The sequence below is a fragment of the Heptranchias perlo genome, chromosome 7 (genome assembly GCF_035084215.1).
Source record: "Heptranchias perlo isolate sHepPer1 chromosome 7, sHepPer1.hap1, whole genome shotgun sequence".
Taxonomy (NCBI): domain Eukaryota; kingdom Metazoa; phylum Chordata; class Chondrichthyes; order Hexanchiformes; family Hexanchidae; genus Heptranchias; species Heptranchias perlo.
The window spans coordinates 72,570,977-72,622,509 of record NC_090331.1 but is presented as its reverse complement, the minus strand read 5'-3'; the positions used below and the strand labels follow the sequence as shown (position 1 = coordinate 72,622,509).

Here is a 51,533-nt window from a genome sequence, read left to right as displayed (position 1 = left end):
CTGCTGAAAAAAATAAGCTTCAGCAAGTATATAAAAAGGAAGAGGGTAGCTAATGTAAACATTGGTCCATTAGAGGATGAGACTGGGGAAATAATAATGGAAAACAATGAAATGGCAGAGGAATTGAACAGATATTTGGTATCTGTCTTCACAGTAGAAGACACTAATAACATCACAATAATAGTAGAAAATCAAGGGGCAAAGTGGGGGGAGGAACTAAAAACAATCACTATCACTAGAGAAAAAGTACTAGGTAAACTAATAGGTCTAAAGGCTGACAAGTCCCCTGGACCTGATGGCTTGCATCCGAGGGTCTTCAAGGAAGTGGCAGGTGAAGGGTTCTCAAAATTCCCACATTTTTCATATCATCAACGAGGATATGACTTTTGGAATTTTATTTGAAGACGTATCAACTGCTAATTTTAAAACATGGATCCCTGCAAGACATGCCTGGACTTGTTGCGACAGAGTGGATTGTTCCTGAAAACCAGACAATGAGAGTAGACAGAATACGCATTCTTCCCTTTAAAACAATCAACCCAGAGAAAGACTTCAGCTTACATGAAACTAAAGCCCATCAAAACCTTGCATAAATTATCGCTACTAACTACTAAAAGCAGGAAGCCAACAATCACCTGAAGAACACAAAGAACTAACCTTGTTTTGGGAATCAGATAAGAAATTCGAAAGTCAGTATAACTGGGGACCAGTTATGAAGCAGGGTTTTTTTTTTTGGTTTTGGAGCAGGTTCTAAGCAGTTCAGCTTTAAAACAGCAGTTTTGAAGCAGCAAGAAGGCAGCCACAGCCCTGCACGAAGATCGTCCACCCACAACTGCGCCTTACCGTACCAACAGACTCTATCCAACTGAAGAACCTTCGCAGATTCCACAGACCAGGGCCACGTGGGGACGGCAGGGCCCAGAGGACACAAAGAGCGGACCCCAAAACTGCAACCGGCTTACCTGGCTGGATTTCGAACTGTCAAGGAACCCTGGTTTGGTGAGCATGATTCCTGACCTCTCCTAGTTCAATTTAGTTAGGTTTTGGGGGTGGGACAAGGGTAAGGGGATTAGTAGGGTGATTTTCCCTCGTTATGCCGTGTGTTCCCCATTCTGAACTAAGTGTACTTTGTATCTCAGTATTATCCGAATGTTATAAGTTCATTTGTGATTTCAATAAACCCAGTTTCTTTTCTTGTACCAAAACCAGTTGTCTGCTGCATTTTTTGTCACAACCCCCAAATAAGTCCAAGGTCTAGAACCCAGGGAGTGGGAGCGATTCGGACCGCTCAGTAGTCAGAGGTGAAGCTGACACAGACCACCACCCCCTACAGCTTGTAGGACCTCATCCCGTTTTTTACCTATATTGTTGGTACCTGTGTGCACCACGACAACTGGCTGTTCACCCTCCCCCTCCAGAATGTCCTGCAGCCGCTCCGAGACATCCCTGACCCTTGCACCAGTGAGGCAACATACCATCCTGGAGTCTCGGTTGCGTCCGCAGAAACGCCTGTCTATTCCCCTTACAATCGAGTCCCCTATCACTATAGCTCTGCCACTCTTTTTCCTGCCCTCCTGTGCAGCAGAGCCAGCCACGGTGCCATGAACCTGGCCGCTGTCACCTTCCCCTGGTGAGCCATCTCCCCCAACAGCATCCAAAACGGTATACCTGTTTGAGAAGGGGATGGCCACAGGGGACCCCTGCACTACCTGCCTGCACCTCTTACTCTGCCTGGTGGTCACCCATTCACTTCCTGCCTGTACTCCCTTTACCTGCCGTGTGACCAACTCGCTAAACGTGCTATCCACGAGTTTCTCTGCATCGCGGATGCTCCAGAGTGAATCCACCCGCAGCTCCAGCTCCGAGATACGATCGGTCAGTAGCTGCAGGTGGACACACTTCCTGCACACATGGTCGGCAGGGACACTGGTAGTGTCCATGACTTCCCACATCTTGCAGGAGGGGCATATCACGGGTGCGAGGTCTGCTGCCATTACTTGCCTTAGCTCAGTTACCCCTTTTAAATTACGTTGAAATTAGAAAATGTTAACTGTACTAGGGACCTAGGTTCACTAAAAAAAAACACTACCTGCTATAAAACCTGCAGACCTTCCCTTTCTTATTGCTTTACTGACAGTAAAATGGGAGAAATACTCACCTGAACCTCCTTACCAATCAGCTCCGGTCTCACCACTCACCAACCCGCTTCACCTGTAATGTCACTCGTTGATTTTTATTGGAACGCGATCGTTCCACTCCCGCTCTCGCTCTGCGCTGTTTTTATCCCCGCTCCGCTCTCATTGTTTCCCGCCGCTCCGGTGAACTCCCGCTCTCGCTGTGCGCTGTTTTTAACCCCGCTCCGCTCTCACTGTTTTCCGCCGCTCCGCTTATTTAGTTTAAAGCCCTATCTACCTCCCCAGTTATTTGATTTGATAGAACTCTGGTCCCAGCATGGTTCAGGTGTAGTCTATCCCAACGGAACAGCTCTCTCTTTCCCCAGTACTGGTGCCAGTGCCCCATGAATCGAAACCCACTTCTCCCACACCAATCTTTGAGCCACGCATTCATCCCTCTGATCTTATTGACCCTATGCCAATTTGCTCGTGGCTCAGGTAATAATCCAGAGATTATTACCTTTGTAGTTCTGCTTTTTAATTTAGTCCCTAGCTGCTCAAACTCTCTCAGTAGAACCTTTTTCTTAGTCCAACCAATGTCATTGGTACCAATGTGGACCACGACAACAGGGTCCTCCCCCTCCCACTCCAAGTTCTTCTCCAGCCCGGAGGAGATAACCTTAACCCTGGCACCGGGTTGGCAACATAGACTTCGGGACTCATGCTCCTGGCTGCAGAGAACAGTGTCTATCCCCCAAACTATACTGTCTCCTACTGCAACCACCTTCCTTTTTACTCCCCCCCACTTGAACGGCTTGGTGCACCATGATGCCGTGGTCAGTTTGCTCGCACTCCACGCAGTCCCACGCTTGTCCACAAGGGTTGCAAGAACCTCAAATCCATTGGACAAGCACAGGGACTGAGGCTCCTGCAATACGACCTCCTGGACCCCCGAACCTGCCTCACTCACAGTCACACCCTCCTGTCCCTGACCACGTGTCAGTTCTAAAGTATCTAATCTAAGGGGTGTGACTGCCTCCTGGAGCAAAAGGTCCAGGTAGCTTTCTCCCTCCCTGATGTCTCGCAACATCCACAGCTCGAACTCCAGCTCCTCAACTCGAGGCCGAAGTTCCTCGATCCGCAGACACTTACTGCAGATGTAGTCACCCTGGACAAAAATGTCCATAAGCTCCCACATATTGCAGTAGCAGCTCATCTCTTGTTATCCCATTATTTTATTTATTTAATTAATTTAGAGTTAAACAAATTATTTTCCTTGTTTAATTTGAGATTAATTCAATTAAGTTTAGTTTTTAAAATTTAGTTATATGCTACATGTTAACTCAAAACTTAGCCCACAGTCACTACCAATCACTTTCCTGCCTCACCTGTGACGTCACACTGCAGTTTTCTCTGATTGCAGGTCTGCTGAAAAAAATAAGCTTCGACAAGTATATAAAAAGGAAGAGGGGAGCTCAAGTAAACATTGGTCCATTAGAGGATGAGACTGGGGAAATAATAATGGAAAACAAGGAAATGGCAGAGGAATTGAACAGATATTTTGTATCTGTCTTCACAGAAGAAGACACGAATAACATCACCATAATAGCAGAAAATCAAAGGGCAAAGTGGGGGGAGGAACTAAAAACAATCACTATCACGAGAGAAAAAGTACTAGGGAAACTAATGGGTCCAAAGGCTGACAAGTCCCCTGGACCTGATGGCTTGCATCCGAGGGTCTTAAAGGAAGTGGCTACAGAGATAGTAGATGCATTGGTTGTAATCTTCCAGAATTCACTAGATTCTGGAAAGGTCCCAGCGGATTGGAAAACCGCAAATGTAACACCCCGATTCAAGAAGGGAGTGAGACAGAAAGCAGGTAACTATAGACCAGTTAGCCTAACATCTGTCATTGGGAAAATGCCAGAATCCATTATTAAGGAAGTAGTAGCAGGACATTTGGAGACTCAAATACAATCAAGGAGAGTCAACATGGTTTTATGAAGGGGAAATCATGTCTGACAAATTTATTAGAGTTCTTTGAGGAAGTAACGGGCATGGTGGATAAAGGGGAACCAATGGATGCAGTATATTTGGATTTCCAAAAGGCATTCGATAAGGTGCCACATAAAAGATTACTGCACAAGATAGGAGCTCATGGTGTTGGGGGAAATTTACTGGCATGGATAGAAGACTGGCTAGCTAACAGAAAACAAAGAGTCGGAATAAAAGGGTCATTTTCAAAATGGTTATATGTAACTAGTGAGGTGCCGCAGGGATCAGTGCTGGGGCCTCAACTATTTACAATATATATCAATGACTTGGATGAAGGAACAGAGTGTCTTGTGGCCAAATTTGCTGATGATACAAAGATAGGTGGAAAAGCAAATTGCGATGAGGACACAAAGTGCCTCCAAATGGATACTGACAGGTTAAGCGAATGGGCAAAAATTTGGCAGATGGAATATAATATGGGAAAATGAACGTCATCCAATTTGGGAGGAAAAATAAAAATGCAAAATATTATTTGAATGGAGAAATACTACAAAATGCTGCTGTACAGAGGGATCTGGGTGTCCTCGTACATGAAACACAAAAAGTCAACATACAGGTGCAGCATGTAATCCGGAAGGCAAACGGAATACTGGCCTTTATTTCCAGGGGGATGGAGTACAAAAGCAGGGAAGTCATGCTACAAATGTACAGGGTGCTGGTGAGTCCACACCTGGAGCCCTTATTTAAGGAAGGATATCCTTGCATTGGAGGCAGTTGAGAGAGGGTTCACTAGGTTGATTCCGGGTATGGAAGGGTTGTCTTATGAGGAAAGATTTAACAGCTTGGGTGTATACTCATTGGAGTTTAGAAGAATGAGAGGAGATCTTATTGACACATACAAGATTCTGAGGGGACTCGATAGGGTCGATGCTGAGAGGACGTTACCCTTCATGGGGAATCTAAAACGAGGGGGCATAGTCTCAGAATAAGGGGTTACTCCAAAAAGCTGTGGAGGCTGAATCATTGAATACAATCAAGGCTGAGTTGGACAATGTTTTGATCAGCAAGGTAGTCAAGGATATAGGGAAAGTGCAGGAAGGTGGAGTTGAGGTAAAAATCAGATCAGCCATGATCTCATTAAATGGCGGAGCAGGCACGAGGGGCCGAATGGCCTACTCCTTCTCCTATCTCTTATGTTCTTATGGTCTTATGCTGCTGCTTTAATCCCGTTCTCAGTCTGCTGCTGCTCAGGTCTGCCGCTGCTCTGCGGAAAAAGCTCGGAAAAGCAAGGCAAAGCAGCACCTCCTTCCCCCACTTCACCGAACTCCCACACTTCCCAAACTCTCAAGTTTATCACTCTGTCCCCACTGCACTCAGTGCCGTTGCACTCACAGGCCCCTGTTATTTCCACTGTTTGTGACTCAGACGAGTCAGCCCTGCTCTGCTACTCTTTCAGGAACCAGTTTAATCCAGCGAACTAATTAACTAACGACAGCAGCTCTCCAGTAGGAGAGCTTGCTTGTTTGTCTCTTCTTAAGCCTGACAAACTTAAAAATTTAAAGTTTAAAATTGAACTGAAACAGTCGATCATAGTTAACAGTTAATAGCAATTAACACCAGATTTTAAAGATTTTAAACTAGAATTTATACAACTCAAAACTCAGGAGGAATAATATTTCCAGGGTACTTCTTGGATGGACTGCAAGAAGAATTTTTAACGAAATCCTGGCTATCTTGCAGTCAGTAAAATGACACTTTTAATGGAGAGTCGATTTGATTGAAGTGCACTCTGCTCCGACATCACCTGGGAGACCAGCCCTGAAACCTGAGAGAGCAGGCAGTGAAAATAATGAGAAGGTTTGGATCACTGAGCTCTTCTCCACTGTGAAGGACAAGTTGTGGTCTCACAGTGGATTGATGGAGATAGCAGGAGATAACATGGCTTTGGGGAGGTAGAAAAGGTCCAGTTGTGATGCTCCAGCCATCATGCGTGTGGGGCAGCCCTGATGGATCTGTTGGCTTTTTCCAACCCTTCATTTTTGTGTTCGCTGGGAAAGTACAGTGATCTTTGGGAAAGTACAATGATCCCATAGAGATTAAAATGCTCCATGCAAAAGCACAGTGTTCTCTGGGAAATTACAGTGATCTCTGGGAAAGTACAGTGATCTATGGAAAAGCACAGTGATATCTGGGAAAGAGCAATGATCTCACATCCTTTTTTCCAAGTTATCTCTAAGGAGAACACTCCGGTCTTTAACACTTTGCCTTCAGGACAATGAAAGCTGAAAGCTCCTTTCAATCTCTGACGTTGGTTTCCACATCTTAAATTTCCATCGTTCTCTTACTTATTTGAATATTCCTATTAGTTGTCGCTGACTGAAAAACAAAAAAGCAGACAGTAAGTTTCTATCAAAGACTCTGTTTCAACTAAATAAACAATGTATGATCTGTAATTTGTGTTAATAAACACCACCCACAATATGGTTGCCCATGAAGGCAATAATGTCATCAGATTGATGCCGGCCGTGACATCATTGAATGAAGGATTTTGGGAGGGGGCAGTGGTGCAATCTGGAAACTAAACTCACTCGTAATTATACATCAACCAGATGTGCACAAGGCAATAACCGAATCGACATGCTCTGGATATCTCTGTCTTCATTGCCAGTTTGGGAGCAGAACCAGGCGGTTACACCAAACTATTTGAAACAGACCTGAGTGACTTTGTATCTGTGATTGTCCCAGAAGTGCTTTGTTCAAACAACAATTAAAATGACAGGAAGGCCAAGGGGAAAGAATAAATGACACATCAGGCATCTTTCAGGTGTTTTTCTACAATGAATGCAACATGTGCTTTGATGATTTTTGTTGAGTTTCAATCCTGAATCATTAGAATAACAAAGATACAGCCCAGAGAGGCCTTTCTGCCCAGCATATAAATACCAAGCTGTGTGAAGCAATGAAACATTCAGTCTAACTGTGAGCTCAAAATGGGAAAGGCAAGGAGAACTCAGATTTTATACTCTGTATTATAATTCTTCAATCTTCTAATTTGAGAATTTATTAACTTGCAAATCTATATCTTTCCACAGATCATCTTTTATGAAGACAGGAACTTCCAGGGTCGGCACTACGAGTGCAGTACTGACTATGCTGACCTGTCCTCTTACTTCAGCCGTTGCAACTCCATCCGTGTTGAGAGTGACTGGTGGGTGGTGTATGAGAGACCCAATTACATGGGATATCAGTATGTTCTGAGCAGGGGAGAATATCCTGACTACCAGCGCTGGATGGGATTCAATGACAACATCAGGTCATGTCGCACATACCCATATGTAAGTTACCTTTTATGATTTTTATATTTGACCCAGATTGAGGACAAATTAATGACAACTCGCTGAGCAATTGAGTTTGTCAATGTCAAATGGGAAAACACTTCAGCTGTTTTCACTTGTATTAAGGCTTTGTGTGTGGTATATCGAAATGACCTGATATTTGTCATGACAATGAAGATACATAGCTTGGTTATGAACAGTTTAATTATCCAAACTTAAAAGACTAGGTGAAATATTGCGCACGCTTTTAGTAATGAAAAACGGGTGGGTTGGGAGTGGTGGGGGCTTTCAAAATCTCAACCATTTCAGACCCACCCCTAACCCACCCCCATTCCACCTTTTTACCGGGGTGGGATGAGGGGGTGGGTGGCCAAGCCACTCCCAGGAGGCTGGTCAGACTTTAAAACCTTTCATTGACGCTGCAGGCCTCCAATTTTCCACAGTGAATCAAGGTCCCTAGTGTAGTTAACATTCTCTAAATTGAGAACAATTTAAAGGAGTAAACTCCTTAAAGGGAGTGGTAAGTAGTTTTTCTTTCCTTTTTTTTTCTCTTGACATTGTAGTTGTTCTTAAGCTAATTTAAGGGTTAAGTCATGGCAGGAGATCCCAGCGCCGTGTCATGTTCCTCTTGTGGGATGTGGGAATTCAGGGCTCCTTCCTGTATCCCTGATTCCTTCACCTGCGGGAAGTGTGTCCAGCTGCAGCTATTGTTTGACCGCTTGACGGCTCTGGAGCTGCGGATGGACTCACTTTGGAGCATCCGCGATGCTGAGAAAGTCGTGGATAGCACGTTCAGTGAGTTGGTCACACCGCAGATAAAAATTACTGAGGGAGATAGTGAATGGGTGACCAACAGACAGAGGAAGAGTAGGAAGGCAGTGCAGGGGTCCCCTGCGGTCATCTCCCTCCAAAACAGGTATACCGTTTTGGATACTGTTGGCGGAGATGACTCACCAGGGGAAGGTGGCAGTGGCCAGGTTCATGGCACCGTGGCTGGCTCTGCTGCACAGGAGGGCAGGAAAAAGAGTGGCAGAGCTATAGTGATAGGGGACTCGATTGTAAGGGGAATAGACAGGCGTTTCTGCGGACGCAACCGAGACTCCAGGATGGTATGTTGCCTCCCTGGTGCAAGGGTTAAGGATGTCTCGGAGCGGCTGCAGGACATTCTGGAGGGGGAGGGTGAACAGCCAGTTGTCGTGGTGCATATAGGCACCAACGATATAGGTAAAAAACAGGATGAGGTCCTACAAGCTGAATTTAGGGAATTAGGAGTTAAACTAAAGAGTAGGACCTCAAAGGTAGTAATCTCAGGATTGCTACCAGTGCCACGGGTTAGTCAGAGTAGGAATGACAGGATAGCTAAGATGAATACGTGGCTTGAGAGATGGTGCAAGCTGGAGGGATTCAAATTCCTGGGCCATTGGAACCGGTTCTGGGGGAGGTGGGACCAGTACAAATTGGACGGTCTGCATCTGGGCAGGACTGGAACCAATGTCCTAGGGGGAGTGTTTGCCAGTGCTGTTGGGGAGGGTTTAAACTAATGTGGCAGGGGGATGGGAACCGATGCAGGAAGTCAGTGGGAAATAAAGTGGTGACAGAAACAAAAGGCAGTAAGGGAGAGTGTACAGAACATGACCGGACAGATGGTCTGAGAAAGCAGGGCAAAGACCAAGGGAAGTCTAGATTAAACTGCATTTATTTCAATGCAAGAAGTCTGATGGGCAAGGCAGATGAACTCAGGGCATGGATGGGTACATGGGACTGGGATGTTATAGCTATTACTGAAACATGGCTAAGGGAGGGGCAGGACTGGCAGCTCAATGTTCCAGGGTACAGATGCTATAGGAAAGATAGAGCAGGAGGTAAGAGAGGAGGGGGAGTTGCGTTCTTGATTCGGGAGAACATCACGGCAGTAGTGAGAGGGGATATATCCGAGGGTTCGCCCACTGAGTCCATATGGGTAGAACTGAAAAATAAGAAGGGAGAGATCACTTTGATAGGATTGTACTACAGACCCCCAAATAGTCAACGGGAAATTGAGGAGCAAATATGTAAGGAGATTACAGACAGCTGCAAGAAAAATAGGGTGGTAATAGTAGGGGACTTTAACTTTCCCAACATTGACTGGGACAGCCATAGCATTAGGGGCTTGGATGGAGAGAAATTTGTTGAGTGCATTCAGGAGGAATTTCTCATTCAGTATGTGGATGGCCCGACTAGAGAGGGGGCAAAACTTGACCTCCTCTTGGGAAATAAGGAAGGGCAGGTGACAGAAGTGTTAGTGAGGGATCACTTTGGGACCAGTGATCATAATTCCATTAGTTTTAAGATAGCTATGGAGAAGGATAGGTCTGGCCCAAAAGTTAAAATTCTAAATTGGGGAAAGGCCAATTTTGATGGTATTAGACAGGAACTTTCAGAAGTTGATTGGGAGAGTCTGTTGGCAGGCAAAGGGACGTCTGGTAAGTGGGAGGCTTTCAAAAGTGTGTTAACCAGGGTTCAGGGTAAGCACATTCCTTATAAAGTGAAGGGCAAGGCTGGTAGAAGTAGGGAACCTTGGATGACTCGGGAGATTGAGGCACTAGTCAAAAATAAGAAGGAGGCATATGACATGCATAGGCAGCTGGGATCAAGTGGATCCCTTGAAGAGTATAGAGATTGCCGGAGTAGAGTTAAGAGAGAAATCAGGAGGGCAAAAAGGGGATATGAGATTGCTTTGGCAGATCAGGCAAAGGTGAATCCAAAGAGCTTCTACAAATACATAAAGGGCAAAAGGGTAACTAGGGAGAGAGTAGGGCCTCTTAAGGATCAACAAGGTCATCTAAGTGCGGAACCACAAGAGATGGGTGAGATCCTGAATGAATATTTCACATCGGTATTTACGGTTGAGAAAGGCATGGATGTTAGGGAACTTGGGGAAATAAATAGTGATGTCTTGAGGAGTGTACATATTACAGAGAGGGAGGTGCTGGAAGTCTTAACGCGCATCAAGGTAGATAAATCTCCGGGACCTGATGAAATGTATCCCAGGACGTTATGGGAGGTTAGGGAGGAAATTGCGGGTCCCCTAGCAGAGATATTTGAATCATCCACCGCTACAGGTGAGGTGCCTGAAGATTGGAGGGTAGCAAATGTTGTGCCTTTGTTTAAGAAGGGCGGCAGGGAAAAGCCTGGGAACTACAGACCAGTGAGCCTGACATCTGTAGTGGGTAAGTTGTTAGAGGGTATTCTGAGGGACAGGATCTACAGGCATTTGGAGAGGCAGGGACTAATTAGGAACAGTCAGCATGGTTTTGTGAGAGGAAAATCATGTCTCACGAATTTGATTGAGTTTTTTGAAGGGGTAACCAAGAAGATAGATGAGGGCTGTGCAGTAGACGTGGTCTACATGGACTTCAGCAAAGCATTTGACAAGGTACCGCATGGTAGGTTGTTACATAAGGTTAAATCTCATGGGATCCAAGGTGAGGTAGCCAATTGGATACAAAATTGGCTTGACGACAGAAGACAGAGGGTGGTTGTCGAGGGTTGTTTTTCAAACTGGATGCCTGTGTCCAGCGGTGTGCCTCAGGGATCGGTGCTGGGTCCGCTGTTATTTGTTATTTATATTAATGATTTGGATGAGAATTTAGGAGGCATGGTTAGTAAGTTTGCAGATGACACCAAGATTGGTGGCATTGTGGACAGTGAAGAAGGTTATCTAGGATTGCAACGGGATCTTGATAAATTGGGCCAGTGGGCCGATGAATGGCAGATGGAGTTTAATTTAGATAAATGTGAGGTGATGCATTTTGGTAGATCGAATCGGGCCAGGACCTACTCCGTTAATGGTAGGGCGTTGGGGAGAGTTATAGAACAAAGAGATCTAGGAGTACAGATTCATAGCTCCTTGAAAGTGGAGTCACAGGTGGATAGGGTGGTGAAGAAGGCATTCAGCATGCTTGGTTTCATTGGTCAGAACATTGAATGCAGGAGTTGGGATGTCTTGTTGAAGTTGTACAGGGCATTGGTGAGGCCACACTTGGAGTACTGTGTACAGTTCTGGTCACCCTATTATAGAAAGGATATTATTAAACTAGAAAGAGTGCAGAAAAGATTTACTAGGATGCTACCGGGACTTGATGGTTTGACTTACAGGGAGAGGTTAGACAGACTGGGACTTTATTCCCTGGAGAGTAGGAGGTTAAGGGGTGATCTTATAGAAGTCTATAAAATAATGAGGGGCATAGATAAGGTCGATAGTCAAAATCTTTTCCCAAAGGTAGGGGAGTCTATAACGAGGGGGCACAGATTTAAGGTGAGAGGGGAGAGATACAAAAGGATCCAGAGGGGCAATTTTTTCACTCAAAGGGTGGTGAGTGTCTGGAACGAGCTGCCAGAGGCAGTAGTAGAGGCGGGTACAATTTTGTCTTTTAAAAAGCATTTGGACAGTTACATGGGGAAGATGGGTATCGAGGGATATGGGCCAAGTGCAGGCAATTGGGACTAGCTTAGTGGTATAAACTGGGCGAAATGGACATGTTGGGCCGAAGGGCCTGTTTCCATGTTGTAACTTCTATGATTCTATGATTCTATGATTCTAGTTTCTGATTTCAACCCCGAGGGGCTGAGATTTCTGGGGCTTCTCTTTTCTGCCACTTGAAAGGAGGCTAGGAGGTCCGAGACTAACAGATAGGTGCCTTACTGACACAGCTTGTGGGTTCGGAGGAGCAGGAATGCTTCCCCCAGGCCCAACCAGCCTACCTGCAGTGAACCCCCAATGATAGCTGAACCCCCGCGATGATCCCGAACCGTCTCCCAATGATAGCGGACACGTGCCCCCGAACCCCGACCCTTCCCCACAGTCAGGAATCCCTGCCCCCGATCTCCGCTCACCCTCAATGATCGCAGACCCCCAACCCCCAAAAACGATCCTGCCCCCAACAATCACGGACGCCCACTATGACCCCCAACCCCTCCAAATTTCATGGACATCTGTGACTGACCCCCGATCCCTCCTGCCCTTGACTGACTCCCCCCAGGAGTCCTCTGCCAACCCATGCCCCCTTGCCAATGCATGCACCATGCCAACCCATGTCCATGTGCCAACCCATGCCTCATGCCAACCCATGGCCCCTGAGTCCCCATGCCCCTGTGGCCCATGATGCTGTGCCCCCATGCTCCTGTGCTCGAATGCCCCCTGTGCCAACCCTGTCCCCCATGCCCCCCCACACCCATACAAATAAAGATTTACCTGAAGACTTACATGAACGCATCCTCTCCCTGGCTGTTTTCCCATCTGATTGAGACCAGCCTGTCAATCAGGCGAGTCAGTCGGACGGCAAACGAACACAAAAAAGACGTCCTTACGTCAATATCGTGAGGATGTCCAGGGAAGCCGTACTTCTGGGTTTTCTTTCCGCAATTTGAGCCCCCCCGCCCAATTCCCGGCTGGGAGTCAAAATGATGCCCATGATCTGTGCACCGGTCCAAAGTTTCAATAAAATGCGAGAATATAATTGGATGAATTAATTCACAATAATTAACCAATTAGAACTTAAAGCCTAATTGTTCGATTGGAAGTTTGGAATGTAAAAATACCATCTACAGCGAGTCTCAGAACTTAGGCATCTTATCTTATCAATTACACATGAGCTGCTTGGTGACTTCAGTGAGCAGAGAATCTGCTGCTTCAATGGATGTCACTGAACGGTCTCTTGCTATTCAGAAACATCATCTGTAATCTTTCTTAAGCTCCCTTCTCACCAGGAGGCTGTCTTTCTAGACACTGAACATTTATAGTTTCTTCACTAATATGGTCTTTTTATATTACAGTACAGAGGTGGAAACCACAGAATGAGGATTTACGAGAGGCCTGACTTTGGAGGACAGATGATGGAATTCATGGATGACTGTCCATCTGTCTACGATCGTTTCCGCTCCCGTGACATTCACTCCTGCCATGTGATGGACGGTTACTGGACCTTCTATGAACATCCCAACTACAGAGGCCGTCAGTACTTCATGAGACCCGGTGAATACAGGAGATTCAGTGACTGGGGTGGCTACAGCTCAACTATCGGATCTTTCAGGCGCATGAGGGACTTCTAGATTATTCTTGAGAAACATGATTTTGTCTCTCTGAAATAGTCTTAAGATTAATAAAATCTCCTCCACTGAACAAACGAGTTTGTCATTTACTTTTGGATTATCGTGGAAATCACAGAGAAATCTCATGGAAGTCTCAGGCTGGGGTTTCATGCCGAGTATTTTATTCTTTGATCTCAGCTAATGAATTGATTTCAATTCAGTAAATGCAGATTTAGGAATGAATGTTGTCCATAATATTGACAATACAATGCATGGACTTCATGAAAGTGAGCATCAAAATGTAAGTCACTATGAATGAGGGCTGCTTGTCCCATGAATGAAATCCAAGGTTCTCATTTCTATATCATCTCAGTTGACTAAAGGAAACCTGGAATAAAAATCATGCATTTTTAAAGTGAAAATATCCACAGCATTTAGTCCAGCTTCACTCTCGTCCTCAACTCCAAGAGAATGTCACTCCTTTTTAAAGTAAAAACATTGAAGATCACATCAGAAAAGAAAATTATCGTGAAATCCACTTCCAATGTTCACCACATTCAGTGAAGAAGTGGATATATTGCTCATTGTGGAAATGCAACAAACACATTTGATTCAATGCTGTAACTGTACACACGCTCGTGGTTCTCAATGTAAGTCGGTTGTACAACTCAAAACTCAGTAGGAATAATATTTCCAGGTTGCTTATTGGATGGACTGTGAGAAGGATTTTTTACAAAATCCTGGCTATCTTGCAGTCAGGAAAATGACACTTCTAACGGAGAGTCGATTTGATTGAAGTGCACTCTGCTCCGACATCGCCTGGGAGACCAGCCCTGAAACCTGAGAGAGCAGGCAGTGAAAATAATGAGAAGGTTTGGATCACTGAGCTCTTCTCCACTGTGAAGGACAAGTTGTGGTCTCACAGTGGATTGACGGAGATCGCAGGAGATAACATGGCTTTGGGGAGGTAGGATAGGTCCAGTTGTGATGCTCCAGCCATCATGCATGTGGGGCAGCCTTGATGGATCTGCTGGCCTTTTCCTACCCTTCATTTTTGTATGTTCATATGTTTTCAGGAACCACTTATTGCCGTTAATACATAGAATGTTTTCCAGAGTTTAATATAGAGCAGAATATGTACAAATGGCCAAGTCGCTGGTGTGTCGTCGCTTAACATTGTCCAATATTGAAAATCGAGATGTCGAATTTCACTTCCTGTATTCTTTATTTTTACTTATGAGGGGCACAACGTCAATCCCATCCTGAAAATTTTGTTTATTCCACGATTTAGTTTAAAATTGTAATGATTTAACTGACAGTACTGCTTCTAAACTACCCCGAGTACAAAAGTTGCTAATTTTGTAAAATACAAATTTATAATCACAGGAGTTTCTGTTATTGCACTCAGTCAGGTAAGGTGCACATTTGCACGATTTGCTGAATCAATCACAACTCTGCAATTGGTTCCTTGTTGGAATGCAACCTCAGTCATATTTTTATTAAAAGACATAATTGATATTCTTTATGGAAGTAATCTTCCTCAGGTCAGTGACATTAACAATGACCAATAATAAATGGGTCTTATCTGTTTTCAATCATTGGTCTACTTTCCCCCCCTTATATAAGCTTCATGATTTATGGGTCAAATACAGCAAAGGTTTGGGGCCAAAGTATCACAGCTACAATCCACTGCACAACCTTGTTCCCAACCCAAGTTGTGCTGCTTTGAGGGAGCTCAAAATCGAACTGGATTACTCCTCAATTAACAGGGAAAGGCAGTGGGAAATTACAGTGCTCTCTGGGAAAGTTCTGTGATCTCTGTAAAATACAGTGATCTCTGGGAGAGTATAGTGATCTCTGCGAGAGTACAGTGATCTCTGGGAAAGTACAGTGATCTCTGCGAGAGTACAGTTATCTCTGGGAGAGTAGAGTGATCTCTGCGAGAGTACAGTTATCTCTGGGAGAGTATAGTGATCTCTGGGAGTTCACAGTGATCTCTGGAAAAATACAGTGTTCTCTGGGAAATTATTGTGTTCTCTGGGAAAGTACAGTGATCTATGGAAAAGCACAGTGATCTCTGGGTAAGTGCAATGATCTCACATCCTTGTTTCCACGTTATCTCTCAGGAGACCTCCCCGGTCTTTTCACTTAGCCTTCAGAACAAATAAAGCTGAAAGCTACTTTCAAACTCTGTCATTGTCTCCCACATCTTAACTTTCTATTGTTCTCTTACTTATTTGAATAATCTTATTTGTTGTCCCGAACATTAAAACAAAATGGAGACAGTAAGTTTCTTTCCAAGACAAGGTGCAAACCAAATAAACAAAGTATGATCTGTAATTTGTGTTAATATACACCATCCACAATATGTGGGAAAAGGTGAACTTGTCCACTTTGGCAGGAGGAATAGAAAAGCAGTAGATTATTTAAATGGAGAGAGATTGCAGAACTCTGAGGTACAGAGGGATCTGGGTGTCCGAGTCCATGGATCACAAAAAGTTAGTATGCAGGTGCAGCAAGTGATTAGGAAGTCAAATGGAATGTTGTCATTTATTGCAAGGGGAATGGAATATAAAAGTAGAGATGTTTTGCTGCAGTTGGACAGGGCATTTGTGAGACCACATCTAGAATACTGTGTGCAGTTTTGGTCTCCTTATTTAAGAAAGGACATAATTGCTTTAGAGGCGGTTCAGAGAAGGTTCACTTTACCGATTGCTGGGATGAGGGGGTTATCTTATCAGGAAAGGTTGGACAAGTTGGGCCTGTATCGACTGGAGTTTAGAAGAATGAGAGGTGGTCTTATTGAAACATATAAGATCCTGAGGGGACTAGAAGGGGTAGATGCTGAGTGGATGTTTCCCCTTGTGGGAGAGACTAGAAATAGGGGCCACAGTTTCAAAATAAGGGGTCTCCCATTTAAGACGGAGATGAGGAGAAATTTTTTCTCTGAGGGTCATGAGTCTGTGGGACTCCCTTCCCCAGAGAGCGGTGGAGGCAGGGTCATTGAATATTTTTAAGGCTGAGTTGGATGGATTCCTGATTAACAAGGGAATCAAAGGTTATAGTAGGTAGACAGGAAAGTAGGGTTGAGGTCATAATCAGATCAGCCATGATCTTATCAAATGGCAGAGCAGGCTCGAGAGGCCGAATGGCCTAATCCTGCTCTTAATTCGTATGTTTGTATGTATATGGCTGCACATGAAGGTAATAATGTCATCAGATTGGTGCTGGCTGTGATATCATTGTCTGAAGGTTTTTGGGAGGGGGCAGTGGTGCAATCTGGAAACTAAACTCACTCGCAATTATACATCAAACAGATATGTACAAGGCAATAAACGAAGGAACATAATCTGGATTTGATTGTTTTTATCTCGGCCAGTTTGGGAGCAGAACCAGGCGGTTACACCAAACCATTTGAAACAGACCTGGGTGACTTTGGATCCATGATTGTTCCAGAACTACTTTGTTCAGCAACAATTAAAATGACTGGGAGGCAAAGAGGAAAGAATAAATAACACATCAGGCATCTTTCAGGTGTTTTCTGCAATGAATGCAACATGTGCTTTGTTGCTTTTTGCTGATTTTCATAGGAACATAGGAACAGGAGTAGGCCATTCAGCCCCTCCTGCCTGCTCCGCCATTTGATGAGATCATGGCTGATCTGTGATCTAACTCCATATACCGGCCTTTGGCCCATATCCCTTAATACCTTTTGTTGCCTGTTAGCGTAAAATTTGGCCTGTTCGGTTAAAGGCAACGATGAAGTGACTATTGGGTACATGGCGGTGGTCTTTACCCTAAAACCACACTGAAATGCGCTGTGTGTAGATTAGACTAACCCTAATTAAAGCTTAAACACAACAAATGGACACTACTAAACGAAATGGATTCTGTGACTGTGGGAAAGACAGTTAAAAGTGTTGAGTTTGTACATTCCAAAACTGGCTTACAGTCTGGGAATTGTAAGGGGTTTCTTTTTTTTACTGTTTCTCGGGCTTATAATAGGTCAGCCAGTTATGTTTTTCCTGAGCTGCCCTTCCCGCAGTGCGGTTGCGAATCGCTTACCCCTTCCTGATTCTGAGCTGAGGACTTATCGAGTGGTAACAAAGACAGACAGACAGACCAGTGGCTTGGTACAAGGAAAACCAATGTTTATTAATAAGAAAACTAAAACTACAAGGTAAACAGTATAATACAGAAGATAAAGAAATCGCTATGGATGTAATACAGTCTTACACTTATCGGGTTGAAAGAAACAGACACATCGAGGGAAAATTCTAAAATCACAAGTTTAGCAATATCCCTTAACCCCCAACCTTACACTTATGCTAGGTTGTCTTGTGGCAGCCAGAAAATTAATGCTCACCGGTGAAAACAGATGAAAAGGCCTGGCCCCTGTGCCTGCTGTTGCCGTCGACATGTGGTTGCGAGGTTTACTGAATGGCCTTCCTTCTTAGTTGCTAGCAGACAGACAGGACAGGGCCAAGAGGCGAAGAGAGCAGCTACCTGCCAGAAATATACTGGGCAGCTTCAGTTATACCCTCTTGGTAACAGGTTTTTTTCATACCTTATCAGCTTGCTTCATTGTTTGATTTAAGCACGAAACGTAAGACAAAGGACCCCATCTCTGGCCCATTTACATTATGGCCGTTTCCTGTATCGATCTGTTTGCTAACTGCTTTACCATTGTTCCGAATGTACCTTGATGGTTCACCTTTTGTCCTGCGATCACTTCCTGCTTGAATTTTGATGTGTTGGCCGGCCATGTTGATAGCTTGCCTCAGGGCTAGAATGCAGCTGCATTGTTTAAAGAAACCTGTCTGAGACACGAAACCTGCCAAGTTGTTGAGAATGCAATTTCAAATCTGCCGGTCCTCGGCCATGTGTCTGACTGCAGCCATTTTGAGAGACCTTGGATTTTTTAAAACAGTCACACCAGGGTTTCTTTAATAACTCCAATAAATCTTCGGGGTGGGGGGAACATGTGAAATTTTGCGAATCCCTTCAGAATACAAAAGACATTTCACAACGAACTGATAAAACGATAGAACCAGACTGCGTGAAACAAAGGCATACTGTCTTAAGGTGATAACAGTTGTTTTAATTTGATTGGTTAATATGTAAACAGTCTGTTGTTGCTATGCAAACTTAATTGGTTAATGTGTAAGCAGTCCGTTGTTGCCATGCGGGCTTAATTGGTTAATTTGTGTAATCAAGATTAATGATGTAAAAGCTACTGAAAATCTGTATTTCAAAGGTATAAAAAAGCATGACAACCATTTTAAAGTTGAGAAAATTGACTGCGTGCACTGCGGATGTCCAGCGGTTCTCCCAAAGCTTTGTCCAATAAACTGCATGTTGAATCTTTAAGTCTGACTCCGAGTGGTGATTTTTTTTTCGTTGCCAAAAAGCTATCTATCTCAGATTGAAATTTAGCAATTGAGCTAGTATCAATTGCCGTTTGCGGAAGAGAGTTCCAAACTTCTGCAACGCTTTGTGTGCAGAAATGTTTTCTAATCTCACTCCTGAAAGGTCTGGCTCTAATTTTTAGACTGTGCCCCCTACTCCTAAAATCCCCAATCTATCCACCCGATCTGTTCCCCTTAATATCTTATAAACTTCGATCAGATCACCGCTTAACCTTCGAAACTCGAGAGAATACAACCCCAATTTGTGTAATCTCTCCTCGTAACTTAACCCTTGAAGTCCGGGTATCATTCTAGTAAACCTACGCTGCACTCCCTCCAAGGCCAATATGTCCTTCCGAAGGTGCAGTGCCCAGAACTGCTCACGGTACTCCAGGTGCGGTCTAACCAGGGTTTTGTATAGCTGCAGCATAACTTCTGCCCCCTTGTACTCTAGTCCTCCAGATATAAAGGCCAACATTCCATTAGCCTTATTGATTATTTTCTGCACCTGTTCATGACACTTCAATGATCAATGTACCTGAACCCCTAAGTCCCTTTGGACATCCACTGTTTTTAACTTTTTACCATTTAGAAAGTACCCTGTTCTATATCCTTTTTTGATCCAAAGTGGATGACCTCACATTTGTCTACATTGAATTCCATTTGCCACAGTTTTGCCCATTCACCTAATCTATCAATATCGCTTTGTAATTTTATGTTTTCATCTACACTGCTTATAATGCCACCAATCTTTGTGTCATCGGCAAGCTTAGATATGAGACTTTCTATGCCTTCATCTAAGTCGTTAATAAATATTGTGAATAATTGAGGCCCCAAGACAGATCCCTGCGGGACTCCACTAGTCACATCCTGCCGATGTGAGTACCTTCCCATTATCCCTACTCTCTGTCGCCTTTCGCTCAGCCAACTTCCTAACAAGTCCGTACTTTTCCCTTGATTCCATGGGCTTCTATCTTAGCTAACAGTCTCTTTTATGTGGGACCTTATCAAATGCCTTCTGGAAGTCCATATAAATAACATCCATTGACATTCCCCTGTCCACTACTTTAGTCATCTCTTCAAAATATGCATCAGGTTTGTCAGGCACGACCTACCTTTCACAAATCCATGCTGGCTCTCTCTGATTAACTGAAAATTCTCGAGGTATTCAGTCACCCTATCCTTAATTATAGACTCCAGCATTTTCCCCACAACAGATGTTAGGCTAACTGGTCTATAATTCCCCAGTTTCCCTCTCTCTCCTTTCTTAAAAAGCAGAGTGACATGTGCAATTTTCTAAACGAGAGGGACAGTTCCTGAATCTAGAGAACTTTGAAAGATTATAGTTAGGGCATCCGCAATGTGCTCACCTCCTTCCTTTAAAACCCTGGGATGGAAACCATCTGGTCCTGGGGATTTGTCACTCTTTAGTGCTATTATTTTCTTCATTACTGTTGCTTTACCTATGTTAATTTTATCGAGTCCCTGTCCCCGATTCAATATAAGTTTTCTTGGGGTTTCCGGCATGCTATCCTCTTTTTCGACTGTAAATACTGACGCAAAGTAATTGTTCAACATGTCCGCCATTTCCCCATTGTCAATGACAATATCCCCACTTTCAGTTTTTAAGGGGCCAACACTGCTCCTGACCACCCTCTTTTTCCTCATATAACTATAAAAGTTCTTCGTATTGGTTTTGATATCCCTTGCGAGTTTCTTTTCATACTCTCTTTTTGCAGCTCTTACCATCTGTTTTGTGACCCTTTGTTGATCTTTGTATCTTTTCCATTCGCCAGGATCTGTGCCATTTTTTGCCTTTTTGTATGCCCTTTCCTTACGTCTTATACTGTCCCTTACCTCTTTAGTTGTCCATGGTTGTTTTTTTTGGCAAGTAGAGTTCTTGCCCCTCAGGGGTATAAACCGATTCTGTGTCACGTTAAATGTTTCTATAAACATTTCCCACTGATCATCAGTCGATTTACCCATTAACAGATTTGCCCAGTTTACTGTGGACAGTCTCTGTCTCATCCCATTGAAGTCGGCCTTGCCCAAGTCTAGAATCTTAGCAGCTGATTCACTTTTTTCCCTTTCAAACACAACATTGAACTCGATCATGTTATGATCACTATTGGATAGATGTTCACGCACAGTTAAGGCGTTAACTAAATCTGGTTCATTACTCATTACTAAATCTAGTATGGCTTGCCCCCTTGTCGCCTCTTGGACATACTGCAGCAGAAAACTATCCCGGACACACTCAAGAAATTCACTACCTTTCTGAAAGTTGCTAGTCTGCTTTTCAATCCTGAATCATTAGAATAACAAAGGTACAGCCCAGAGAGGCCCAGAGAGGCATTTCTGCCCAGCACATAAATACCAAGCTGTGTGAAGCAGTGAAACATTCAGTCAGTTACTAATCTAACTGTGAGCTCAAAATGGGAAAGGCAAGGATAACTCAGATTTTATACATTGTATTATAACTCTTCAATCTCCTAATTTGAGAGAATATTAATTTGCAAATCTATATCTTTCCACAGATCATCTTTTATGAAGACAGGAACTTCCAGGGTCGGCACTACGAGTGCAGTACTGACACTGCTGACCTGTCCTCTTACTTCAGCCGCTGTAACTCCATCCGTGTTGAGAGTGACTGGTGAGTGCTGTATGATTATCCAAATTTAAAAGTGCTGAATTCCAGAGGTGAGATGAGAGTGACTGGCCTTGACATCAAGGCAGCATTTGACCGAGTGTGGCATCAAGGAGCCCCAGTAAAATTGAAGTCAATGGGATTCATGGGGAAAACTCTCCAGTGGCTGGAGTCATACGTAACAGAAAGGAAGATGGTAGTGGTGGTTGGAGGCTAATCATCTCAGCCCCAGGACATTGCTGCATGAGTTCCTCAGGGCAATGTCCTCGGCCCAACCATCTTCAGCTGCTTCATCAATGACCTTCCCTCCATCATAAGGTCAGAAATGGTGATGTTCGCTGATGATTGCACAGCGTTCAGTCCCATTTGCAACCCCTCGGATAATGATGCAGTCCGTGCCCGATTGCAGAAAGACTTGGACAACATCCAGGTTTGGGCTGATAAGTAGCAAGTAACATTTGCGCCACACAAGTGCCAGGCAATGACCATCTCCAACAAGAGAGAGTCTAACCACCTCCACTTGACATTCAATGGCAATACCATTGCTAAATCCCCCACCATCAGCATCCTGGGGATCACCATTAACCAGAAACTTAACTGGACCAACCACATAACAAGTGGCTACAAGAGCAGGTCAAAGACTGGATATTCTGCGGCGAGTGACTCACCTCCTGACTCCCCAAAGCCTTTCTAGCATCTATAAAGCATAAGTCAGGAGTGTGATGGAATATTCTCCATTTGCCTGGATGATTGCAGCTCAACAACGCTCAAGAAGCTCGACTCCATCAAGGTCAAAGCAGTCCGCTTGATTGGCACCCCATCCACCAGCCTAAATATTCACTCCCTTCATCACCGACGCACCGTGGCTGCAGTGTGTACCATCTACAGGATGCACTGCAGCAATTCGTCCAGGCTTCTTCGACAGCACCTTCGAAACCCGCAACCTCCACCACCTAGAAGGACAAGGGCATGGGCACATGGGAACTCCACCATCTGCACGTGTCCATCCAAGTTACACATCATCCCGACTTGGAAATATATCACCATTCCTTCATCGTCGCTGGGTCAAATCCTAGAACTCCCTACCTAACAGCACTGTGGGAGAACCTTCACCACACGGACTGCAGCAGTACAAGAAGGCGGCTCACCACCACCTTCTCGAGGGCAATTTGGGATTGTTAATAAATGCTGGCCTTGCCAGTGATGCCTACATCTTATGACCGAGCCTAAAAATAACGAGGTGACGTATGAGCTGTGCACCAGTCCAAAGTTTCAATAAAATACGGGAATATAATTGGAAGAATTAGTTCACATTAATTCACCAATTCGGACTGAAAGGTTAATTGTTCGATTGGAAGTTTGGAATATAAAAATACCACCTGCAGCGAGTCTCAGAACTTAGGCATCTTATCTTATCATTTACACAAGAGCTGCTTGGTGACTTCAGTTCGGAGAGAATCAGTTGCTTCAATAGATGTCACTGAACGGTCTCTTGCTTTTCAGAAACATCATCTGTAACCTTTCTTAAGCTCCCTTCTCACCAGGAGGCTGTCTTTCCAGACACTGAACATTTATAGTTTCTTCACTAATATGATCTTTTTATATTACAGTACACAGGTGGAAACCACAGAATGAGGATTTACGAGAGGCCTGACTTTGGAGGACAGATGATGGAATTCATGGATGACTGTCCATCTGTCTACGATCGTTTCCGCTACCGTGACATTCACTCCTGCCATGTGATGGACGGTTACTGGACCTTCTATGAACATCCCAACTACAGAGGCCGACAGTACTTCATGAGACCCGGTGAATACAGGAGATTCAGTGACTGGGGTGGCTACAGCTCAACTATCGGATCTTTCAGGCGCATGAGGGACTTCTAGATTATTCTTGAGAAACATGATTTTGTCTCTCTGAAATAGTCTTAAGATTAATAAAATCTCCTCTACTTAACAAACGAGTTTGTCATTTACTTTTGGATTATAGTGGAAATCACAGAGAAATCTCATGGAAGTCTCAGGCTGGGGTTTCATGCCGAGTATTTTATTCTTTGATCTCAGCTAATGAATTGATTTCAATTCAGTAAATGCAGATTTAGGAATGAATGTTGTCCATGATATTGACAATACAATGCATGGACTTCATGAAAGTGAGCATCAAAATGTAAGTCACTATGAATGAGGGCTGCTTGTCCCATGAATGATATCCAAGGTTCTCATTTCTATATCATCTCAGTTGACTAAAGGAAACCTGGAATAAAAATCGGGCATTTATAAAGTGAAAATATCCACAGCATTTAGTCCAGCTTCACTCTCGTCCTCAACTCCAAGAGAATGTAACTGCTTTTTAAAGTAAAAACATTGAAGATCACATCAGAAAAGAAAATTATCGTGAAATCCACTTCCAATGTTCACCACATTCAGTGAAGAAGTGGATATATTGCTCATTGTGGAAATGCAAAAAACACATTTGATTCAATGCTGTAACTGTACACACGCTCGTGGTTCTCAATGTAAGTCGGTTGTACAACTCAAAACTCAGTAGGAAGAATATTTCCAGGTTGCTCATTGGATGGACTGTGAGAAGGATTTTTTACAAAATCCTGGTAATCTTGCAGTCAGGAAAATGACACTTCGAATGGAGAGTCGATTTGATTGAAGTGCACTCTGCTCCGACATCGCCTGGGAGACCAGCCCTGAAACCTGAGAGAGCAGGCAGTGAAAATAATGAGAAGGTTTGGATCACTGAGCTCTTCTCCACTGTGAAGGACAAGTTGTGGTCTCACAGTGGATTGATGGAGATCGCAGGAGACAACATGGCTTTGGGGAGGTAGGATAGGTCCAGTTGTGATGCTCCAGCCATCATGCGTGTGGGGCAGCCTTGATGGACCTGCTGGCCTTTTTCTACCCTTCATTTTAGTATGCTCGTATGTTTTCAGGAACCACTTATTGCCGTTAATACATAGAATGTTTTCCAGAGTTTAATATAGAGCAGAATATGTACAATTGGCCAAGTCACTGGTGTGTCGTCGCTTAACATTGTACAATATTGAAAATCGAGATGTCGAATTTCACTTCCTGTATTCTTTATTTTTACTTATGAGGGGCACAACGTCAATCCCAACCTGAAAATTTTGTTTATTCCACGATTTAGTTTAAAATTGTAATGATTTAACTGACAGTACTGCTTCTAAACTACCCCGAGTACAAAAGTTGCTAATTTTGTAAAATACAAATTTATGAATCACAGGAGGTTCTGTTATTGCACTCAGTCAGGTAAGGTGCACATTTGCACGATTTGCTGAATCAATCACAACTCTGCAATTGGTTCCTTGTTGGAATGCAACCTCAGTCATATTTTTAATAAAAGACATAATTGATATTCTTCATGGAAGTAATCTTCCTCAGGTCAGTGACATTAACAATGACCAATAATAAATGTTTTCAATCATTGGTCTACTTTCCCCCCCTTATATAAGCTTCATGATTTATGGGTCAAATACAGTAAAGGTTTGGGGCCAAATTATCACAGCTACAATCCTCTGCACAACCTTGTTCCCAACCCAAGTTGCGCTGCTTTGAGGGAGCTCAAAATCGAACTGGATCACTCCTCAATTAACAGGAAAAGGCAGTGGGAAATTACAGTGCTCTCTGTAAAATACAGTGATCTCTGCGAGAGTACAGTTATCTCTGGGAGAGTAGAGTGATCTCTGCGAGAGTACAGTTATCTCTGGGAGAGTAGAGTGATCTCTGGGAGTTCACAGTGATCTCTGGAAAAATACAGTGTTGTCTGGGAAATTATTTTGTTCTCTGGGAAAGTATAGTGATCTATGGAAAAGCACAGTGATCTCTGGGTAAGTGCAATGATCTCACATCCTTGTTTCCACGTTATCTCTCAGGAGACCTCCCCGGTCTTTTCACTTAGCCTTCAGAACAAATAAAGCTGAAAGCTACTTTCAAACTCTGTCATTGTCTCCCACATCTTAACTTTCTATTGTTCTCTTACTTATTTGAATAATCTTATTTGTTGTCCCGAACATTAAAACAAAATGGAGACAGTAAGTTTCTTTCCAAGACAAGGTGCAAACCAAATAAACAAAGTATGATCTGTAATTTGTGTTAATATACACCATCCACAATATGTGGGAAAAGGTGAACTTGTCCACTTTGGCAGGAGGAATAGAAAAGCAGTAGATTATTTAAATGGAGAGAGATTGCAGAACTCTGAGGTACAGAGGAATCTGGGTGTCCGAGTACATGGATCACAAAAAGTTTGTATGCAGTTACAGCAAGTGATTAGGAAGTCAAATGGAATGTTGTCCTTTATTGCAAGGGGAATGGAATATAAAAGTAGAGATGTTTTGCTGCAGTTGGACAGGGCATTGGTGAGACCACATCTAGAATACCGTGTGCAGTTTTGGTCTCCTTATTTAAGAAAGGACATAATTGCTTTAGAGGCGGTTCAGAGAAGGTTCACTTTACCGATTGCTGGGATGAGGGGGTTATCTTCTGAGGAAAGATTGGACAAGTTGGGCCTGTATACACTGGAGTTTAGAAGAATGAGAGGTGGTCATATTGAAACATATAAGATCCTGAGGGGACTAGAAGAGGTAGATGCTGAGTGGATGTTTCCCCTTGTGGGAGAGACTAGAACTAGGGGCCACAGTTTCAAAATAAGGGGTCTCCCATTTAAGACGGAGATGAGGAGAAATTTTTTCTCACAGAGGGTCATGAGTCTGTGGAACTCCCTTCCCCAGAGAGCGGTGGAGGCAGGGTCATTGAATATTTTTAAGGCTGAGTTGGATAGATTCCTCATTAACAAGGGAATCAAAGGTTATAGCAGGTAGACAGGAATCACAATCAGATCAGCCATGATCTTATCAAATGGCAGAGCAGGCTCGAGAGGCCGAATGGCCTAATCCTGCTCTTAATTTGTATGTTTGTATGTATATGGCTGCACATGAAGGTAATAATGTCATCAGATTGGTGCTGGCTGTGATATCATTGTCTGAAGGTTTTTGGGAGGGGGCAGTGGTGCAATCTGGAAACTAAACTCACTCGCAATTATACATCAATCAGATATGTACAAGGCAATAACCGAAGGAACATAATCTGGATTTGATTGTTTTTATCTCGGCCAGTTTGGGAGCAGAACCAGGCGGTTACACCAAACCATTTGAAACAGACCTGGGTGACTTTGGATCCATGATTGTTCCAGAACTACTTTGTTCAGCAACAATTAAAATGACTGGGAGGCAAAGAGGAAAGAATAAATGACACATCAGGCATCTTTCAGGTGTTTTTCTACAATGAATGCAACATGTGCTTTGTTGCTTTTTGCTGATTTTCATAGGAACATAGGAACAGGAGTAGGCCATTCAGCCCCTCCTGCCTGCTCCGCCATTTGATAAGATCATGGCTGATCTGTGATCTAACTCCATATACCGGCCTTTGGCCCATATCCCTTAATACCTTTGGTTGCCAAAAAGCTATCTGTCTCAGATTTAAATTTAGCAATTGAGCTAGTATCAATTGCCGTTTGCGGAAGAGAGTTCCAAACTTCTACAACGCTTTGTGTGTAGAAATGTTTTCTAATCTCACTCCTGAAAGGTCTGGCTCTAATTTTTAGACTGTGCCCCCTACTCCTAAAATCCCCAATCTATCCACCCTATCTGTTCCCCTTAATATCTTATAAACTTCGATCAGATCACCGCTTAACCTTCGAAACTCGAGAGAATACAACCCCAATTTATGTCATCTCTCCTCGTAACTTAACCCTTGAAGTCCGGGTATCATTCCAGTAAACCTACGCTGCACTCCCTCCAAGGCCAATACGTCCTTCCGAGGGTGCGGTGCCCAGAGCTGCTCACGGTACTCCAGGTGCGGTCTAACCAGGGTTTTGTATAGCTGCAGCATAACTTCTGCCCCCTTGTACTCTAATCCTCTCGATATAAAGGCCAACATTCCATTTGCCTTCTTGATTATTTTCTGCACCTGTTCATGACACTTCAATGATCGATGCACCTGAACCCCTAAGTCTCTTTGGACAGCCACGGTTTTTAACTTTTTACCATTTAGAAAGTACCCTGTTCTATATCCTTTTTTGATCCAAAGTGGATGACCTCACATTTGTCTACATTGAATTCCATTTGCCACAGTTTTGCCCATTCACCTAATCTATCAATATCGCTTTGTAATTTTATGTTTTCATCTACACTGCTTACAATGCCACCAATCTTTGTGTCATCGGCAAGCTTAGATATGAGACTTTCTATGCCTTCATCCAAGTCGTTAATAAATATTGTGAATAATTGAGGCCCCAAGACAGATCCCTGCGGGACTCCACTAGTCACATCCTGCCTATGTGAGTACCTTCCCATTATCCCTACTCTCTGTCGCCTTTCGCTCAGCCAACTTCCTAACCAAGTCCGTACTTTTCCCTTGATTCCATGGGCTTCTATCTTAGCTAACAGTCTCTTTTATGTGGGACCTTATCAAATGCCTTCTGGAAGTCCATATAAATAACATCCATTGACATTCCCCTGACCACTACTTTACTCATCTCTTCAAAAAATGCATCAGGTTTGTCAGGCACGACCTACCTTTCACAAATCCATGCTGGCTCTCTCTGATTAACTGAAAATTCTCGAGGTATTCAGTCACCCTATCCTTAATTATAGAATCCAGCATTTTCCCCACAACAGATGTTAGGCTAACTGGTCTATAATTCCCCAGTTTCCCTCTCTCTCCTTTCTTCAAAAGCAGAGTGACATGTGCAATTTTCAAAACGAGAGGGACAGTTCCTGAATCTAGAGAACTTTGAAAGATTATAGTTAGGGCATCCGCAATGTGCACACCTACTTCCTTTAAAACCCTGGGATGGAAACCATCTGGTCCTGGGGATTTGTCACTCTTTAGTGCTATTATTTTCTTCATTACTGTTGCTTTACCTATGTTAATTTTATCGAGTCCCTGTCCCCGATTCAATATAAGTTTTCTTGGGGTTTCCGGCATGCTATTCTCTTTTTCGACTGTAAATACTGACGCAAAGTAATTGTTCATCATGTCCGCCATTTCCCCATTGTCAATGACAATATCCCCACTTTCAGTTTTTAAGGGGCCAACACTGCTCCTGACCACCCTCTTTTTCCTCATATAACAATAAAAGTTCTTCGTATTGGTTTTGATATCCCTTGCGAGTTTCTTTTCATACTCTCTTTTTGCAGCTCTTACTATCTGTTTTGTGACCCTTTGTTGATCTTTGTATCTTTTCCATTCGCCAGGATCTGTGCCATTTTTTGCCTTTTTGTATGCCCTTTCCTTACGTCTTATACTGTCCCTTACCTCTTTAGTTGTCCATGGCTTTTTTTTTGGCAAGTAGAGTTCTTGCCCCTCAGGGGTATAAACCGATTCTGTGTCACGTTAAATGTTTCTATAAACATTTCCCACTGATCATCAGTCGATTTACCCATTAACAGATTTGCCCAGTTTACTGTGGACAGTCTCTGTCTCATCCCATTGAAGTCGGCCTTGCCCAAGTCTTGAATCTTAGCAGCTGATTCACTTTTTTCCCTTTCAAACACAGCATTGAACTCGATCATGTTATGATCACTATTGGATAGATGTTCACGCACAGTTAAGGCGTTAACTAAATCTGGTTCATTACTCATTACTAAATCTAGTATGGCTTGCCCCCTTGTCGCCTCTTGGACATACTGCAGCAGAAAACTATCCCGGACACACTCAAGAAATTCACTACCTTTCTGACAGTTGCTAGTCTGCTTTTCAATCCTGAATCATTAGAATAACAAAGGTACAGCCCAGAGAGGCCCAGAGAGGCATTTCTGCCCAGCACATAAATACCAAGCTGTGTGAAGCAGTGAAACATTCAGTCAGTTACTTATCTAACTGTGAGCTCAGAATAGGAAAGGCAAGGATAACTCAGATTTTATACATTGTATTATAACTCTTCAATCTCCTAATTTGAGAGAATATTAATTTGCAAATCTATATCTTTCCACAGATCATCTTTTATGAAGACAGGAACTTCCAGGGTCGGCACTACGAGTGCAGTACTGACACTGCTGACCTGTCCTCTTACTTCAGCCGCTGTAACTCCATCCGTGTTGAGAGTGACTGGTGAGTGCTGTATGATTATCCAAATTTAAAAGTGCTGAATTCCAGAGGTGAGATGAGAGTGACTGGCCTTGACATCAAGGCAGCATTTGACCGAGTGTGGCATCAAGGAGCCCCAGTAAAATTGAAGTCAATGGGATTCATGGGGAAAACTCTCCAGTGGCTGGAGTCATACGTAACAGAAAGGAAGATGGTAGTGGTGGTTGGAGGCTAATCATCTCAGCCCCAGGACATTGCTGCATGAGTTCCTCAGGGCATTGTCGTGTGCCCAACCATCTTCAACTGCTTCATAAATGACCTTCCCTCCATCATAAGGTCAGAAATGGTAATGTTCGGTGATGATTGCACAGCGTTCAGTCCCATTCGCAACCCCTCGGATAATGATGCAGTCCGTGCCCGCATGCAGAAAGACTTGGACAACATCCAGGTTTGGGCTGATAAGTAGCAAGTAACATTTGCGCCACACAAGTGCCAGGCAATGACCATCTCCAACAAGAGAGAGTCTAACCACCTCCACTTGATATTCAATGGCAATACCATTGCTAAATCCCCCACCATCAGCATCCTGGGGATCACCATTAACCAGAAGCTTAACTGGACCAACCACATAACAAGTGGCTACAAGAGCAGGTCAAAGACTGGATATTCTGCGGCGAGTGACTCACCTCCTGACTCCCCAAAGCCTTTCTACAATCGATAAGGCATAAGTCAGGAGTGTGATGGAATATTCTCCACTTGCCTGGATGATTGCAGCTCAACAACGCTCAAGAAGCTCGACTTCATCCAGGTCAAAGCAGCCCGCTTGATTGGCACCCCATCCACCAGCCTAAATATTCACTCCCTTCATCACCGGCGCACCGTGGCTGCAGTGTGTACCATCTACAGAATGCACTGCAGCAATTCGTCCAGGCTTCTTCGACAGCACCTTCGAAACCCGCAACCTCCACCACCTAGAAGGACAAGGGCATGGGCACATGGGAACTCCACCATCTGCACGTGTCCATCCAAGTTACACATCATCCCGACTTGGAAATATATCACCATTGCTTCATCGTCGCTGGGTCAAATCCTAGAACTCCCTACCTAACAGCACTGTGGGAGAACCTTCACCACACGGACTGCAGCAGTACAAGAAGGCGGCTCACCACCACCTTCTCGAGGGCAATTTGGGATTGTTAATAAATGCTGGCCTTGCCAGTGATGCCTACATCTTATGACCGAGCCTAAAAATAACGAGGTGACGTATGAGCTGTGCACCAGTCTAAAGTTTCAATAAAATATGGGAATATTATTGGAAGAATTAGTTCACATTAATTCACCAATTCGGACTGAAATGTTAATTATTCGATTGGAAGTTTGGAATATAAAAATACCACCGACAGCGAGTCTCAGAACTTAGGCATCTTATCTTATCATTTACATAAGAGCTGCTTGGTGACATCAGTTCGGAGCGAATCAGTTGCTTCAATAGATGTCACTGAACGGTCTCTTGCTTTTCAGAAACATCATCTGTAACCTTTCTTAAGCTCCCTTCTCACCAGGAGGCTGTCTTTCCAGACACTGAACATTTATAGTTTCTTCACTAATATGATCTTTTTATTTTACAGTACAGAGGTGGAAACTACAGAATGAGGATTTACGAGAGGCCTGACTTTGGAGGACAGATGATGGAATTCATGGATGACAGTCCATCTGTCTACGATCGTTTCCGCTACCGTGCATTCACTCCTGCCATGTGATGGACGGTTACTGGACCTTCTATGAACATCCCAACTACAGAGGCTGACAGTACTTCATGAGACCCGATGAATACAGGAGATTCAGTGACTGGGGTGGCGACAGATCAACTATCGGATCTTTCAGGCGCATGAGGAACTTCTAGATTGTTCTTGAGAAACATGATTTTTTCTCTCTGAAATAGTCTTCAGATTAATAAAATCTCCTCTACTTAACAAAAAAGTTTGTCATTTATATTTGGATAATGGTGGAAATCACAGAGAAATCTCAGGTTGGGCTCTCATGCTAATGAATTGATTTCAATTCAGTGAATGGAGATTTAGGAATGAACGTTGTCCATGATATTGACAATACAATGCATGGACTTCATGAAAGTGAACATCAAAATGTAAGTCACTCTGAATGAGGGCTGCTTGTCCAATGAATGAAATCCAAGATTCTCATTTCTATATCATCTCAGTTGACTAAAGGAAACCTGGGATAAGAATGAGGCACTTTTAAAGTGAAAATATCCACAGTATTTAGTCCAGCTTCACTCTCGTCCTCAACTCCAAGAGAATGTAACTGCTTTTTAAAGTAAAAACATTGAAAATCACATCAGGAAACAAAATTATAGTGAAATACACTTCTATGTTCCCCACTTTCAGTGAAGAAGTGGATATATTGCTCATGTTAAATGCAAAAATCACCTTTGATTCAATGCTGTAACTGTACACACGCTCGTGGTTCTCAATGTTAGTCAGTGGTATAACTCAAAACTCAGTGGGAATAATATTTGCAGGTTACTTTTTGGATGGGCTCTGAGAAGGATTTTTAAAGAAATCTTGGTAATCTTGCAGTCGGGAAAATGACACTTCTAACAGAGAGTCGATTAGATTGAAGTCGGTGTTTCCACATCTTAACTTTCTATTGTTCTCTTACAGATTTGAATATTCCTATTCGTTGTCCTGAACTTTAAAACAAAAAAGCAGACAGTAAGTTTCTATCAAAGTATGATCTGTAATTTGTGTTACTAAACACCACCCACAATATGGCTGCACATGAAGGCAATAATGTCATCAGATTGATGCCGGCCGTGATATCATTGTTTGAAGGGTTTTGGGAGGGGGCAGTGGTGCAATCTGGACTAAACTCACTTGCATCAACCAGATGTGTACGAGGCAATAACTGAAGCAACATGCTCTGGATATGTCTGTCTTGATCTCGGCCAGTTTGGAAGCAGAACCAGGGGGTTACACCGAACTATTTGAAACAGACCTGGGTGATTTTGGAACCGTGATTTTGCCAGAACTGCTTTGTTCAAAATTAAACTGGCAGGAAGGCAAAAGGGAAAGAATCAATGTCACATCAGGAATCTTTCAGGTGTTTTTCTACAATGAATGCATCATGTGTTTTGTTGATTTTTGCTGATTTTCAGCCCTGATTAATTAGAATAATTTTAGTAGTAGTCGAAGGTTTATTGCAGTTGTAAAGCTTATTGGGAGTAGTAGGGCTTATAAATTATAAATTTAATTAAGAAAAATAATAAATCATTGCAGTTGTTGTTAAGCTAACTTAAGGGTTAAGTCATGGCAGGAGATCCCAGACCCGTGTCATGTTCCTCTTGTGGGATGTGGGAATTCAGGGATCCTTCCTGTGTCCCTGGTTCCTTCACCTGCAGGATGTGTGTCCAGCTGCAGCTACTGTCTGACCGCTTGACGGCTCTTCAGCTGCGGATGGACTCACTTTGGAGCATCCGTGATGCTGAGGAAGTCGTGGATAGCACGTTCAGTGAGTTGGTCACACCACAGATAAAAATTACTGAGGGAGATAGTGAATGGGTGACCAACAGACAGAGGAAGAGTAGGAAGGCAGTGCAGGGGTCTCCTGCGGTCATCTCCCTCCAAAACAGGTATACCGCTTTGGATGCTGTTGGGGGAGATGGCTCACCAGGGGAAGATGACAGCGGCCAGGTTCATGGCACCGTGGCTGGCTCTGCTGCATAGGAGGGCTGGAAAAAGAGTGGCAGAGCTATAGTGATAGGGGACTCGATTGTAAGGGGAATAGACAGGCGTTTCTGCGGACGCAACCGAGACTCCAGGATGGCATGTTGCCTCCCTGGTGCAAGGGTCAGGGATGTCTCGGAGCGGCTGCAGGACATTCTGGAGGGGGAGGGTGAACAGCCAGTTGTCATGGTGCATATAGGTACCAACGATATAGGTAAAAAACGGGATGAGGTCCGACAAGCTGAATTTAGGGAGTTAGGAGTTAAACTAAAAAGTAGGACCTCAAAGGTAGTAATCTCAGGATTGCTACCAGTGCCACGGGCTAGTCAGAGTAGGAATGACAGGATAGCTAGGATGAATACGTGGCTTGAGAGATGGTGCAAGAGGGAGGGATTCAAATTCCTGGGCCATTGGAACCAGTTCTGGGGGAGGTGGGACCAGTACAAATTGGACGGTCTGCATCTGGGCAGGACTGGAACCAATATCCTAGGGGGAGTGTTTGCTAGTGCTGTTGGAAAGGGTTTAAACTAATGCGGCTGGGGGATGGGAACTGATGCAGGAAGTCAGTGGGAAGTAAAGTGGTGACAGAAACAAAAGGCAGTAAGGGAGAGTGTACAGAACATGACCGGACAGATGGTCTGAGAAAACAGGGCAAAGACCAAGGGAAGTCTAGATTAAACTGCATTTATTTCAATGCAAGAAGTCTGATGGGCAAGGCAGATGAACTCAGGGCATGGATGGGTACGTGAGACTGGGATGTTATAGCTATTACTGAAACATGGCTAAGGGAGGGGCAGGACTGGCAGCTGAATGTTCCAGGGTACAGATGCTATCGGAAAGATAGAGCATAAAGGTAAGAGAGGAGGGGGAGTTGCGTTCTTGATTAGGGAGAACATCACGGCAGTAGTGAGAGGGGATATATCCGAGGGTTCGCCCACTGAGTCTATATGGGTAGAACTGAAAAATAAGAAGGGAGAGATCACTTTGATAGGATTGTACTACAGACCCCCAAATAGTCAACGGGAAATTGAGGAGCAAATATGTAAGGAGATTACAGACAGCTGCAAGAAAAATAGGGTGGTAATAGTAGGGGACTTTAACTTTCCCAACATTGACTGGGACAGCCATAGCATGAGAGGCTTGGATGGAGAGAAATTTGTTGAGTGTATTCAGGAGGAATTTCTCATTCAGTATGTGGATGGCCCGACTAGAGAGGGGGCAAAACTTCACCTCCTCTTGGGAAATAAGGAAGGGCAGGTGACAGAAGTGTTAGTGAGGGATCACTTTGGGACCAGTGATCATAATTCCATTAGTTTTAAGATAGCTATGGAGAAGGATAGGTCTGGCCCAAAAGTTAAAATTCTAAATTGGGGAAAGGCCAATTTTGATGGTATTAGACAGGAACTTTCAGAAGTTGATTGGGAGAGTCTGTTGGCAGGCAAAGGGATGTCTGGTAAGTGGGAGGCTTTCAAAAGTGTGTTAACCAGGGTTCAGGGTAAGCACATTCCTTACAAAGTGAAGGGCAAGGCTGGTAGAAGTAGGGAACCTTGGATGACTCGGGAGATTGAGGCCCTAGTCAAAAAGAAGAAGGAGGCATGTGACATGCATAGGCACCTGGGATCAAGTGGATCCCTTGAAGAGTATAGAGATTGCTGGAGTAGAGTTAAGAGAGAAATCAGGAGGGCAAAAAGGGGACATGAGATTGCTTTGGCAGATAAGGCAAAGGAGAATCCAAAGAGCTTCTACAAATACATAAAGGGCAAAGAGTAACTAGGGCCTCTTAAGGATCAACAAGGTCATCTATGTGCGGAACCAGAAGAGATGGGTGAGATCCTAAATGAATATTTCACATCGGTATTTAAGGTTGAGAAAGGCATGGATGTTAGGGAACTTGGGGAAATAAATAGTTATGTCTTGAGGAGTGTACATATTACAGAGAGGGAGGTGCTGGAAGTCTTAACGCGCATCAAGGTAGATAAATCTCCGGGACCTGATGAAATGTATCCCAGGATGTTATGGGAGGTTAGGGAGGAAATTGCGGGTCCCCTAGCAGAGATATTTGAATCATCGACAGCTACAGGTGAGGTGCCTGAAGATTGGAGGGTAGCAAATGTTGTGCCTTTGTTTAAGAAGGGCGGCAGGGAAAAGCCTGGGAACTACAGACCAGTGAGCCTGACATCTGTAGTGGGTAAGTTGTCAGAGGGTATTCTGAGAGACAGGATCTACAGGCATTTGGAGAGGCAGGGACTGATTAGGAACAGTCAGCATGGTTTTGTGAGAGGAAAATCATGTCTCACGAATTTGATTGAGTTTTTTGAAGGGGTAACCAAGAAGATAGATGAGGGCTGTGCAGTAGACATGGTCTACATGGACTTTAGCAAAGCCTTTGACAAGGTACCGCATGGTAGGTTGTTACATAAGGTTAAATCTCACGGGATCCAAGGTGAGGTAGCCAATTGGATACAAAATTGGATTGACGACAGAAGACAGAGGGTGGTTGTAGAGGGTTGTTTTTCAAACTGGAGGCCTATGACCAGTGGTGTGCCTCAGGGATCGGTGCTGGGTTCTCTGTTATTTGTTATTTATATTAATGATTTGGATGAGAATTTAGGAGGCATGGTTAGTAAGTTTGCAGATGACACCAAGATTGGTGGCATTGTGGACAGTGAAGAAGGTTATCTAGGATTGCAACGGGATCTTGATAAATTGGGCCAGTGGGCCGATGAATGGCAGATAGAGTTTAATTTAGATAAATGTGACGTGATGCATTTTGGTAGATCGAATCAGGCCAGGACCTACTCCGTTAATGGTAGGGCGTTGGGGAGAGTTATAGAACAAAGAGATCTAGGAGTACGGGTTCATAGCTTCTTGAAAGCAGAGTCACAGGTGGATAGGGTGGTGAAGAAGGCATTCAGCATGCTTGGTTTCATTGGTCAGAACATTGAATACAGGAGTTGGGATGTCTTGTTAAAGTTGTACAAGACAGTAGTAAAGCCACATTTGGAATACTGTGTACAGTTCTGGTCACCCTATTATAGAAAGGATATTATTAAACTAGAAAGAGTGCAGAAAAGATTTACTAGGATGCTACCGGGACTTGATGGTTTGACTTATATGAGAGGTTGGATAGACTGAGACTTTCTTCCCTGGTTAGGAGGAGGTTTAGGGGTGATCTTATAGAAGTCTATAAAATAATGAGGGGTGTAAATAAGGTAGATAGTCAAAATCTTTTCCCAAAGGTAGGGGAGTCTATAATGAGGGGACATAGATTTAAGGTGAGAGGGGAGCGATACAAAAGGGTCCAGAGGGGCAATTTTTTCACTCAAAGGGTGGTGAGTGTCTGGAACGAGCTGCCAGAGGCAGTAGTAGAGGCGGGTACAATTTTGTCTTTTAAAAAGCATTTGGACAGTTACATGGGTAAGATGGGTATAGAGGGATATGGGCCAAGTGCAGGCAATTGGGACTAGCTTATTGGTATAAACTGGGCGACATGGACATGTTGGGCCAAAGGGCCTGTTTCCATGTTGTAAACTTCTATGATTCTATAATTCTAATAAAGATACAGCCCAGAGAGGCCTTTCTGCCCAGCTGATAAACATCAAGCTGTGTGAAGCAATGAAACATTCAGTCAGTTATGAATCTAACTGTGAGCTCAAAATGGGAAAGGCAAGGAGAACTCAGATTTTATCCTTTGTATTATAATTCTTCAATCTCCCAATTACATGGGATACCAGTATGTTCTGAGGAGAGGAGAATATCCTGACTATCAGCGCTGGATGGGATTCAATGACAGCATCAGGTCATGTCACACCTACCCATATGTAAGTTACCTTTGATGGTTTGTGTATTCTATCCAGATCGAGGCGTAGAAAATGACAACTTTCTGAGCTGTTGAGTTTGTCGATGTCATATGCCAAAACCCTCAGCTGTTTTCACGTGCTCTAAAGTTTTGTATAAGAACATAAGAAATAGGAGCAGGAGTAGGCCAATCGGCCCTTCAAGCCTGCTCCGCCATTTAATAAGATCATGGCTGATCTGATCCTAACCTCAAATCTAAATTCATGTCCAATTTGCTGCCCGCTCCCCGTAACCCCTAATTCCCTTTACTTCTCGGAAACTGTCTATTTCTGTTTTAAATTTATTCAATGATGTAGCTTCCACAGCTTCCTGGGGCAGCAAATTCCACAGACCTACCACCCTCTGAGTGAAGAAGTTTCCCCTCATCTCAGTTTTGAAGGAGCAGCCCCTAAGATTATGCACCCTAGTTCTAGTTTCACCCATCCTTGGGAACATCCTCACCGCATCCACCCGATCAAGCCCCTTCACAACCTTAGATGTTTCAATAAGATCGCCTCTCATTCTTCTGAACTCCAATGAGTAGAGTCCCAATCTACTCAACCTCTCCTCATATGTCCGCCCCCTCATCCCCAGGATTAACCGAGTGAACCTTCTTTGTACTGCCTCGAATGCAAGTATGTCTTTTCTTAAGTATGGAGACCAAAACTGTATGCAGTATTCCAAGTGCGGTCTCACCAATACCTTATATAACTGCAGCAATACCTCCCTGTTTTTATATTCTATCCCCCTAGCAATAAACGCCAACATTCCGTTGGTCTTCTTGATCACCTGCTGCACCTGCATACTAACTTTTTAATTTTCTTGCACTAGGACCCCCAGATCCCTTTGTACTGCAGTACTTTCCAGTCTCTAGCCATCAAGATAATAACTTGCTCTCTGATTTTTCCTGCCAAAGTGCATAACCTCACATTTTCCAATATTGTATTGCATCTGCCAAATCTCCGCCCACTCACCCAGCCTGTCTATATCCCCTTGTAGGTTTTTTATGTCCTCTCACTCTCTACTTTCCCTCCCATCTTTGTATCATCTGCAAACTTGTATGTGGTATGTCGAAATGAAAAAGGAATAAATATTGATTTTGAAAACCTCCAATTGGTATCGTCCAAATAGAATCAGTCCTGCATTTCCTTTTACAAACATTTCATTTCTTTTCCGTATTTTTTCTATTATTCATTTATGAGATGTCGGCATCACTGGCAAGGCCAGCATTTATTGCCCATCCCTAATTGCCCTTGAAAAGGTGGTGGTGAGCTGCCTTCTTGAACCGCTGCAGTCCGTGTGGTGAAGATTCTCCCACAGTGCTGTTAGGAAGGGAGTTCCAGGATTTTGACCCAGCGACGATGAAGGAACGGCGATATATTTCTAAGCCAGGATGGTGTGTGACTTGGAGGGGAACGTGCAGGTGGTGTTGTTCCCATGCGCCTGTTGCCCTTGTCCTTCTAGGTGGTGGAGGTCACGGGTTTGGGAGTTGCTGCAGTGCATCTTGTAGCTGGTACACACTGCAGCCACAGTGCGCCAATTGGAGAGGGGGTGAATGTTTATGGTGGTGGATGGGGTGCCTGTCCAGCGGGCTGCTTTGTCCTGGATGTTGTCAAGCTTCTTGAGTGTTGTTGGAGCTGCACTCATCCAGGAGAGCATTCCATCACACTCCTCACTTGTGCCTTGTAGATGACGGAAAGGTTTTGGGGAGTTAGGAGGTGAGTCACTTGCCAGAGAATATCCAGCTTCTGACATGCTCTTGTAACCACTGTATTTATGTGGCTGGTCTAGTTAAGTTTCTGGTCAATGGTGACCCCCAGGATGTTGATGGTGGGGGGTTCGGCGAATGTAATGCCGTTGAATGTCAAGTGGAGGAGGTTAGACTCTCTCTTGTTGGAGATTGTCATTGCCTGGCACTTGTCTGGCGTGAATGTTACTTGCCACTTATCCAGATCTTGCTGCATGTGGGCATGGACTGCTCCTTTATCTGAGGGGTTGCGAATGGAACTGAGCACTACAATCATCAGCGAACATCCCCACTTCTGACCTTATGATGGATGGAAGTTCATTGATGAAGCAGCTGAAGATGGTTGGGCCTAGGACACTGCCCTAAGGAATTCCTGCAGTGATGTCCTGCGGCTGAGATGATTGGCCTCCAACAACCATTACCATCTTCTTTTGTGCTAGGAATGACTGCAGCCACTGGAGAGTTTTCCCTCTGATTCCCATTGACTTCAAATGCTGCCTTGATGTCAAGGGACTCACTCTCACCTCACCTCTGGAGTTCAACCCTTTTGTCCATGTTTGGACTAAGGCTGAAGGAGGCCTGGAGCCCAGTGGTCCTGGCGGAACCCAAACTGAGCTTCGGTGAGCAGGTTATTGGTAAGTGCCGCTTGATAGCATTGCCAACGAAACTTTCCATCACTTTGCTGATGACTGACAGTGGACTGATGGGGCGGTAATTGGTCGGATTGGATTTGTCCTTTTATTTTGTGGACATGACATACCTGGGCAATTTTCCACATTGTCAGATAGATACGAGTGTTGTAGCTGTACTTGAACAGCTTGGCTAGAGGTACGGCTAGTTCTGGAGCATAAGTCTTCAGCACTATATTCGGGATGTTGTAGGGGCCCATGGCCTTTGTTGTATCCAGTGCACTCAGCCGTTTCTTGATATCATGTATCAATTTACACAAGAGCTGCTTGGTGACTTCAGTTAGGAGAGAATCAGCAGCTTCAATAGATGTCACTGAACGGTCTCTTGCTTTTCAGAAACATCATCTGTAACCTTTCTTAAGCTCCCTTCTCACCAGGAGGCAGTCTTTCTAGACACTGAACATTTATAGTTTCTTCATTAATATGATCTTATTTAAATTACAGTACAGAGGTGGAAACTACAGAATGAGGATTTACGAGAGGTCTGACTTTGGAGGACAGATGATGGAATTCACGGATAGCTGGCCTGTAAGATTCTCAAAATTCACAGATTCCCCCAAAACTCGGAGGAAAACCCGAAAGAAAAGGACTTTGGACTCTGTTCTAACCATTTCAGGGTGATGAAATATTGGGCCGACTCACACACGCACCGCACCAGGAAGCATTAACCAGGGAAAAGTACTTTTCGTGGAATCCACGTCCTTTAAGGGACTCGCTTCCTCGTGGGGGCGACTGTAAGAATTCTGGGAATTCACCTTTTCCCTGAGTATGGAAAACTTTGGCCATTGACTAAAATCCTAAGATGAATTAAAACAATGACCCATCGGGAGAAGCAATTGCAACATCAAAAGCCATCAAAGATTCTTAAGGACTTTGTAAGAACTGTTTAAACAGACATGAAGTGCTTTTTTTAAGTGATGAAGACCATTATAAGAGAGGGATATAGAAGTGGAAACTCGAAACCTTGCTCGCTCTCTCTGGCTCTTGCTGGCTCTTGTGTTCTGCTTCTCTTGTTCTGCCTGTCTCTGGAAGGAGAGCAGCTTCCAGCGAAACCAACGATCCCTACATGAGAGAACCGGTCAGCCAGACCTGCAAGTGCAAAGGATTGTTCAGTTCAGGTCAGCCAGGAGTTCGGCAGCTCGGGAGGCGACAGTTCAACAAGGCGAGGGGGTAACAGAGAGAAGGTCAGCAGCTCGAGAAGCAGGCCGACACACAAGAAGAAACCAGAGCAACAGCCCCAGTGACCATCAGACACCTCGTGGCAACAAGGGCCTTACGAAACAACCAACCGAATATTGCCACCAACCAATCGGGTAATATTGGGCCACCGCGACCAAAGAAAACCAACTCTGGAGAAAACCGAAGATCCGCAAAGTTTCCATTCTACGATCTATTCCTGACTTACCTCTGGGTGAACTACTGTCAAGGATTCGTTTGGTCAGCATTATCTCTGGTCCGTTAGAGTCCAACTTAGCTAGTACAGTGGGATTGGGAGGGGTGAGGTATCTTTCTACTGTAATTTCCCTCGTGTGTAGAGAAGTGTTTCCAATTTTTTTAGAGTGTTAAGATTGTTGTGTTGTACTTTCTCTCTTGAATAAAGATCGAAGTTTATTGCACCAAAACCAGTTGTCTGCTGTACTTTGTCACAACCCCCAATTAAGTCCAAGGTCTAGAACCCAGGGAGTGGGAGCGATTCGAACCGCTCAGAAGTCAGAGGTGAAGCTGACACACACCACCATCCCCTACAGAACATCTGTCTACGATCGTTTCAGCTACCGTGACATTCACTCCTGCCATGTGATGGACGGTTACTGGACATTCTATGAACAACCCAACTACAGAGGCCGTCAGTACTTCATGAGGCCCGGTGAATACAGGAGATTCAGTGACTGGGGAGGTTACAGATCAACTATCGGATCTTTCAGGTGCATGAGGGACTTCGAGATGGTTCTTAAAAAACATGATTTTGTCTGTCTGAAATAGTCTTAAGATTAATAAAATCTCCTCTACTGAACAAACCAGTTTGTCATTTATGTTTGGATTATGGTGGAAATCACAGAGAAATCTCATAGAAATCTCAGGCTGGGGTTTCATGCTGAATATTTTACCTCTTTGATCTCAGTTCATGAATTTATTTCAATTTAGTAAATGCAGATTTAGGCCATGACCATGTATCAATTCTAAAGTATCTAATCTAAGGGGTGTGACTGCCTCCTGGAGCAAAAGGTCCAGGTAGCTTTCTCCCTCCCTGATGTCTCGCAACATCCGCAGCTCGAACTCCAGCTCCTCAACTCGAGGCCGAAGTTCCTCGAGCCGCAGACACTTACTGCAGATGTCGACAACCTCGAAGCAAATGTCCATAAGCTCCCACATATTGCAGCAGCAACACATCTCTTGTTCTCCCATTATTTTATTTATTCAATTAATTTAGAGTTAATCAAATTATTTACCTTGTTTAATTTATTAGATTAATTAAATTAAGTTTAGTTTTTAAAATTTAGTTAGAGCTATATGTTAACTCAAAACTTAGCCCACAGTCACTACCAATCACTTACCTGCCTCACCTGTGACGTCACACTGCAGTTTTCTCTGATTGCAGGTCTGCTGAAAAAAATAAGCTTCTGCAAGTATATAAAAAGGAAGAGGGTAGCTCAAGTAAACATTGGTCCCTTAGAGGATGAGACTGGGGAAATGATAATGGAAAACAAGGAAATGGCAGAGGAATTGAACAGATATTTGGTCAGGAACCAGTTTAATCCAGCTAACCAATTAACTAACTACAGCAGCTCTCCAGTCGGAGAGCTTGCTTCTTTGTCTCTGCAGAAGACTGACAAACTTAAAAATTTAAAGTTTAAAATTGAACTTAAAGAGTTGATCATACTTAACAGTAATTGCAATTAACATTAGATTTTAAAAGATTTTAAACTAGATTTTACATAACACAAAACTCAGGAGGAATAATATTTCCAGGGTACTCCTTGGATGTGCTGCAAGAAGGATTTTTAATGAAATCCTGGCTATCTTGCAGTCAGTAAAATGACACTTCTAATGGAGAGTCGATTTGATTGAAGTGCACTCTGCTCCGACATCGCCTGGGAGACAAGCCCTGAAACCTGAGAGAGCAGGCAGTGAAAATAATGAGAAGGTTTGGATCACTGAGCTCTTCTCCACTGTGAAGGACAAGTTGTGGTCTCACAGTGGATTGATGGAGATAGCAGGAGATAACATGGCTTTGGGGAGGTAGGATAGGTCCAGTTGTGATGCTCCAGTCATCATGCGTGTGGGGCAGGCTAAATGGACCTGCTGGCCTTTTCCTACCCTTCATTTTTGTATGTTTGTATGTTTTCAGGAACCACTTATTGCCATTAACACATAGAATGGTTTCCAGAGTTTAATATAGAGCAGAATATGTATAATTGGCCAAGTGACTGGTGTGTAGGAGCTTAACATTGTACAATATTGAAAATCGAGATGTCGAATTTCACTTCCTGTATTCTTTATTTTTACTTATGAGGGGCACAACGTCAATTCCATCCTGAAAATTTTGTTTATTCCATGATTTATTTTCAAAATGTAGTGATCTAACTGACATTACTGCTTCTAAACTATCCCAAGTACAAAGGTTTGTAGTTTGGTAAAATACAAATTTATGAACCACAGGAGATTCTGTTATTGCACTCAGTCAGGTAAGGTGCACATTTGCACGATTTGCTGAATCAATCACAACTCTGCAACTGGTTCCTTGTTGGAATGCAACCTCAGTCATATTTTAATTAAAAGACATAATTGATATTCTTTATGGAAGTAATCTTCCTCAGGTCAGTGACATTAACAATGACCAATAATAAATGGGTCTTATCTGTTTTAAATCATTGGTCTACTTACCCCCCCTTATATAAGCTTCAAGATTTATGGGTCAAATACAGCAAAGGTTTGGGGCCAAAGTATCACAGCTACAATCCTCTGCACAACCTTGTTCCCAACCCAAGTTGTGCTGCTTTGAGGGAGCTCAAAATAGAACTGGATCACTCCTCAATCAACAGGGAAAGGCAGTGGGAAATTACAGTGATCTCTGGGAAATTACAGTGCTCTCTGGGACTGTGTAGTGATCTCTGGGAGATCACAGTGATCTCTGAAAAAATAGAGTGTTCTTTGGGAAGAACAATGATCCCATAGAGATTAAAACGGTTGATGCAGAAGCATCGTCTTATCTCGGTAAGTACAGTGATCTATGGAAAAGCACAGTGATCTCTGGGAAAGTATAGTGATCTCACATCCTTTTTTCGAAGTTATCTCGAAGGAGACCTATCTGGCCTTCAACACTGCTGTCGGGACAAACAAAGCTGAACGCTACTTTCAATCTCTGACGTTGTTTTCCACATCTTAACTTTCTATTGTTCTCTTCTTTATTTGAATATTCCTATTTGTTGTCCTGAACGTTAAAATAAAAAAGCAGACAGTAAGTTTCTTTTCAAGACACTGTGTCAACCAAATAAACAAAGTATGATCTGTAATTTGTGTTAATATATACCACCCACAATATGTGGGAAAAGGTGAACTTGTCCACTTTGGCAGGAGGACTAGAAAAGCAGTATATTATTTAAATGGAGAGAGATTGCAGAACTCTGAGGTGCAGAGGGATCTGGGTGTCCGAGTACATGAATCTCAAAGTTAGTATGCAGGTACAGAAAGTGATTAGGAAGGCAAATGGAATGTTGTCATTTATTGCAAGGGGAATGGAATATAAAAGTAGAGATGTTTTGCTACAGTTGTACAGGGCATTGGTGAGACCACATCTAGAATACCGTGTGCAGTTTTGGTCTCCTTATTTAAGAAAGGACATAATTGCTTTGGAGGCGGTTCAGAGAAGGTTCACTTTACCGATTGCTGGGATGAGGGGGTTATCTTATGAGGAAAGGTTGGACAAGTTGTGCCTGTATAGACTTGAGTTTAGAAGAATGAGAGGTGATCTTATTGAAACATGTAAGATCCTGAGGGGAGCAGAAGGGGTAGAAGCTGAGAGGATGTTTCCCCTTGTGGGAGAGACTCGAACTCGGGGCCACCGTTTAAAGATAAGGGGTCTCCCATTTAAGACAGAGATGAGGAGAACTTTTTTCTCGCAGAGGGTCATGAGTCTGTGGGACTCCCTTCCTCAGAGAGCGGTGGAGGCAGGGTCATTGAATATTTTTAAGGCTGAGTTGGATGGATTCCTGATGATCAAGGGTGTCAAAGGTTATAGTAGGTAGATAGGAAATTAGTGTTGAGGTCACAATCAGATCAGCCATGATCTTATCAAATGGCAGAGCAGGCTCGAGAGGCCGAATGGCCTAATCCTGCTCTTAATTCGTATGTTTGTATTAATATGGCTGCACATGAAGGCAATAATGTCATCAGATTGGTGCTGGCTGTGATATCATTGTATGAAGGTTTTTGGGAGGGGGCAGTGGCGCAATCTGGAAACTAAACTCACTCGCAATTATACATCAATCAGATGTGTACAAGGCAATAAACGAAGGAACATGCTCTGGATACGTTTGTCTTTATCTCGGCCAGTTTGGGAGCAGAACCAGGCAGTTACACCAAACCATTTGAAAGAGACCTGGGTCACTTTGGATCTGAGATTGTTCCAGAACTGCTTTGTTCAGCAACAATTAAAATGACAGGAAGGCAAAGAGGAAAGAATAAATGACACATCAGGCATCTTTCAGGTGTTTTTCTACAATGAATGCAACATGTGCTTTGTTGCTTTTTGCTGATTTTCAATCCTGAATCATTAGAATAACAAAGATATAGCACAGAGTGGCCTTTCTGCCCAGCATATAAATACCAAGCTGTGTGAAGCAGTGAAACATTCAGTCAGTTACTAATTTAACTGTGAGCTCAAAATGGGAAAGGCAAGGAGAACTCAGATTTTATACTTTGTATTGTATCTCTTCAATCTCCTAGATTGCGAGAATATTAATTTGCAAATCTATATCTTTCCACAGATCATCTTTTACGAGGACAGGAACTTCCAGGGTCGGCACTACGAGTGCAGTACTGACTATGCTGACCTGTCCTCTTACTTCAGCCGCTGCAACTCCATCCGTGTTGAGAGTGACTGGTGGGTGCTGTATGAAAGACCCCATTACATGGGATATCAGTATGTTCTGAGCAGAGGAGAATATCCTGACTACCAGCGCTGGATGGGATTCAATGACAGCATCGGGTCATGTCGCACCTACCCATATGTAAGTTACCTTTGATGGTTTGTATATTTTACCCAGATTGAGGACAAGTTAATGACAACTTGCTGAGCAATTGAGTTTGTCAATGTCAACTGGGAAAACACTTCAGCTTTTTTCACATGTAGTAAAGCTTTGTGCGTGTTATATATAAATGACCTGATATTTCTTATAATAATAAAGATACACAGCTTGGTTCTTCAGAGTATAATTATCCAAACTTAAAAGAGCTGAATTCCAGAGGTGATGATGGCCCTTGACATCAAGGCAGCATTTAACCGAGCGTGGCACCAAGGAGCCCGAGTAAAATTGAAGTCAATGGGAATCAGGGGAAACCTCTGCAGTGGCTGGAGTCATACCTGGCACAAAAGAGGATGGTAGTGGTTGTTGGAGGCCGATCATCTCAGCCCCAGGACATTGTTGCATGAGTTCCTCAGGTCAGTGTCCTCGGCCCAACCACTGCTTCATTAATTAGCTTCCCTCCGTCGTAAGGTCAGAAATGGTGATGTTCGCTGATGATTGCAGTGTTCAGTTCCATTCGCAACCCCTCAGATCATGACGCAGTCCGAGCCCGCATGCAGCAAGACCTGGACAACATCCAGGTTGGGGCTGATAAGTGGCAAGTAACATTCATGCCAGACAAGTGCTAGGCAAAGATCATCTCCAACAAGAGAGAGTCTAACGACCTCCACTTGACATTCAATGGAATTACCATTGCTGAATCCCCCACCATCAACATCCTGCGGGTCACCATTGACCAGAAACTTAATTGGACCAGCATACATAACTACTGTGGCTACAAGAGCAGGTAAGGGGCTGGATATTTTGCGGCAATGGACTCACCTCCTAACTCACCAAAGCCTTTCCACCATCTACAAGGCACAAGTCAGGAGTGTGATGCAATACTCTCCACTTGCCTGGATGAGTGCAGCTGCAACAACACTCAAGAAGCTCGACACCATCCAGGACAAAGCAGCCCGCTTGATTGGCATTCCATCGAACACTCTAAACATTCACTCCCTTCACCACCTGCACACTGTGGCTGCAGTGTGTACCATCTACAGGATGCACTGCAGCAACTCGCCAAGGCTCCTTCGACAGCACCTCCCAAACCTGCGGCCTCTACCACCTAGAAGGACGAGGGCAGCAGACACATGGGATCAGCACCACTTGCACGTTCCCCTCCAAGTCACACACAATCCTGACTTGGAAATATATTGCTGTTCCTTCATCGTCGCTGGGTCAAAATCCTGGAATTCCCTACCTAATAGCACTGTGGGAGAACCTTCACCACACGGACTGCAGCGGTTCGAGAAGGCGGCTCACCACCACCTTCTCAAGGGCAATTAGGGATTGTTAATAAATGGTGGCCTTGCCAACGACGCCTAGATCTATGAACCAATATAAAAAAAACAGGGTAACATATGATCTGTGCAACAGTCTAAAGTTTCAATAAGATACGGGAATATAATTGGATGAATTGGTTCACAATAATTAACCAATTAGAATTCAATGCCTAATTGTTCGATTGGAAGTTTGGAATGTAAAAATACCGCCCACAGTGAGACTCAGAACTTAGGCATCTTATCTTATTTACACAAGAGCTGCTTGGTGACTTTTTGGAAAGAATCAGTTGCTTCAATAGATGTCACTGAACGGTCTCTTGCTTTTCAGAAACATCATCTGTAACCTTTCTTAAGCTCCCTTCTCACCAGGAGGCTGTCTTTCTAGACACTGAACATTTATAGTTTCTTCACTAATGTGATCTTTTTATTTTACAGTACACAGGTGGAAACTACAGAATGAGGATTTACGAGAGGCCTGACTTTGGAGGACAGATGATGGAATTCATGGATGACTGTCCATCTGTCTACGATTGTTTCCGCTACCGTGACATTCACTCCTGCCATGTGATGGACGGTTACTGGACCTTCTATGAACATCCCAACTACAGAGGCCGTCAGTACTTCATGAGACCCGGTGAATACAGGAGATTCAGTGACTGGGGTGGCTACAGATCAACTATCGGATCTTTCAGGCGCATGAGGGACTTCTAGATTGTTCTTGAGAAACATGATTTTGTCTCTCTGAAATAGTCTTAAGATTAATAAAATCTCCCCGACTTAACAAACAAGTTTGTCATTTATATATTTGGATAATGGTGGAAATCACAGAGAAATCTCATGGAAATCTCAGGCTGGGGTCTCATGCCGAGTATTTTACCTCTTTGATCTCAGCTAATGAATTGATTTCAATTCAGTAAATGCAGATTTAAGAATGAATGTTGTCCATGAGACTGACAATACAATGCACGGACTTCATGAAAGTGAGCATCAAAATGTAAGTCACTATGAATGAGGGCTGCTTGTCCCATGAATGAAATCCAAGGTTCTCATTTCTATATCATCTCAGTTGACTAATGGAAACTTGGAATAAGAATCAGGCACTTTTAAAGTAAAAATATCCACAGCATTTAGTCCAGCTTCACTCTCGTCCTCAACTCCAAGGGAATGTAACTGCTTTTTAAAGTAAAAACATTGAAAATCACATCAGAAAACAAAATTATAGTGAAATCCATTTCCAATGTTCACCACTTTCAGCTTTGAAGTGGTTATATTGCTCATGTAGAAATGCAAAAATCGCGTTTGATTCAATGCTGTAATTGTGCACAAGCTCATGGTTCTCAATGTAAGTCAGTTAACATAGAAACATGGAAAATAGGAGCAGGAGTAGGCCATTCGGTCGTTCGAGCCTGCTCTGCCATTCAATATGATCATGGCTGATCCTCTACTTCAATACCATATTCCCGCTCTCTCTCCATACCCCTTGATGCCTTTTGCATGTAGAAATCTATCTAGCTCCTCCTTAAACATAATTAGTGACTTGGCCTCCACAGTCTTCTGTCGTAGAGAATTCCACAGGTTCACCACCCTCTGAGTGAAGAAATTTCTCCTCATCTCAGTCCTAAATGTCCTACCCCGTATCCTGAGACTGTGACCCCTCGTTCTGGATCCCACAGCCAGGGGAAACATCCTCCCTGCGTCCAGTCTGTCTCGCCCTGTCAGAATTTTATGCGTTTCAATGAGATCCGCTCTCACTCTTCTAAACTCGAGTGAATACAGGCCGAGTCGACCCAATCTCTCCTCATATGACAGTTCTGCCATCCCAGGAATCAGTCTGGTGAACTTTCGCTGCACTCCCTCGATAGCAAGTAGATCCTTTCTTAAGTAAGGAGACACAAAACTGCACACTATACTCCAGGTGTGGTCTCATCAAGGCTCTGTATAACGGCAGTAAGACATCCTTGCTCCTGTATTTAAATCCTCTTGCAATGAAGGCCAACATACCATTTGCCTTCCTAACTGCTTGCTGCAACTGCATGTTTGCTTTCAGTGACTGGTGTACAAGGACACCCAGGTTCCTTTGTACATCAACCATTTCCCAATCTATCACCATTGAAATAATACTCTGCCTTTCTGTTTTTACTTCCGAAGTGGATAACTTCACATTTTTCCACGTTATAATTTGCCCACTCGCTCAACTTGTTTAAATTGCCTTGAAGCCTCTTTGAATCCTCCTCACAACTGACAATCCCACCGAGTTTTGTGTCATCAGCAAACTTGGAAATATTATATTTGCTTCCCTCATCCAAATCATTGATATATATTGTGAATAGCTGTGGCCCGAGCACTGATCCCTGAGGTACCCCACGAGTCACTGCCTGCCACCCCGAAAAAGACCCATTTATTCCTACTCTCTGTTTCCTGTCTGTCAACCAATTTTCAATCCATGCCAGTATATTACAACCAATCCTCTGTGCTTTAATTTTGCCCACTAACCACCTTTGTGGGACTTTATCAAAGGCCTTCTGAAAATCCAAATAAACCATATCCACTGGTTCTCCCTTATCTGTTCTACCAGTTACATCCTCAAAAAGCTCTTGTAGGTTTGTCAAAAATTCTTTCCCTTTCATAAATCCATGTTTACTTTGTCTAATTCCGTTGATATTTTCGAAGAGTCCTGTTAACACATCCTTCATCAAAGACTCCAGCAATTTCACCACTATTGATATGAGGCAAACCGATCTGTCGTTCCCTGTTTTCTCTCTCCCTCCTTTTTTAAATAGTGGGGTTCCATTTGCCATCCTCCAATCTGCAGGAACTGTTCCATAATCTATCGAGTTTGGGATGCTGACAACTAATGCATCCACTATTTCCATGGCTACCACTTTTAGTGCTCTGGAATGCAGTTTATCAGGCCCTGGGGATTTATCGACTTTCAGTCCCATTAATTTCCCCGGCACTATGTTTTTACTAATACTAATTTCCTTTAATTCCTCCTTCTCACTTGTCCTTTGGTTCAATAGCATTTCTGGGAAGTTGTTTGTGTCCTATTCTGTGAAGACAGAACCAAAGTATTTGTTTAATTGCTCTGCCATTTCCTTGTTCCCCATTATAAATTCTCCCGTTTCTGACTGTAAGGGACCAACATTTGTCTTCACTAATCTTTCTCTTTTTACATACTTGTAGAAGCTTATACAGTCCACTTTTATGTTCATTGCAAGTTCACTCTCGGACTCTATTTTCCCCACTTAATCAATCCCTTGGTCCTTTTTTGCTGAATTCTAAACTGCTCCCAATCCTCAGGCTTGCTGCTTTTTTTGGTAACTTTATATGACTCCTCATTGGATCTAATACTATCTTTAATTTCTTTTGTTAGCCATGGTTGGGCCGCTTTTCCTTTTGTGTTTTTGCGCCAGAAAGGAATGTATAATTGTTGCAATTCATGCATTCGTTCCTTAAATGTGAGCCATTGCCTATCCACCATCATGCATTTTAATGAGGCTTCCCAATCTACCATAGCCAACTCACTCCTCATACCTTCATAGTTTCCTTTCTTTAGATTCAAGTCCCCAGTTTCAGATTGGACTACTTCACTTTCCATCTTAATGAAGACTTCTATCATGTTAAGGTCACTCTTCCCTAAAGGACCCGCACAACAAGATTATTTATTAATCCCTCCCTGGTTGGCTCCTCAACGTACTGGTCTAAAAAACCATCTCGTACACACTCCAGGAATTCATTTGGTTTGGCCAGTCTGTATGTAGATTAAAGTCACCCATGATTACTCGAGTACCCTTGTTATATGCATCTCTAATTTCCTGTTTGATGCCATCCCCTACATTACCATTACTGTTTAGAGGCCTATAGACAACTCCCACCAGTGTTTTCTGCCCCTTGATGCTTCTTAACTCCACCCAGACTAATTCTAAATCTTGATTTTCTGAGCCATTATCCTTTCTCACTGTTGCTCTGATTTCATCCTTTACTAACAATGCCACCCCACCTCCTTTTCCTTTTTGCCTGTCCTTCCTAAATATCGAATACCCTTGGATATTAAGCTTCCAGCATTGGTCATCCTGCAGCAAAGTCTCTGTAATTGCAATTATATCATATCCGTTTACATCTATTTGTGCTGTTAATTCATCTACTTTATTACGAATGCTTCGTGCATTCAGATACAATGCCTTTGGATTTGTCTTTTTAACATTTTTAGACATCTTTACATTTTTTTGTACTCCAGCCCTATTAGTCTTATTACCATTTTT

At 43.5% G+C, this 51,533-nt stretch overlaps 1 protein-coding gene across 1 annotated transcript; it reads left to right on the top strand.

Moving 5' to 3' along the window:
- The first annotated feature begins 295 nt into the window (after positions 1–295).
- LOC137324033 (gamma-crystallin S-1-like) lies at positions 296–13,534 on the top strand. The gene is made up of 4 exons (XM_067988203.1): positions 296–331; positions 2,852–2,995; positions 7,202–7,444; positions 13,259–13,534. The coding sequence occupies exons 1-4, from the start codon at positions 296–298 to the stop codon at positions 13,532–13,534; spliced, it is 699 nt and encodes a 232-aa protein (XP_067844304.1).
- The last annotated feature ends 37,999 nt before the right edge of the window (positions 13,535–51,533 follow it).

Bases quoted from the DNA above. Each gene is read 5' to 3' on its own strand.
- LOC137324033 (XM_067988203.1), top strand. From the start codon at position 296: ATGGCTTGCATCCGAGGGTCTTCAAGGAAGTGGCAG. The intron at 332-2,851 runs GTGAAGGGTTCT...TCCTGGCTGCAG, and splicing joins GGTCTTCAAGGAAGTGGCAG to AGAACAGTGTCTATCCCCCA. The intron at 2,996-7,201 runs GTTGCAAGAACC...ATCTTTCCACAG, and splicing joins TCCCACGCTTGTCCACAAGG to ATCATCTTTTATGAAGACAG.